Source organism: Gymnoscopelus microlampas, assembly GCF_963454915.1.
Source record: "Gymnoscopelus microlampas genome assembly, chromosome: 2".
NCBI lineage: Eukaryota > Metazoa > Chordata > Actinopteri > Myctophiformes > Myctophidae > Gymnoscopelus > Gymnoscopelus microlampas.
In genome coordinates this window covers 41,879,757-41,951,845 of record NC_139939.1, presented here as the reverse complement: position 1 = coordinate 41,951,845, position 72,089 = coordinate 41,879,757, and the positions used below count along the sequence as shown (strand labels likewise).

The 72,089-nt window shown below is 41.5% G+C and overlaps 3 protein-coding genes across 3 annotated transcripts in view; 1 reads left to right on the top strand and 2 right to left on the bottom strand.

The window, feature by feature from the left end:
* The window catches only part of LOC311055300 (venom factor-like), a gene marked incomplete at its 5' end in the record, with an annotated part of 39,694 nt that extends 16,916 nt beyond the window's left edge, over window positions 1–22,778 (top strand). The window contains 29 exons of the mRNA XM_084071430.1: window positions 5,843–6,043; window positions 6,858–7,013; window positions 7,211–7,340; window positions 7,658–7,726; window positions 7,936–8,196; window positions 9,443–9,701; window positions 10,852–10,937; window positions 11,836–11,975; window positions 12,555–12,764; window positions 13,887–13,953; window positions 14,149–14,232; window positions 14,365–14,568; window positions 14,702–14,777; window positions 15,545–15,704; window positions 15,901–16,017; window positions 16,117–16,270; window positions 16,700–16,863; window positions 17,180–17,332; window positions 17,604–17,663; window positions 17,891–17,981; window positions 18,367–18,418; window positions 18,627–18,714; window positions 19,105–19,194; window positions 19,901–20,006; window positions 20,625–20,714; window positions 21,154–21,237; window positions 21,428–21,508; window positions 21,974–22,121; window positions 22,427–22,778. Of these exons, the coding sequence (XP_083927556.1) occupies window positions 5,843–6,043; window positions 6,858–7,013; window positions 7,211–7,340; window positions 7,658–7,726; window positions 7,936–8,196; window positions 9,443–9,701; window positions 10,852–10,937; window positions 11,836–11,975; window positions 12,555–12,764; window positions 13,887–13,953; window positions 14,149–14,232; window positions 14,365–14,568; window positions 14,702–14,777; window positions 15,545–15,704; window positions 15,901–16,017; window positions 16,117–16,270; window positions 16,700–16,863; window positions 17,180–17,332; window positions 17,604–17,663; window positions 17,891–17,981; window positions 18,367–18,418; window positions 18,627–18,714; window positions 19,105–19,194; window positions 19,901–20,006; window positions 20,625–20,714; window positions 21,154–21,237; window positions 21,428–21,508; window positions 21,974–22,121; window positions 22,427–22,571 (3,726 nt within the window). The 3' untranslated portion in view covers window positions 22,572–22,778. The remainder of the gene's footprint in view (window positions 1–5,842; window positions 6,044–6,857; window positions 7,014–7,210; window positions 7,341–7,657; window positions 7,727–7,935; window positions 8,197–9,442; window positions 9,702–10,851; window positions 10,938–11,835; window positions 11,976–12,554; window positions 12,765–13,886; window positions 13,954–14,148; window positions 14,233–14,364; window positions 14,569–14,701; window positions 14,778–15,544; window positions 15,705–15,900; window positions 16,018–16,116; window positions 16,271–16,699; window positions 16,864–17,179; window positions 17,333–17,603; window positions 17,664–17,890; window positions 17,982–18,366; window positions 18,419–18,626; window positions 18,715–19,104; window positions 19,195–19,900; window positions 20,007–20,624; window positions 20,715–21,153; window positions 21,238–21,427; window positions 21,509–21,973; window positions 22,122–22,426) is intronic.
* Window positions 22,779–23,908: 1,130 nt separating this feature from the next.
* Window positions 23,909–27,438, bottom strand: LOC311055289 (B-cell receptor CD22-like; the record flags this gene model as incomplete). The annotated part of the gene is made up of 7 exons (XM_084071421.1): window positions 23,909–24,253; window positions 24,636–24,705; window positions 24,791–24,890; window positions 25,091–25,357; window positions 25,521–25,778; window positions 26,693–26,953; window positions 27,186–27,438. The coding sequence occupies 7 exons, from the start codon at window positions 27,436–27,438 to the stop codon at window positions 23,909–23,911; spliced, it is 1,554 nt and encodes a 517-aa protein (XP_083927547.1).
* An 8,147-nt stretch (window positions 27,439–35,585) lies between these two features.
* On the bottom strand, window positions 35,586–60,832 carry LOC311055279 (B-cell receptor CD22-like; the record flags this gene model as incomplete). Its single annotated transcript, XM_084071410.1, has 10 exons — window positions 35,586–35,906; window positions 36,728–37,185; window positions 38,046–38,115; window positions 38,202–38,286; window positions 38,489–38,752; window positions 57,669–57,929; window positions 58,497–58,757; window positions 59,893–60,141; window positions 60,240–60,620; window positions 60,811–60,832. Coding segments are annotated over 10 exons (2,052 nt in total). The 3' UTR covers window positions 35,586–35,905.
* Window positions 60,833–72,089: the final 11,257 nt, after the last annotated feature.

The window sequence follows — 72,089 nt, the reverse complement described above, 5'->3', positions numbered from 1 at the left end:
CCCTTTATCATATTCAACCGGTCTGAAAGCACTGTCAGAGGCTATCCATTTTAATTTTTTAATTTCCTCTTTTAATTTGTATTTTTTAACTATTTTATACCAAATCTCCAATGTAAATAATGTGATTGGGTCAATAAGGTGTTTATTTTTTTTGAATAAATCAATGTCTCCTAGTAAGCTCTGAATTGGTGTATTCCCAACTTTCCCTTCAATATCCTTCCATCTGGAGATGTAGTCAGGATTACACCAACATATAGTATACCTCAGCTGAGCAGCTTGATAGTACATTTGCAGATTGGGCAGACCCATTCCCCCCCTATCTTTTGGTAGCTGAAGAGTCATAAATTTAACCCTAGGTTTCCCTCCTCCCCAGATAAATCTAGAGATCAATCTATCCCATTGTGTGAATTGGCTTTGGGGGACCTCTACTGGCAGGGCCTGGAATAGGTATAACAATCTAGCCAGAATATTTATTTTCACAGCCTCTATTCTTGAGTTAAGGTCTAGTGGCAAAGTGGTCCATCTTTCTATATCTTTACGGATTTTCTGATCTATTCCGGTGTAGTTGGCCTTATACAGTGTGGAAATACTTTTAGTTATGTTAACACCCAGATATTTAATACTTTTTTGCTTCCAATTAAAGTCATAGGATTCCTTTATGAGTGCATTTGGGGTATAATTTAGTGCTAGAATCTGAGTTTTAGCTATGTTAAGCTTGTAACCAGACAATTGACCAAATGCTTCTAATATATTGGTTAGCACGGGGAGTGAATCATTAGGTTGTCCAAGGAATGTGATTATATCATCGGCAAAAAGCCCTATACGTTGTTCTCTGCCCTGGACCTCAACGCCATGGATACCCTCATCTTGTCTAATGGCCTGTGCCAGGGGCTCTATGAAAAAATCGAACAGCGCTGGTGAAAGGCAACAGCCTTGGCGCGCTGAGCGCTGTAGATAGAACTTTTCGGATAAACTTCCATTAATTTTGATTCTCGCTGAGGGCTGTTGGTATAATGATCTTATGCTTTGTACTGCCTCTTTGTTAAACCCAAATCTTGTCAACACAGCATATAAGAACCCCCAAGAGACCCTATCATACGCTTGAGCAGCATCTATGCTCACTATTAATGTACTTGTTTTTGTCCTTTGTACCTTATCTACAATGTGTATAGCTCTTCTGATACTGTCATGGGTCTGGCGACCCCTAATAAACCCAGTCTGATCTTCATCGATCAGGTCTGTCATGAGATCAGCCAGTCTTTTGGACAAAATTTTTGTATACATTTTGTAATCTACATTTAAAATGGATATCGGTCTATAGCTGCTACATTGTTCCTTATCTCTCCCCTCTTTTGGTAGGACTGTAATTATTGCCTCTGACCATGATGTTGGGATTTTGTGTTTTTTCAGTGTCCAGTTAAAGGATGTTAATAATAGGGGTGCAAGCTCTTCCCTATACATTTTGTAGAATTCAGCAGGAAAGCCATCACTCCCAGGCGCTTTGTTATTCTTAAATGAGCTGATTGCCTCCATTACCTCCTCCATTGTTATGCTTGCTGTTAATTTATCATTTTGTATTTTCCCAATTGAAGGCAGGTCCAGCTGTTCCAAATATGCTCTCATTTCCCCTTCCTCTACTTCCTTGGGCTGTGCATATAACTCCTCATAGTAGTTTCTGAATATTCTCTCTATTTGTTCAGGAACACATGTCAGTTCATCTGTCCGAGGGTCTCTAATTTGGCATATGCTACTCAAAACCTGCTGTTTGCGTATCCGCTTAGCTAATAGTTTGGTGGCCCTTGACCCTGCTTCATAGTAGTTCTGTTTTAGGTACCTATTATTTCTTTCAATCTCGTCAAGTTGTGTTCCTTTTATTCTTGTTTTCAATTCTTGTATTAGTTTGTATACCTCCTCCTTCTTTGTTTTCTGATATTCCTGTTCTAGTTCCCTCAATTTGTCATTGTTTTTCCTGTAGATTTCTAACTTGGCCTTCTTAACTATTACTGATTGCACTATCAATTTACCCCGGATAACCGATTTCATGGCATCAAGAATTACTGTAGGGTCCACCTCTCCATTATCGTTTTCTTCTATATATCTTAGCAACTCAACTTTAATCTCCTCCCTCCTTTGCTCATTATTTAACATTCCCAAATTGAGTCTCCAGACTGTTTGTCGTCTCCTGTTATTCAGTCTCAACTTCAAAGTCACTGGGTTATGGTCTGACACGTCCGCCCCTCCAATCTCGCATTCTGTAACTCTATGACTTTCATTTGTGTTTATAAAGAACTGGTCTAATCTTGAATGTACTTTATGAGCTGCAGAGAAGTGGGTAAAATCAATTACTAAGGGGTGAAGATATCTCCATATGTCTATCAGTCCCATCTCCTCTAGCGATGTGTTTACAAATTTTGCTATTTGAGTTTTCCCCCTTTTTGAACTTGACGTATCTTTTTTATCACATAAAACCGTATTAGTATCTCCTCCACAAATCAAAATCCCACTTGTTTCCAAGGCTATGATATCAAACAAGGATTTGAAGAAATTATTATCACTTTCTGGAGGTGCATATATATTTACCAAGGTTACCGGTTCATTTTCCAGTTTTCCTTTTACTATAATATACCTCCCCTCTTTGTCTTTAATTTCTTTTTCAAAAATAAAATTGATTGTGTTAGATATCAAAATTATAACACCTCTTCTAGGGCCCTCTCTATATGAACTATAATATGAATTCCTATAACCAAATCTTTTTAATTTCTCATGTTCCGTTTTATTTAGATGAGTCTCTTGTAAAAAATAAACCTGCATTTTTTCCTTCTTCAGTTTTGTCATCACCCTTTGTCTTTTTATGGGGGAATTCAGACCATTCACATTTAGTGACATAATTCCAACCACATCAGTCATCATAGTACCTCCTATCTCTTCTTGTTACATGTAACCCTTGTTCAGTCATTCCATTTTGTTTGCAACCAGGTGTCAGCTCCACATATATAAGACATAAAACAAAAAACACGTAACACAACCTCCAAACACGGGGTAAATCCTCCGTGACCCCTAAACCCTCATAACAGGGTGCGGGGGTAAGCCCCGTCTTGAACGGGGGCCCCTCCCTAGGCATACTAGTACTAGACCCAACCCTTGGGCTTCCCCAGTGCCTAGCCATCCTCCTCTTAATAAGAAACCTCTTGGTCGGTATACATTATCCCATCAAAAATAAAGTACAGAACAAAAACCATTCCGTTTTCATCAAAACCACAATTTGTAACAAAGTCCCCACATTAAGTTGTATTTGTACATTAAACAGCCAATCTTATCGTAAGGGTGGGCTAATTTTCTATGTATTGTATTAATATGACGTCAATTTTTTATCATTCGCCTCCTTAATTATTTTATCTTCCCTCACCATTTTTCTTTTCCCCCCTCCCCCACAGTCACTTCAACTCAATGTTTACCTCTTGTTTCCAGCAAAAAACATTCCATATCTTCTTTTAAAACTTTTCAACCTTTCCGAAGCTCGATTCTTTGCACCTTTCGCCCGTTCCACTCTCTGCCACTGCTCGGATCCATGGTTCGATCTCGGGCTCCTCTCCGCCTCTGCTGCCGCCGTGGCCGCTCGACTCGGCTCCTCCGCTGGCGGTTCCTCCGCTGTTGGCTCGGCGCGTCCCTCCTCCTCCATCGGCGAATCTGCGTTTGTATCCCCGATCGGCTCGCTCTCCATGAGGCCCCTCTCCTTCAAGACCCGGGTGACGTCCTCCGCGCTGTTGTAGGTCCTCGTCCCCTCCGACCAGTGGATCTTCATCCTTGTGAACGGTGTATTGAAACGGATTCCTTTATCTTTTAGTACTTTTTTTGCTGGAAGGTAATCTCTTCTCATACGAACGATTTCGGGGGGGTAATCATGATCAAAACCCAGACGCTTGCCTTCCACTTGGATGTTCGCCTCCCAGGCCTTTCTCAATATCATTTCTTTCATCTCAAATTGTAGGAAGTTCAGCACAATGGACCTGGGAGAAGCAGACGGGTCATTCGGCTTCTGTGTGAGAGCTCTATGTCCCCTCTGCAACTGAAGTTGGGTTCCTTCGGGTAGACTCAGCTCGGAATGAAATAATTGATCCATATATTTCATTACCGATTCACCTTCTGTCTCCTCTTTCAAATTAAAGACCCTCACGTTGTTTCTCCTGGCTCTTGTCTCGAGTTCCAGTAATTTAGCTTCTAAAATCTCCACCTGTTCCACCATTACCATCAAGGCACCGTCCGCTCCTGATCTCCAATCTTCTACCTCTGAAATGCGTGTTTGGGACTCGTGCATGTCCGCCTTCAGCGCCGCTATCTCTCCGTCGTGTCTTTCCGCCTGTCGGTCTACCTCCAAGCGAAAGTTAGTAATTTCTTCCTTCATTTCTTTCATTATTCCTTCTTTGAGCGAAGTTAAGTCTCGCTGCATTTCTTGTTTGAAAGATTTTAATTCCGCCGTCACACCAGCGAGTCCCACCCGCAGCACTTCCTTGATTTCCTCGTCCATGTTTTTTTCTTCGCGTCTTCTCCCCTTCTTTCCCCTCCGTCGTCGTCGATGAGTCCGATGCTTTAATCCTCTCTTGTGGTTCTTAAAATGTTTCTACGTCTTCTTCTTTTAAGTAGTATTCACTTTTCATTCATTTTTTCCCATTTTGGTTATGTTTCTGCCGTGTTATTTTAACCGACTCTAGAGAGCTATCTAGCTAAGCTGCTCCTCTCTCCGCCATCTCACCGGAACCTCAACGAGCCCCCAATGTCTTCGCTTTACTTTTAATACTTGCTTGCTTTCAGATTTTGAAATGAACAGCCAACAGCAATATGCTGGTGATATGACTGGTTCGAGCTACTTTGCCAACTAGCCAGGCAGTCTATCCCCCGCCAACGGCTAATCTCAGAACGTCCATCGTAGTGCCAAGCTTTTTCTTACCTTTTTTGTTTTTTTGATTCCGCCATAGGCCCCGCTAAATCCGTTTAAAATCCGCGTTCATTTGGTTCGACACAAACACGGGACCCGACGGAACAAAACGCTGAAAACCGTGCCGCGATCCGATCCTCCATTTTGAAGAACGAGGCGAAAATGTTAGAGTGGAGGATGCGGAGAGCAAAACAACAAGCCGAGATAATGGCTTCCAAAGTTGATCGCTAGACAGGAAACGGAGGCGGGACAAAAACCGGAAACAGTATTATTTCGTTTCCGGTCCGCCCCCTTCGAAACCGGAAGTGCAAAAAAAATCCGGAATCTGCACCTGCACGATTTAACATGGGAAAACACCCGCCCCGTAGGACTACGGGATTGGCGGTTAACGGTTGGATTTAACGGCCCGTAGGACTACGGGATTGGCGGTGGATGTGTTAGGCTACAGCAGGTATTTCTCCCTAAATACTGGCATTTAAGAAGTTGAATTCTGATTCCCTGATCCACTGTGGCCAGTTCAGTCAGATAACTCACGAATAGATTGAACCAATATTATAGAACGAATAGATTGAACCAATATTATAGAATGAGAATACAAGTGTGGATGTAATATTTTATCTTGGCGTTCAGGCTCTGCTATATCTTTCTCCCTGCTCAGCACAATTAGACATCACCATCATTAACCATTAAGAGCAGGGAGATAGATATACAATAACAACCCTCCATGGGGAATAGAACCAATAGCACCAAAGTTTGAGTTTGTAAAAATGGACTGAATGTTTCTATTCTTAGGTCTTTTGTAAGTTTAGTCTGTAACAGGCTTCTCCTCGATTGGCTGCTGTGACTAATCTTTCTTCAAGCACAAAATTATGTTCCTCTTACCTTAACGTGCCATGTCAATTTCATCAGGTACTCAACAGGGGAAAGATCATTGACATTAAGCGACTGGATGTCACTGGTCACATAATCACTAGCGTTGTATTGACGGTTACCGCGGAGATGATGCCCTCCTTCCGTTTGGTGGCATTCTATGTTATACCCTGGACAGGAAGAACGGAGGTGGTCTCTGACTCCATCTGGGTGGATGTGAGCGATACCTGCGTAGGACGGGTGAGTCCAAAGGACCAGCATGGCACCTTGCTCGCTTTGTGGTGAGAGTGTAAATTAAAAGTCACTGGTCAACTCGTGGAAAAAGTAAACACATTTTTTACTTAAATAAAAGTATCAGCAATGTAGAAATACTCTGGTACAAGTAAAAGTTCGGAATAAAAAAATGACTTGAGTTAAAATTCAAACGTATTGATACCAAAATGTACTTAAAGTACTCATTATGCAGAATGTCCCATTTCACAATTTTTCAAATGTATAAAAATCTTTTGAAAATAGCAGATCTACATACAAGCTATACAAGCTCACATTCACAATGTGTCGCGCTGCGACGCATTGTGAATGTGAGCTTGTATATCGGCTATTTTCAAATGGCCTAAATGTATATAGGGCTGAAGTGGTTAATGTATGTTTTGTAATAATAATCAAAATCTACAAAGTAACTAGTAACTAAAGTTTTCAAATAATTGTAGTGGAGTAAAAGTATAATATTTGCCTCTCAGATGTAGTGGAGTAGAAGTAAAAGTACTGAAAATTGGAAATACTCACAATTGCACTTAAGTACAGTACTTGAGTAAATGTACTTTGTTACTTTACACCACTGGGGGTGAGTCCAAAGAACCAGCATGGCACCTCGCTCGCTTTGTGGTGAGAGTGTAAATGAGAAATCTCACTGGTTTGATAACTCCTAACCTTGGATCCCAGGCTTATGTTTTCTCAGAAAGCAAGCCCTCTCCAGTATAATAAAATAAGTGATTTCCCATCAGGATAATTCAACATTTGCGGTATTACATCTATCCCTCTCTTCCTACTGTAGCTGAGCGTGGAGCCAGAAGACAGAGACAACAACCATTTCAGTCCTGGAAAAGGTCTCAACCTTAAAGTCAGAGGTGACCCAGGGGCAAAGGTCAACCTGGTGGCTGTGGACAACGCTGTGTACCTGCTGAGTAACCAGAGACTAACACAAAGGAAGGTGTGTGTTGTTGTTGTTGTCTGTCTTTTATGGCGGTCCCTAGCACAAAATCTTTTCAGATGGGGGTCCGTGGGCAAATACATACCAATTTGGGGGTCCTTGACATGAAGACGTTTGAGAACCACTGGGTTATAGTACCATGCGAGGCCGCAGCTCTTCCGTCTCAGTTTAACTTTAGTTCAGTTTTCTCCCAACAGATGTGGCATGTGGTGGAGAAGGGCGACATCGGCTGCACCCGGGGAGGAGGCAGAGACAGCATGCGGGTGTTCACAGACGCAGGGCTTCTGTTCTCCTCCAGTTCTGGGGTCAAAACCGAACCCAGGAAAGGTGTGTGTGTGTATCAGGGCCTGCGCGCCCACTAGGCAGAGTAGGCAGTTGCCTTTTTTCATCTTTTTTTTTTTCAGGCTCTAGGTGGCGCTGTGGCAGAAAACGGTGGCGCGGCGCTATCAGACATAGGACACATAGTGCCTAGGGCACCAAATTGCCTAGCACCGAACCTGGTGTGTGTGTGTGTGTGTGTGTGTGTGTGTGTCGGATGTAGGGGGAGGTTGGGAACCACTGGGTTAGTAGGATTGCAGACACGGTTTGAGTCCCTCGCTTCAGGTTGTAGGTTGAAACAATCTCCTCTCCTCTCCTCTCCTCAGATCTGCAGTGCCAAGTTAGTGCGAGAAGGAGGCGATCCGCTGAGCTGTTAGAACTTAGAACTGCTCTGGGTGAGTGTCAGCCTGCATGGCACAAATGAACAATAATTAAATGACACAATAAATCCTAGATCAATGACTCTGTGGCACCCCCTTCCACACACCCTCCTTTGTTCATGGCCCCTCTCTCTCTCTCTCTCTCTCTCTCTCTCTCTCTCTCTCTCTCTCTCTCTCTCTCTCTCTGCATCTCTCTCTCTCTGCATCTCTCTCTCTCTCTCCAGAGGAGTACTACAAGGAGAAGCTGCTCCGTGGTTGCTGTAAGGACGGCCTGAGGGAGATCCCCATGCCGTACTCCTGCACACGCCGCTCCCTCTACATCACAGAGGGCTGGGAATGCATGCGGGCCTTCCGCTACTGCTGCGCCCAGTACCACCAGCAGGACTTTGACAGCAGGCCGCCCACCCCTGAGCCCCCCCTGACCCGCATGACCACGCTTGATTCAGTACGAATACCACACCGAGGGCGACCGTCTGACCGTCTGCGTATGTAAAAAGTCTGCAAGGACAACACTTAAAGTGCTTCAAATAAATCAGGATAACAGGTCAACATTAAACCCAGTATGTGTCTAAACAATATGCCATCTAAATAAAATTCTTAACATTTGTGGTCAAATATAACATATTCATTTAATATATTATATACCTACACCTATACTTTTTTATTTTTGTTTTGCACCATTGGTGTGTAAGGGAACAGAACTATATGCTACAGAGGTATAGCCTGGTAAACCCTCCCTCCGGAAATCTCATTTCCATTTGATTCCAGGAGTGGCCTGGCATGATCGCCCATTCTGCAATATTGGCTGTGGGCTGGAGTTGGGCGGGAGTAATACCGTTGACTGACAACCCCTTCATCCAATGATCGTTGTTCCCCTCCAGCCAATCAGCAGACCTCCAGACTAATGTGACGCAACGGGACTTTTGAGACGGCCATGCCCAAAATAGGTTGCCTTATTGAGATACATGCGTGGCACTGCCCGCCCCTCCCGGTTCTCTAAATTTTTATTTTTAAATAGGCTCTGTCATGATTAATTGACCACATATATGAAGTTAAACAACTAAATTCTATCCAAACGATATCTCAAAAGTAAATCCCGTGCCTCAAAAAAGAAGTTAGAGAGCGTTTTAAAACCGAAAGTAAAAAGTGTCTGGCCACAGAAACTGGCCACAGAAACAATGGCGGATCGTTCCATTTTTGTCGGCTGCACTCGGTCCCCTTCGGGCTCACTCGTACTCGCCACCTGATTGGCCAACTGTCGCTGTCAATCACAGAACGATGAGCGACGACGCTGATAGGCTCGGTTAGCTGGTAATTCCACTAGATACCCCCACAATGGGCAATCATGCCAGACTCACTCCTGGAATCAAATGGAAATGAGATTTCCGGAGGGAGGGTTTACCAGGCTAACAGAGGTATTCATCAGAACCTGAATTGATCGATTGATTGAAATTTTTATTAGGCAAAAGAATGTAAAACAACACAGTTACATTTATAATGCTTTTGTCTAAAAGGTCCGGACAAAAAAGTCCTTGCGGGCTTGTTTCCGTTGGGGTCCTTGAGTTAATTTCATAGACATATATAGTAGCAACCAAACAGTTCAAAAATCAACATGAGAATACAGAGGAAAAAAAATATACCACTATGTACAAAAAAGGCATGAGAAAATAAAAATGATATACAAATGCGTTTGTATATAACGCATGAATGCGTTTGTTCCTATCCTCACAGACTCAAACCAGAACGTACGTTTTCAACCTGCGGGGTCGGCGAGAGAAACCCTCCTTGGGAGTGGTTTCGGAGGTTTCGATGGAGCCAGAGGTTTCGGAGATTACGGAGTAGCTTCAGCTCCCATAGAAGAGGTGGAGGAGGAGGAGGAGGAGGATGAAGAGTACCTGGATGAGACGTCTGTGTATCTGCGCTCCAAGTTCTATGAGTCGTGGCTGTGGAGGGATGTGAGCCTACCCAGCAGAGCAGACGGCAGAGACGGGTAAAAAATAAAGAAGAAAATAAAAAACTTCACACCTGTGCCCCCCCCAAAACACAACAAAGCATTTACATTCACACATTTATTACTCATCATCAGTGTTGGAAAAAGTACTCACGATATTTGGATCGGAGATGTAGTGGAGTAGAGGTAAAAGTATTGGAAATTGGAAATAGTCAAGTAAAGTACAAATACCTCAAAATTGTACTTAAGTACAGTACTTAAGTAAATGTTCTTAATTACTGTCCAGTGTCCACCACTGCTCATAATGCATCAGTGCATCGAGCTTGAATTTGTAGGTTGCTTTCAAGCAGTCAGCACTAAAGCCACCGGACTTTGTCGCACAACATGGGGTAAAATGCTGAAAATAGCCAACTTTTCGCCCTGAGGGAGAGTGCAAGTATCAGAGCAATAATGTGATTATTTACTTAGTTACACCTGATGTAACTAAGAGTCACTGGATGGGACTCCTGGGATTTCCACAGCTCTTTTTGTTGTGCAAATATTTGGCATTGGGAATTTCCTGCGTTGCATCATCAGGGCATATTGGACTGCATGTTATCAGCCTTGTACTCTCTGTTTTCCCAAATGATACCAAACTGGATTTAATTGTCTCTCTCTCTCTCTCTCTCTCTCCCTCACCCACAATCACTGTTTACCCTCAAGCTAATATATCACAAGCTGTGCCCTGAGACTACCACAATTTGGATGGGATGGGGGAGGGCAAAATATATTAAATTCAAAGATTTGCATAAAATGTTCCTCTTTTTCAAAAATAGCAGAACTACAAGCTCATAGCGCGGCACAAAGTGACGCGATATGAGCTTGTAGATCTGCTATTTAAAAAAAAAGAAGAAATCTAAAATGACACCGATGCTTTCCCGGTCTTAATGGATTAAATGGAAACTTATGTAAAGTTAGCACAGAAGAATTGGGGACTTAACGCATGGCTTTTGGCAACACCGTTTATTATAGCAAATAATGCTTTTTGCACTTTTGTACTCAACACTCAAAGCACACACAAAGGTAAACTCCCCATTTCATTTCATTCACACATTTTGCCAGTCTTCTCAAGGCACTGTTTTTTATTCTATTTTGCACGCGGCACACTGCCAAACAATGTATTCTAGTAATTGTGTAATTTACTCAACAGGTTAGCATCTGCCCTTGTAAAGTCCATCTTACCTGACAGCATCACAGAATGGGGCATTATGGCCATCAGCGCATCCCCTGATAAAGGTAGGGAGGGACAATGTGTGTGTTGTGTCATTTATCTATTTTTATCGTTTATGCTAACCCAGGGGTTCCCACATTTTTCCATGCCGAGGATTAGGCCTGTCACAATTATTACATAATCGCCTAATCGCTATTATTTGAGATAATCGCAATAATCGTTTGCATAATTGTCATAATCATTTGTCAATCATGTTAAAAATCTTCATATAGTTTTTTAAAAAAGTGGAAATACCAGATCTACAAGCTGAAAAAGCATCGCAGCGCGACGCGTTTTGAGCTTGTAGATCGGCTATTTCCACTATTAATGTTTATTTAGTAATTAAATATGTGTTATTTGTTATATCTGCCCTGTACAACTTTTGTTTACGTAGCCTAAAAGCCTAAAACAGAAATATAATTTCGATTCATAATTTCGATTCCAATGATGTTCAACAGAAACGCAAATGAATCGTTAATCGCAATTATTTGAGTGACAATTAATCGTCAAGTAAAATGTCATAATAGTGACAGCCCTACCGAGGACCCAAATAGCCATAGCTCGCCTGGCTGTGGTCCCCCTAAGCTCAGATGAGTGCTATTTTCAAAAACTTTTTAACAATTTTGAGATATTTTGGCAATAATGACATGGACAGTATAGTAGGCCTATGTCTGTCTGTCTGTCTGTCTGTCTGTCTGTCTGTATGTGTGTATTTTTTTCTTTTTCATTTTCATTTTGCTCTCCTTTCCAATTGGTCTCCAATGGGGGCCGCGGCCTGAATTTGAAAACCTGTGTGCTACAGTACTAACCCAGTCTGTACATTTATTTTACTCTTATTCAGCAACTTTCTTCAGTTTCCAGATTGTCATCCACTGAACCGTCAGAGCACATACAACATGCTGATCAAATTCTCATTCTGTATAGGATTCTGCGTTGCTGAGCCTTACAACGTGAAAACATTCAAGCGTCTATTTGTGGACCTGAAGCTTCCGTATTCAGTGGCGAGGAATGAGCAAATTGAGATCAAGGCCGTGCTCCACAACTATGCCGATGTGGAGCTGCACGTAAGACCACTTAAAAACCTATACTAGACACTCTGTCCTCATTCAGCCAGTGGTGGAAGAAGTACTCAGATATTTTACTTATGTAGCAATACCACAATACAAAAATACCCTGTTACAAATAAAAGGCCTGTGCTCAAAATGTTACTTGAGTAAAAGCACAAACGTATTGCCATCAACTAAAAGTACCGAAAGTAAAAGTACAAAAAGTACAAAAAAAAAAAAAGACGATCTACAAGCTCACTACGTATCGCGATGCGTTGTGAGCTTGTAGATCGGCTATTTTCAAATAGCCTATGTATAAAATAGGGCTAAAGTTGTTAATGTATGTTTTATAATGTAATGATTTATACCTGCAAAGTAACTAGTAACTAAAGTTTTCAAATAATTGCAGTGGAGTAAAAGCACAATATTTGCCTCTGAGATGTAGTGGAGTAGAAGTAAAAGTATTGACAATTTGAAATACTCCAGTAAAGTAAAAATACCTCCACATTTTACTTAAGTACAGTACTTGAGTAAATGTTCTTATTACTTCATGGTGTTTGTGTCTTATCTCCCCGCTCTACTCTACGGCCCTCCCAGGTGAGGGTGACGCTGATGAAGACGGAGGGCATGTGTAGCCTCGCCTTCAACGAGAGACACACGCAGGAAGTGGACGTGCCCGCCCGCTCTTCCTTGGTGGTGCCTTACACCGTGGTACCGCACGTGGTGGGGAAGCTTCCTGTGGAGGTGATGGTGTTGGTCAGGGGCATGATGGGAGGAGACCGCGTACAGAAACTTCTGCGAGTGGTGGTGAGTCACTTTTAAAGATGAAGTCCATAACTTTTTACGTCCTAGTACCGTTTTTAAGTACATTTTTATCCCACGATTTTGAAACCCATTTTTCACCCAGTGCCAATTGCCTAAGCATGTAATCCTGGGCTCTACTTTCAATCTGCCAGCCTGGGGAGAGCCCCAAACTGAGCTTGTGCGTCCTTCAATGCATGAGGAGTGAGCAGGCTGCTTCTTATCACCTGACAGCGGGGAGTTTCCCCGGTTGGACGTAGCGTGTGGAAGGAACACGTTATTCCAACCAGTTCCTTTCCCCTCCATCAGGCGCCCCGGCTGACCAGGGGGAGGCAGTATAGAGACCAGGATTACGGCATGTTTTTTGTGAGGGTACCTATAGGGGACACAGGCAAACAGTAACGGGTTTTGAATGCGGGTCCCTGGCTGTGAGTTCTGACATTTCTACTGCTGAGCGAATCCAGAAAGCCCATTTTGGTAGAAGATTATATTGTGCTTTTGAGTTTAATCTAATACCACTTGTCAACCAGTCGTAGTCCTACCTGACAACAGGATGTTTGGCCTGCCAACATCCGACTGTGAGAATCAAGGACTTCATAATTATTATTTTTGACCATACCCCCTGCCCCAGGCGGGGGTGTGGGGGCGCTCCCCCAGAAACCTTTGAGAGTAGATGTAATTTCCTGTGTTCTGGTGAGTTTTTATCAGGCTTGCTTTACTAGTATTGGGAAATTATGGGTACATTTTGAAATGTCTTCCATAAAAAAAGCTAAAAGTAGGCCTACAGAAATTGAATTGATGAGTGATCAATTAAAGACCCATCTTTAGTTAATTAAAGATCACTCCCCCAGAAACTTTTTTAAGATGTAATATAATTGTAATTGTAGATGTTATTTTCTGTGTTCTGAAATTTTGGGAGTTTGATACCAAATCAAGGAGAAATCAATTAGTGGCAATCGAAATTGCCACTAATAAATGCCGGCCAACTTTTATTGTAACCATTAGGGTTTTCTGCTCAACATACAACTTCAAGAGGTAACAAGTTCTTATTCAAATGCACAAAAACTGTTTTGTTTTTTTATCCCCCACTCCACTCACACAGATGTTTTGGCCTGATTTCCTCAACAGGTGGAGGGAGTTCAAAAGACTAAAGTTCAGAGCTTTGTGTTGAACCCGTCTGCTGCAGGGCTGCTTGGTAAGCACCAGTGGTGGAAGAAGTACTCAAATGTTTTACTTAAGTAAAAGTATCAATACTGCAATGTAGAAATACTTTGTTACAAGTAAAAGTCTGGAATTCAAAATGTACTTGAGTAAAAGTACATTCCCATAATGCTACGATTTCCACACACAGTATCACTTTCTCTTTTATCCCTGTTTTTATGTACTGTAGGCAAGCAAGTGGTTCATATTGACAAGGTGGAGCTGAATTCAGTTGTGCCCCACTCTAAACCAGAGACATTCATCAATATCAGAGGTAACAATTCCTCTCCTCTCCTCTCCTCTCCTCTCCTCTCCTCTCCTCTCCTCTCCTCTCCTCTCCTCTCCATCTCATCCTCCTGTTCCATATTACTTCTCACCCGCCGCTCCCTCTCCTCTCCTCCCCCAGGAAACGTGTTGGCAGACAGCATTGACAACTCCATCAGTGGCGACTCTCTCGGCAGGTTGATCCGGATGCCTGGCGGCTGTGTGGAGCAGAACCTGGCCACCATCACCCTGCCCCTCATAGCCACCCTGTATCTGGACCGGAAGAACGACTGGGACAGTGTCGGGGTGCAGCGCAGGGGCGAGGCCCTCAAATACATCAGTAGAGGTGAGGGAGGGAATGGAGCAACTGGAGTGGGAATTAATTAACCCATTAATTAATGGGTGTATGGGATGCGGCATGTGTTTAGAATTAGGTTTATTTTGTTTAGCCAAATAATCCATGTTGTCTTTATCCCCAGGCTATGAGAATCAACTGGCGTACCGTAAAAGTGACGGCTCTTACCCCCCTTACATGAAGCAAGGCGCCAGTACATGGTAATGTCACAACATTCCATTTTATATTACATTACATTACATTACATTATATAAGTAGAAAGTGTTTTGGAGTGGTCGGTGCACTTTGCATATCATGTGCAGATGCACATGTCCAGATGTAAGCGCCTCCCCTCAATGCTTGCCGGCTGGGGGCGTGTCGCTCCGACACTTTGCACAGGAATGTTACACTGATGAGCGGCGTTCCTCTCCAAAAGTTGAGCTATTTTTACTTGAGCCACCCAGGGCGCTGGACACCCAGGGCGCTGGACACCCAGGGCGCTGGACACCCAGGGCGCTGAAAAGCATCGAAGTGCGGTGCTGGAAAGAGGAGTTCTCTTAGCACGTCATTATCATAGTAGTGCATGGCAGAAAAGTGCTGGCAGGTCAAAAAACTCTTTCTGTGGACATTGGTCATGGCCCCTTAGATGTTATTTTAGGTGAAATGCAGGAGAAATGTTTGAATGATTCAATACAATAACTTTGGTTAACGTTTCAGAATCCTTAGATTTTTCCGAAATAGCAAGAAATAACAGATCAACATGCTCACAACATGTCACACTTCGATGTGTTGTCAGCTTACAAATGGGCTATTTTTGCTACTTGTCGTACAACAAAGTATTTAGGGCTTAAGTTCTATCTAACCTATGATCTATTCAAGTCAGTAAATACCAAAACAACAATATATTAACATATAATAGATGATATGAAATGAATAAATGAATCACGGATGGAATAAAAAAAAACGTTGATTCCTTCAACGGTTTCAGGATCACTGCCTACGTGGTGAAGGTGTTCTCCATGGCTTATTCGGTCGTTGGTGTGGACGAACAGCAGGTGTGTGGCGCTCTGCTCTACCTGCTCCAGCACAAGCAGCAGCCTGTGGGGAGCTTCAAAGAGGACAACCCTGTGTACACTACCACCATGACAGTGAGAGAGACACACACACACACACACACACACACACACACACACACACACACACACACACACACACACACACACACACACACACACACACACACACACACACACACACACCAAAGGACCCTTGGCCTGACCCCACTTTGAGAATTGGTATAGTCAATTAGATTTTTTTCTCCAAAACCTCTCGGTGTGTTTCCAGGGTGGTCTTCGAGGAACAGAGGCAGAGACCACTCTGACAGCCTTCGTCCTCATAGCGCTGGCCGAGGCCCGGGGGTCCGGCATCCAGTGCAGCGGAAACACTGGAGTAAACGTAGAGGTAATGAAGAGAACCTGGTTGACACTGCAAAGCAAAGCAACTATTCTTGTCTGTACATTCTGTAGTGATGATGATGATGAGCATATCTACTCTACCTAGGAATCCACCCTGAAGACAGCCAGGTACCTGAAGAGAAAACTGACCTCGCTGACGAGACCTTACAGCGTAGCCATCGCATCCTACGCCTTGTCTATGTTTAGAGAGCAACTAGACTTTGACCCCAAGGATGCGCTCCTTAGAGCTGCAAATCATGGTACACATGCACTGCACACACACACACACTCATGCACGCACGCATATACGCATGCACGCACGTACGCACTAGGGATGGGACAATAATCGGTATTATCATTTATCGTGGTAAAAAACGCTCACAATAATTTTAATTTATCGTGAAATTCACTAGGATGAATTAGCTTTTGTTGACCTGCAAATTCAGTACCACTCTGACACTTGATAAAACGGACTTGTAAAGAGTGCATTTGGTACGCTCTTGGCTTTGGTTTCACTCTACACAAAGGGATTCGCCTAAAATAGCAGATCTACAAGCTCACAACGCGTTGGCTGTTAAGAGCAATCATTTTTGTCACAATAATCGTGACACGGCATTTTCGAATCGTCACGACCCTAGTACGCACACGCACGCCTTACCACCTTAATCCTGTCTCCCTCTGTGCTCCAGACCACAGCCACTGGCCTGACAGTGAGAACAGGTGGTTTACACTGGAGGCCACAGGATATGCCCTGCTGGCTCTGGTGAAGAACGGCCATATGGAAGAGGCAGCAGCAGCCTTCAACTGGCTCAACGATAAACGTGGCTTCGGAGGAAGCTACGGTCCCACACAGGTACCGCACAACACAATGGAGTCTGCAAGAGAACAGTGTTATTCCTGAAAAAATGCAATGTATGCTTTTAATTGAGTTTCATCACTCAAATGCAGTAGTTCTGGGGCTGTTCTTACCAAGCGGGCCGAGTGGTCCGCCTCGCTGGGGGGCGAGCGTTCCAGGCCAAGTTGGGCGAGTGGTCCCACTGGCCACGCTTGGGGCGAACGGTCCGCAAAGACAATGGGGGCGAGGGTGTTTTGGGGTTCCGGCTACCTCCCAGCTGATGGGTAGTACGTGACATGCATTGTCTATGTCTCTTCCTCTACGTCTTCCTCAGTCCACCATGGTGGTGCTCCAGGCGCTTTCAGAGTACTTGGTCAACAAACCCTCTCAGGACATCAGCCTGCAGGTGGCCCTCAGGGTCCCTGGACGCAGGGAGGTGCGCTACGACTTTGATCCAGAGAGCTCTTATGTGGCACGCTCCTCCAAGGTACTGGTATTCCCATTAAAAAATTATGTCCCAATGACTCACACTTATAGTATAAGAATGTTTCAGCTATTTAGCTAGTGCTTGTATTTGGAGTGACCTACAATGGAGGAACAGGGGTAGGGATTCTGACAGTGGTTGATTGATACGTGTGAATAACAATTCCTTTGTCTCATCTGTGTGTTCTAAGGTGATTTTTTTTGTTTCTATTTGAAGAACAACTGTGCTTTACATCCATGTGTTTTGCCTATATTTTCCTCCTTGTTCTTACTAGGTGCCTCTTGGAGATGACCTTGAGATAGAGGCTCGAGGAAATGGACAGGGAATACTTGAGGTATGAGCTTTTCTTTTTATATAGTTACCACTGCTGTCACTGGAAAAACTACGTTGTAACTCCAACCTCCAACTCCATCCACTGTAGAATCACTTCAGAAACACTGAATCGCTTCAGTGATTCAGTGCATCTACACTTTGTTTCATAATGATTATACTAATCACGTTTTCTTGGTTATCTTCCCATTCTTTTGCACCTGTCGATATTTCCTGACAACATGGCAACAGGTAGTGACCTACTACAACCAGGTGCATGATGTGGACGAGAATAGCGCCTGCAAAGACTTTGAACTGAGTGTTGCCATTGAAGAATCCAGCCGTAAGAATACAGCCCCCACATTTGCAATGCATGGCAACTTTTAAAGCTGCAATCCTGAAATAAAATGAAATAAAATGAAATAAAACGTTGTTTTGACCAGTCTGTATGGTAAAGTATGTTAATACAATATCATTAATACAACTGTGGTGGTTGTAGTTGGTCTACCTGCTCTTCTATTGAGCAATGTATATCTGTATTAGCTCAGCAGTAGAAATGCCGGCGATTCCGCTGTTTTCGGAGTTGGACGTAAAAGTTAGGTATTGCGGCTTTAAATGCTGTGACCAATGTACAATGTACACATGAATGTGCATTCAAGTTGCCAGAAGAAGTTACCTTACCTTGGAAGATGAAGCAATGATTCGCTGTTTCTATCCCATCTTTATAGAGAAACGTCCTGCAGATATTGTGAAATCCTACGAGATCACCATCCGTGTGAGGTGAATAGTTGTCTGTGTTTTGTTTTGTCAGCTCCATCTAAAAAAGAGATTTACATGAATGCATATGCTTCTTTCTGTACACATACACTCATACAGTAAACACTACTATTTGTCTACTGTTCTTCTACTACTACTGCTGTTGCACAGAGCAGTTGCATTTGAATAGTTTCAGGTTAAGCATCTTTGCATTTATTTCTCTCTGCCACAGAGCGTTAGCACCAAGAGATGTCAGAATGGTGGTTCTGGATGTCAGTCTGCCTACTGGATTCACACCAGAAAATTCTGACCTGGAGATGGTAAAAAACGTACACTACTGCCTCTTATGGCTGTAATGGCTCTTTATGCCCACTAGATGGCTTGTGTTGTACATTATGACTACAATATGAAACTGTGTGTGTGTGTGTGTGTGTGTGTGTGTGTGTGTGTGTGTGTGTGTGTGTGTGTGTGTGTGTGTGTGTGTGTGTGTGTGTGTGTGTGTGTGTGTGTGTGTGTGTGTGTGTGTGTCTGTCTGTCTGTCTGTCTGTCTGTCTGTCTGTCTGTCTGTCTGTCTGTCTGTCTGTCTGTCTGTCTGTCTGTCTGTCTGTCTGTCTGTCTGTCTGTCTGTCTGTCTGTCTGTCTGTCTGTCTGTCTGTCTGTCTGTCTGTCTGTCTGTCTGTCTGTCTGTCTGTCTGTCTGTGTCAAATCAGCTGACCAACTCAGTGGATCGTTACATCAGCAACTTCCAGGTTGTGGACAACCTGAGTGACAGAGGCTCCCTCATCATCCATCTCTTCAAGGTGATAAACTCCCACAGGCTGCCATGGCAACCACTGAGGCCAAATGCCTAATGTATCTAGCTTCAAGAGCGAGAGACATAGATACCAGAAGTTTAGCTTCATTTTTCAAGTATGTATAGCATGCATTAACCACTTTCAACCTGGTGTTCGTATTTTGGGCATGTCATTATAGGCCAACATTATGAGCTTGTTATGAGCTTGTAGATCTGCTATTTTTGCCACACAAAATTCATATGACTAAGTATCTTAACTCTACCACCGCACTCTGACAACTCAGCGGTATCCAAAAAAAAAACGATTCAACAAATCAAACCCCCAAATCAAGTCCATATTTTTCCATATGCCTCATATTGACAAGATGTAAAACGTTTCGGCTATCCAGCCCTCACTGCAGTGAAGGCTGGATATCCGAAACTTTTGTAATCTTGCCAATATGAGGCATATGGAACAATATGACTAAGTATCAAACAGGGCTTAAGTCATTAATATTTTGGTGTGCGAATGTTAATTAAATGCACATTTATTGGGATAAGTTGTTGATCCCAGAGGGCAAATGTAGTGTTTTTGCTGAGCAGTCTGAGCACACAGAACCAGGCACATATCCTTTCCTGGGGTTAGAGAGAGTATATTTCCAAAATGTAGATGGTCTCAGTAACCTAAGTCTGAGCTGGTGTTTGCTTTGCATGTACCTACTGTACTCTCTCAGGTGTCTCACAGAGAGCCAGAGATCCTGACCTTTAGGCTGCAGCAGAACTTCAAGGTCGGCCTCCTCCAGCCCTCCTCAGTCACCGTCTATGAGTATTATAACCCGGGTGAGTTTCATTCAAAAAGCATCATACAACATACATACAAACATACATACGGTACCCAGACCTTTTCCATGCAAAACCAAGGTTGATGACAGAATAATTAGTTTTTTGACCACTTGAACCTTAACATCCCTATTTTGGGGGAACATTCGCTGAAAAAATGGCAACCTCATGGAGCTTGTAAATCTGCTATTTTCGGTGAAGATAGTGTAGAGCAAAAACGGGAGCAGATTCCCAAGGGCTCTCCCTTGGGAATCTGGTCAGCTATGTATAGTTCGGTCACAATGTTTTTTTCCACAATGAGTGTAACATTAGAGCAATTCATACATAGCAAATGAAAGAAATGAAATACGCAAGGAATGTTTAAAATGTCATGTTTTAACTTCACTTTTAAAACATGCCATGGTCCCTTGAACATGTATGTGTTATAACAAAGAGATGAAGAGAAATAAGCTGAGATAGAAAGGGTGTATGTTGTATTGTTTTTCTTTGTCTTTTGAAAAGATTAACAAGTACAACTACACTGAAAGAACCTGTATGCCATTGTGTCTCGAGGTCTTGGTGTGACCTGGGTTATTCTGAATGCTCAAAGTTGCCACACTGTCCTCCTGTCTTCATCAGACCACCGCTGCAGTCGCGTGTACACCCCCGGAGAGGACAAGAACGAGCTGTCTCAGATCTGCAGGGACAACGTCTGCCGCTGCACACAGGGTTGGGCTTGGGTTTGATTCAGTCTCATTTATTGCAGTGGCTTGATTTTTTTTTAAATGAATTAATCTCTGGAACCCCGATCTACACTGAAAAGTCCTCAGTGTTTCTTTAACTCTCTCAGAGTTACAGATCGACCTCCAACTCATCAAGGACTGATTTATTGGACGACTTCAGATGTGAAGATGCATTTCAGACTTCATTTGGAACACATTAATCACAAATTGAATCATCAGCCATGGACCGTACATTGAAACTAATGTGCAATTCATTACACATGGATCACTCACTGAACATGCTAGTGTTCACAAGGGCCATGTTATACCCTTTATTCTTCTTTTTTAAATTACATTGTTCATGCTGATCAGCTTTTATTCTGAAGATGAGCATGTGTGCATGTTATTTGGTTGTTGTCTCAGCCTTTTGTTCTTGTGTTTCTTAGGTGACTGCTGTGTCTCCAAGAGTGACAGCCAAACCTTCACCTCTGAAATCATGGAAGCATTTGCCTGCAAGACCTTACACCATGGTACGATGGTACATGCACGACACGTGCGCACATGCACATGCACACGCACGCACGCACGCACGCACGCACGCACGCACGCACGTACTTTGACAATGACATTTTCAGATGAGCAACATGATAATCTTCTATTATGTGCTGACACAGAGTTTCTTGACTAGTACTGTGTCTAATATCTGGTCCTGTTCTGTAGTCTATCAGGTCAAAGTGCTGAGTCTCAACCAGAGTTTCTACGACAGATATGAAATGGAGATCACACGGTTGATCAAGTTGGGTAAGTCTGCAATAATTCATCATCATGACGCACGCACGCACGCACGCACGCACGCACACACACACACACACACACACACACACACACACACACACACACACACACACACACACACACACACACACACACACACACACACACACACACACACACACACACACACACACAAATCCATGCTAAAAAAGTGTTTTGTTTAAGTGTGCTTTAAAATATCAACAATTTCAGCCACCCTCAGATCTTCTGGGAGGCCATTGCAGCAGCTCGGACCACAGTGTGGATATTATACGTCATCATATGGTTTAGTTCTAGTTTTTGGAATAAGGAAAACTGAGGACCTGAGGGATCTAGTTTTTTCATATCATGTCATGTCCTCATTAATAGAATATTCAATGCTTTATTATTTTACTCATTCCTCCATTCTGTCTGCTTCCTATCTGCTCGTCTCTCTCCCTGTCCTCCTTCCAGGTGAGGAGGCTGGGGTGGAGGTGGGCCAGAGAAGAATTTTCATGTCTAATGGAGGCTGCAGAGAAGGCCTGAGCCTACAGCAGGGCTCCCAATATCTCATCATAGGCCCCAACGAAGACTTGTGGAACGTAGACAGCACCACCAGCAGGTGATAAGGACAAAGGACAGGCACATGGAAGTTGAACCTAATTTATGCTTTGGAGGGAAAAGTGTTGCTTTGACAGAAATCATGTTTATTTTTCAGTGACAATGATGTCCTTTTTTGCCAAAACATAAATCAGGCTGTAAATTTAAATTATTATTTCACACACATGCACACATGAATGAACGAACGAACGCACACGCACAAGCACACACACACACACACACACACACACACACACATATGAACGAACAAACCAATCCACGCACCCTTTCTGTCTCTCACACTTTCTCCCTCTCTCACTCTGTCAGGTTTAATTACATGTTGGGGAAGAACACCTGGGTTGAACGCTGGCCTTCATCTGCAGAGTGCTCCAGCAACCCCAGCCTCCAGCCCAAATGCACCGCACTGCAAGAGGCCGCACAGCAGCTGTCAGTCACTGGCTGCAGGACATAAAGGCATGTACTCACTAGACATCAGTCTCTGTCTATGCGGATGATATTGTCCTATAGTTCTGTTCCTAAACATCATTCTCTGTGTATGCCATTCTGTTATTTAGGATGATTTTATCCTAGTTCTGTTTCTTTGGAATTTAGTCGTTTCAATATGGAGCCTTGAAGAGCGTGAGACTATGGAAGGTTTTTCATCACACACTGTGAAAGATTGAGCTGTTCATGTTGCCCAATTTATTGAAAAGAATATCACATTGTCACTTGTACCATTATTACTGTCTCCTATACTGTCACCTACAGTATACTGTCTACATTGACCATTGACATGTACTAAGGAGTGCACTGTTTGTGGTGTCATTAAAATGAGCCTTTAAATGTCAGTATATAACCTTGTTCTTTGGTTTATCAGGGTTTGTAGTTTAACATTAGAACTAATATTCAGTTACAATGAAACCAAAGCACTGTGAATTCTCAAACCATTTTAAGTCAATTCATCATAGCAGGAATCTCAGGGTATGTTCAACCAATACGAATGACAAGAAATTATATAATACAACTTTATTCATGCGGTTCCATTTGTATAACACTTTTATAATGACATGTAATGAATTAATATCCGCCGTCTTGCATTTGGCCCTTTCTTTTGAGGGTAAAATGCCAGCTTGTCAAAGTTGCGTTGTAGTTGATATGCATTAAAATAGTAAAAATAGTCACACCAACATTGCTCTTGTGAAGCAGTGTTGTTCTTATTGGTGAAGCTTATAAAGAACGCTATGTTATTTTAGAGACAAGCCTGCTATACACTGCTATACTATTTGCGTTGCCAAACTTCCTCTCATGGAGGATTGGGGCAGCAAAAACCCAACCCAACAAATCGTAACCTTTTGATTGACTGGTGATACAAGACAAGTCATTCCACAGCTTGGAAGCAAGGAAGGACAAAGGTCTAGGTAGGACACTTGGAGCAATGGCCCGGGTCTTGCAGGGAAGGGAGGGACAGATGTCCTACATTAGATGTTGCGGGAAGAGGTGTAGGGGACAGGGTGGATCATATCCTGAAGGTAAGCGGGTGCCGTTCCCTTGATTGCCATGTACATATAGGTCATCACCAGTGTTTTGAATTGGAAGTGGACAGAAAGTGGAAGCCTGTTGTATGTGTTGTATTTAAACCTTTGTGTGTGTGCTGTATACTGTATAATACTTTGGAAGTCTCCTGATCCAGGCCTCTGAAAAAGAAACACAACAAATGATAATAAATTATAGCCTTCAGTCTGTGTAATCTCAGCCTCTATGCTTGAGGCTGAGGTCCAGGTCTAAGTCAGTTGTAGTGTCTCAGATATCTCACCAGGGAGCATCATTGGACCTTTTCAATTTGACCACACCATAGTGGACATCCTTCTGTCTCTGGGGGCGTGGTGGTTGGACGGTGGAATGGAGGGGCGCTTTATGGTTCTTAGAGCGAGTGAAGTGGACGGTGGAGTAGTGAACATCCTTCTGACCCTGGGGCTGTGGTGGTTGGACGGTGAAAAAGTGGGGCTCTTCCTGGTTCTTCTTATAGCGAGTGAAGTGGACGGTGGAGTAGTCAACATCAGCTTGCTGTTCCATTTGAGCTGTAGAGGCAGAGCTGCTACTGGCCAAAGGTAGGAAGATCTCAAAATCTGAGTCTGAGTCAGAGTCAGAGTTGTTCTGAGGGAGAGAGAGAGAGACATAAAAAATTACCTCAAATAATTATTTTCTATCAATTTCCAATTTCTGACCCTAATCTGACCTTAAAAGTGTCTACCTCCTCGCCGAGTCCAATTCATTGACAGTTGATCAGGAATGTGACTGAATATTGACACTTTTTAAAAGTGTGATTTTATATGGAAGTTCAAGAAAACATTGATAATGTGTATTCATGTATTTATGTAAGACCGTCACTCCAGAATCGGAGAATTTGTACTGCGGAATTCAGCGGACCAACACTTCCTGGTAAATCTTCCAGTGGAAGAATATACTAGGCTCGCTCCAGGACCCAAACGGTAAGCCGTTTCAAACACTGTTCGGCTCTCCTTGGGCTATGACCTACCTGTACTGTGGTTTTCGCTGTTCGTACTGGTGGTACAGTGTCGGATGGCTGCCTGGAGGCCCTCTTTCGTCTATGGATGAAAGACTCCATTTTAGGTGAGTCTGTGATTTAACAAGTACATTTTTAAAGTGTAAAGGGAAAACTAAATTCATTACCTGACCCACAGAAAGACAACGACGGCTATGATGAGGAGAACAACTATGGGGACTCCTGAAGCTGCAGCTATTTTCATCCATGGTATTTGTATCCATGGTGCTGGGGATCAGGTACTCAGTTTAAAACACTCACAGTAAATGAGAGCCTGACTCATACAACACTTTATGAATCTATATCGAACAATATTGAGAAAATCATTCATACTGTACAACATATTTGCTGATGAAAATCTAGTAATAATTGGGTGTATAAGTGGGTGAGCGAATGAATGAATGAATTAATAGTTGGCTATTCGTTACCTGCTACAACGTTCAAAAGGAAGGTAGAATTCCTACCACCTATTGTGTTTTGGATTAAGCAATAGTAAAGTCCACTGTGGACAGGTTGAATATTAGGGATGGTGAAGTTCTGTCCAGTAGCTTTTGGTTTGTCTTCATTCTGGTGGTACCAGGTGTAATTGATCACTGGTGGGTTGGCATCACTGCTGCTGCAAGTCAGAGTCGCTGAACTGCCCTGCTCTATTACACCAGACAGACTCACAGACACTGAGGGGTTCTTAGGGGCATCTGGAGAGCAAGGTATAGAAACACAACTCATAAATGTTTGGCTGAACATTTTTACCATGCTCACAATACTGCTTCTCTATTCAGTAAAACAGTGTATTGACTTGCAGTGTATGGCTTTACCACTGATGCCATTGGGTAAACTTAAAGTGTTTTCTGTACTTACATTGGACATCGATAAAGATGAAGAGTGATTTTAACTGTCCGTATTTATTTGAAGATTGACAATGGTACGTCCCGCTGTCCTTAGAGCTGATGGAGGGGAAGCGATATGTTTCATCTGGTCCACGATGTAGTATTGTGTTCTCCTTGTACCACCAAAAAAAAATCGGGTTGGCATCACTTTTACAAGTCAGAGTCACTGGACTACCCTCGTTTATCACAGCAGAGGGTCTCACTGATAATGAAGCGGTCTTGGGACCATCTGCAGAACATGATATTAACATAGATATAGAACACATAGAACTTTAATCACTTAAAACCTATATACTTTATTGTACATCAAATAGCAAAAATATCATTATGCTGTACTTTGTTGTATGTCAAATAGTGAAAATATCAGATCTACAAGCTCACAACACATTTTGTTGCGATGCATTGTGAGCCTGTAGATCTATTTTTGCCTAATATCAGATGAAATGCCAGGAATAGAGACGAAGGTTCATGTGAGAAAACTAGAATACTGCATTGTGGTTGTTTGCATCCATGGCAACCAGTTGCCGTTTACAGTGTCGGTGTCTGTCCAGAGTCATTATTATAGAATGTAGTGAATGAAGACTTAGAAGGAATTGTTTTGTGAAGTCACAGTGAATCCAAGTGGATGTTGTGCCAAATGTCATGAAATTTAAAATATCACATTCACGGGGTTGGGACAGAAGGATGGACGGACAACTTGGAAACATTATGCCTCCAGCCGCAGCTATTGCCAGTAGAGGCATGATAAAAATATATTTCTATATTGTGTGGGGATACTTGTAGTCTGAACTAGCCTGATTATCAGACTGAAGCAAGAGAGGCAGTCTACTCAGAGAGTGGGCAGGGTCTATGGTCTGGATCCAGGCTAAGTCTGACCGTCAGTGAAGCATGCTTTCTGAACACCTTGGGTAGTGGGCTATTCCAGGTGGTCAGGAAATGTGAAAGTGTAATGTGCTCTACATCCTCTGTAAGTGCTGTGGAGCATGACAACTTCAGACATCAGTGGAATTGTTCAGTGATCACTAGAGTAGCTGGACTGAATAGCTCAGCAAAACCACTCTGTAGATACATAAATAAAACTATAGTTGACAATCAGGCCATTTGTTCATACCTTGTCATTGATAACATTTTTATTTCACTCACATTGGACAGTAATGTGGGTGCCGGTAGAGTTCTTTGATCCCAACCCATTTTTTGCTTTACAGACATACTCTCCAGTGTCAGAGGTTTGGATGGAATGGAAGATGAGCTGTGATTCACCACTAGAATTGAGGGCTTGATCTTCATGGATCTTGAACCAACTGAACACAGCTGGTGGGAAGGCCTCACTTGTGCAGCTCAGAGTCACTGAACTGCCCTCCACTACTTCACCAGACACTAACACGAAGGCGGTCTGGGGAGCATCTAATTCGGAATGATATTTTTTGAGAAGAGTGAATAGACACAATTATTCTTGGGCAAAGATGCAAAGGATACAAAGATGTGTATATTATTACATTGAAGAATACTGAGAACCATTATTTATTTTAGTCTAGGACGGTCTTGTTTAATTCAGGTTGAGAAACTAACCCACAGTATTTTTATTATGATGATTCAATGCATGAACAGCACAAATACAAAATAAAAATCTACTCACATCTGACAGTGAGAGTTTCTGTGGTACCTGGACCTATGAGCCCTTCTGGACCTTTGACAGCACAGGAGTAGTTTCCTGCATGCTGACTGCTGACTGGACCTAGAACCACATAGTTCTGTTGGCTCTCTGTGTGGGGTAGAACCTGTCCATCCTGGTACCAGATGTAGGTGGAGTTGTCATTCAGAAACCACTCAAACCAGTCTGTATCACAGGTCAGTGTCACATTCCATCCTTCTGTCACTAAAGGAGTCATCGTCACCCGCAGGTCTAGAGGGTCCCAGAAATAAATAAGAAACGTGATTTTTGTCAAAATAGCCTTTGGAGAATCTAATTTGAAACTAGAAAGGTAGTACTGAGTGCACATCTATGCCAGGAGGCATTTCCTACCCTACCCGCCTCCATCGTTCTGACCGACTGGGCCATGCAATGACAATGCTGTGCACAACTGCACATGTATGAAAAGGCACAAGGTAATAGGGCCATGATAATGGATTAGGGATGGGACGATATGAAAATTACATTATTGTGGCAAAAATAATTGCGACAAACGATGTTATCACGATAATTATTTCGCCACAAATAGCAGATCTACAAGCTCGCAACTCGTTGCGAGCTTGTAGATCTGCTAATTTTGGCGAATTGATTCGTGGTGAGAGAAATAAGAGCGTACCAAATGCACTCCGCACAGGTCCGTTTTATCAAGTGGGGTTTAAGTGGTACTGAAGTTGCAGCTCAACAAAAGCTACTTCATCCTAGTAGTGTATGACGGAGGACAATTTCATGATCAATTAAAATCTCAATACAATTATAGTGAGCGGGTTTTTTATCACCGATAAACGATAATTACGATTATCGTCCCATCCCTATCACGGATGTTGATTGTTAATTCCTTGTGTCAATTATGTTGGTACATGGTGGAATCGTAATAAAAATCTACGCAGGAATTTCTTCTACGGTGGCCACATATCTGTCCAAACTACCATAAAATGGTAAAGTAGTTAGAAAATGCAGCTAAAGTGTGTCAACCAGCTGATAGGTCAGTCTGTGAAAGTATTACAAACTAAAGGGACCAGCATGTGTGTTTTACACAATGTACTGCACATGGCTCATAAAATGGGCCAAACTCATATTTTGACAGCACTCGCATCTTTGCACTCTATGGGAAGAATACAAGGACAAGTATCAGGACACAGTCATAAGCCAAATTAAACTGTGATTTGAGATTCAATGCATGAACAGCACAACTTAGCAAAAACATACTCACATCTGACGGTGAGAGCTTCTTCAGAAGTTCTGAGATCCTCTCGACCTTTGACAGCACAGGAGTAGTTTCCTGCATGATGACTGCTGACTGGGTCTAGAACCACATAGTTCTGTTGTCTCTCTGTGTGGTTTAGAACCTGTCCATTCTGGTACCAAATGTAGGTGGGGTTGTCAGTCGGAGAACAGTCTGTGTTACAGGTCAGTGTCGCCTTCTGTCCTTCTATCGCTGTGGAAGGAGTCATCGTCACCCGCAGGTCTAGAGGTGCCATAAAAAAGACGGGTAAAAAGAAGAGGAAGAAAAAAATCACGATGATTGTAGTCACAATTGATTAATTCATTTACTAGTCTGCTGGGTGTTTCAATTTAGATTAAACAGTACCTGTGACATTCAGAATTGTACCAGGTAAGCTATTCCCCCATTTGAATAAGTAGCTTGTGAATATGAAGCGATATTCAGCTGAATCACTCTTTCTCAGCTTCGTGATTCTAAGAGTGGAGAGGTGTTGTGTTTCAAGGTATTGGACACGATCCATGTATCCGGAGACTGTTTTTAAGTCCTTAGGTTTCTCATAATCGCGATTCTCATAATCGAGATCAGGGACAAACCAGAATGTTGAGACTTTAGGATTATCATAAGTATACACATACATATTGTATGTGCAAGAAATGTCCACTGATGAGCCCTTCAATGCACAAATCTTCTTTTCCGTATAAGACACTTTGTTGCAGCTTGAACCACTGACGCCTGAAAGACACAATTAAGCACAAGTTAGAATTGTTGAATTTCATGCCATAAGACAGAAAACATTATTTATGTGTTGGGATCCTAAGTGGTGCTGTATTGCTGAGAAAAAAAGCCAGAGTAGGGTTTGGTTCCATGTAAGGTCACTAAGCCCCCAGAACTACGGTAGAACAGTGAAGCGGCCAAGCCTGGTGGTCAAATCTGAGAATGCACTCAAATGCTACTGCGTGTGCGTCTCCCGCTTTGTGCGCATGTTCACGACGCGTCACGACCCATGGATCCATTCCATTGGTTCATATTGGTTCCATATTGGTTCCTATTCTTACTTCCGGGTGCTTAAAAACGCCACTGAGCACTTTAATAGAAACTAGAAAAAGTGCTCCTCGGAGCACAGGTCTCCGCCAGGTCAGGTAGACTATTGTGGCCTCCTGGTGGCGCTATAATAGGCCAACGTGAAAAGGTTGCCATTTCTTCTTAGGCCTTGCACGATGATCGGACACTGACTGCATTCATGATTTGAGGCATTTTGTTAAAAACATGTTTCGCTAAATTAGACCTGTTGGTGGCGCTATAACAGGCCAATGTTAAAAGGGTGGCATTTGTTCCTCAACATAGTGTGAATGTGCGTGCAAAGTTTGAGCGCAATTGGACGGTGCGTTCATGATTTGCGGAATTTTGTTCAAAACAAGCCAATAATGCAAACTTTAGATGCTAATCTTAGCCAATCAGTATGGCATATGAAAAATCAAACACATCCGTCGTGATCACATGACTATAGAGATCATGTGTACCGATTTGCGTGAAATTTGGATAACATTGGAAGGAGTAGTATAAAATAATGTGTTTTACATAAGTCGGCCTGCTGGTGGCGCTATAAAAGGAAGATGTGAAAAATGCAGGGCAAAGGTTTTTCCTTGACCTCTAGGGAGTGTGCATACAAAGTTTTACACAGATCGGTGCAATTATAGGTAAAAACACGAACCGGCCTGTTATAGCGCCACCATGAGGCTGATTTGAAAATTTTCAAATGGTAGTTCTTCCTCGGCCTAATGGGAATGTGTTTGCAAATTTTCACGGATATTGCATGCTGTGTTTATGATTTGAGGCATTTTGTTCAAAACGGAGTACTCCTGCAAACTTTGGAAGACATTTTTAGCCAATCAGGATGGAATATGAGAAATCTGAAAGACCCGTTTCGTTGAATGACTACAGAGATACTAGGGGTGTCACGATTCACTTACCTCACGATTCGATTCAAAATCGATTCCTAGGGTGCCGATTCGATTCAAATTGCGATTCTGCGATTAATTGATATTCGATTCGATTCTGCGATTTATTGCGATTTTCTAGGGTGCCGATTCGATTAAAATTGCGATTCTGCGATTTATTGCGATTTTCTAGGGTGCCGATTCGATTAAAATTGCGATTCCGCGATTAATTGATATTCGATTCTGCGATTTATTGCGATTTTATAAAAAAAAAAAAAAAAATTAAAAAAAAAAAAAAAAAAAAAAAAAATTAAAAAATCGATTTTAATATTTTGAATCGATTTTTAAAATCGTGGCATTAAGAATCGCGATTTATTCATGAATCGATTTTTTTTGACAGCCCTAAGAGATACTGTATACCGATTTGCGTGATTTTTGGACAAAATCTGTAGGAGTGCTGTCAAAAAATATATTTTGCACAAATCGGCCTCCTAGTGGCGCTATGAAAGGCCCATGAGAAAAATTTGGGGCAAAGGTTCTGAATTGGCATCCAGGGAGTGTGTGTGCACAGTTTCGCTACGATCAAGACAACGGTGCCGGAGATTAGCTGGTCACAGACGGACGGACACACGGACACACACACACACGGACGGACGGGGTGGAAAACATACTCTCTCGCCATGCCTTTCGGCCTGGCGGAGACAATGAATGAAGGGCAATCCGCCTTCATAACTCTATGAAGGTCACCCATAGAGAAAGGTATGATCTCTCGTGGTATTTTGAGTATATGATGTTGTACATTTGGCTGGTGTGTTAGTTGTACACTGTTGATTACACTCACACGTTAAAGGAGAGTGAAATATTTCATAGCCTTTTAAAGAACAGGCAATGCTGTCTCCATGGTAGAGACGGTTGATGATGGGCTCCTCCTCCTGTCCATTCCTGTAATAGATGTAGTCGGTTTGCATGCATCCGGTATGACATCTCAGCTCTCCCCATGGGAAGAAGCCATATCCCCTGTATACCCTGTATTCCATCTGAAGCTCTATGGACACACACACACACACACACACACACACACACACACACACACACACACACACACACACACACACACACACACATACACGCACACACACTGTATTTCCTAGATGATACACAGAATGGAGTGTTTGCAGTGATGGAGCACCTCATGAAAAAAGTTACCTGCTGTGACCTCCAATGTGACTCCAGGGTGACCATAATATGTCCCACCTGATATGTTAGTTATGAACCTGAACATGTAATGTGCTGCATCGGAATCTCTCAGGTCTCTAATGGTCAGGGTACAGCTCCTGCGCTGTTGGTCACAATGGTATCCCACACGACCTGCATACTGAGAGTCCTGTTTCAGATCCACACGTTCACCAGCCTCCCATTTAGTAAACCAGAAACTGTTTGTGACTTCGTAACCTTTGTTGGGTGGATAACTGTAGGTGCAGCTTATCTGCACAGTTGATCCCCTAACGGCGCACATAGTACGATGGTTGTAGGTTACTCCCCAGCCATCTTGACCCTGTATCACTGTAACACAGAACATATCATAATCATACATTTATTAGAGAACAATAGATGTTTCTTTGCTTGCTAGAGGGCAACATTATTAGTCAATGAGACAAACAGGATCTTAGAACCAAGATGGTGTTGGATAATGAGGCCTTGGACTTCTCAGCACACTAAGCATTGTCTGTCATTGAACTTTCATTATACGGTACACTGTAGTGTACACACAGAGACGCACTCGCTTGTTCATTAGAGAATTAAGATATCATTTCAGTCAGATAACTAATTAAATAGATTGAAAAACATTTAATTTATAATATAAATAAATACAAGTGAATATTGTATTTGATCTTGGAATTCAGGCTCTGCTACATATTACTCCATACTCAGCAGTCAGCACATTATAAGACTACCATTTAAGATCAGGGAGATATCTAACTTTTATCAGTTTACCATTCTCTGTGAGAAAGGTCATTACATTTTGTATACAACATCTGACACTTGACATGATCACATCATCACATCACAACATGTTTATCTGAAATACAGAGAATGAAGCAACAAACTTCTAAAACCTTAATAAATATAAATGTACAATACCTGGTACAGTCAACAGGAAGAGCACAAATCCACGTATTGCTCCTCTAACATTCATAGTTAGGCCTCTCCTCTCGGTTGAAGGCTTCAGAGGTATTAAAACACATTAGCTGGTGGGTAATGTCCATAAGAGGAAATATAATATAATTTAACAAGATCACCTTAACCCTCATTAAATTGCAATACTACTACTTCTACTCCACTACATCTCAGAGGTAAATGTTATACTTTTACTCCACTACAATTATTTGAAAACGTTACTTTGTAGATTTTTTATTATTATTACAAAACATTTACTGGACATTTACTTGTAACAGAGTATTTCTGCATTGCAGTATTGATACTTTTACTTAAGTAAAACATTTGAGTACTTTTTCCACCTCTGGTCTTAGCATAATAATTTGAATCTCCGAAAGAATGTAAAAACAAAAAGAGTAAACTCACAGAATATGCCGGCAACTTTTGAATAGGTAGATACCACCTACTGTAAGTTGATACAATTACAGGACAGAAGCTGCTTAAACTGGGAGCATGACCTCCTTACAGTCACATCATTTATAGCAAGCAGACTGCTGACCAGCACAACTGCAGAACTCAGATGTTTGTAAGTTTCCGTGCTAATCTTTGAGAAAGATTGAAATCAGAGCGTGCGGGGGGCTGTGGTGGAGCTCTTACAGGCCTAACTATATTCTGTAACACGAACGGAAAAATTTGCCAATACCCATCACCAAGTGTGAGACACAAGATAACAGCCAACACAGGAAATCATCGTAGCGTTCATGGTTAAGGGTGTCTAGTGAGAGCTTGGTGATGGAAAGAGAGAGAGAGAGAGAGAGAGAGAGAGAGAGAGAGAGAGAGAGGTGGGGGGGGAGGGATGCAGGAGCTGATGTGCTTTTGGGTTAATTTGTTTATCTTTGCGTTTTTATTAAAACTTTTGAATGAAATAAACTGCATGTCCTCAGCTGGGTGTACACTAAGCTAAAAGGGAGGTCAGAAACCCCCGGACAAAATGCCCTCTTTATAAGCTTCGTAATTAGTTCATGTCTCAAGCCACAGGAAGAACGATCTAGATTTGAGGTCTCAGATTATGTTCAAAGGAAGTCCCCCTTTGACGTTTGAGGCAGGCACACACGTACAGTATGACAGTACCTCCTGGGCTATTAATACAGTCTTTAGACATGGTTTGTTTTTGCAGCAGAACACGGCTATAATGTCATGTATGATGTACTATGAGGTGGAAACCTCATATGTCCAAAACTGTTGCTTTTCAGGATTCAAATTCAAAAGTAGCAAAAGTAGCACATCTACAAGCTCAAAACCCATTGCCCGCGTCACGTTTCGAGCTTGAAGATCGTTTGTGTGACACTGTAGTATGCAGGGCCGGACTGGGACCAAAATTCAGCCCTGGCATTTTGGTCCGAAGCGGCCCACCACCCCCCGGGCCGTTTTGTCAACGGGGGGGGGGGGGGGGGTTGCACTGCTTCAGCCCAGCCCTGCACATGAACTCTGCAGCCGCACTGAGGCCCCTACTGGAAAGCATCCCAGCCCAAACATTAACGTAACTAATAATTGGGCCGCGCGACCCGGAAATTACCGTAATAATCCTAAAACGGGAGCGAAAATATTTTTTCAAAAAAAAAAAAAAAAAAAAAAAATTTTTTTTTTTTTTTTTTTTGGGCCCAGTGGCCCACTGGCCCAGCGGCCCACCGGGCATTTGCCCGGTACGCCAAATGGCCAGTCCGCCCCTGTATGAAGTAGGGCATTCGTTTACGGAAAAAAAAACAAAAAGTTAAAATGTGTGGAGATTTTTGGTTTCTGCCCGAAAACAACGATGGTATGGTCAAAAACACATGTATTTATTTCTGTTGGTTCTATGCATGTTTCTTTATTTATTTTTTTCAGTTTGTTTTATAAAGTCAAATTAATTCATCATTTTGCATCATGTCTAAAATAATATTGTCCATAAAACCTGCTGGTCTATCCTATTATTGTTTTCCAATACAAATGACACACTAACAGACACCACATATAGTGCCAACATTTTATATACAACAGTACAAATACAATTATATTATTTAGAGGAGAATGTACAAAGAAAATGTCAGTCATGCAAGAACATAGTGGATATGATAACAATATAGAGAAATAATAATAAAGTAGAAACATGACATTTTCTTTTCAATCTTTAAAACAGTATGTTTTCCCGCCACTTCCTCCTTCCCACTCATCTTCCTTTCTCCTTACAAATACATGTATTCTAGTAATTTATGTACAGTACTCATGTACTCAGACATGCATAGACATGGCATGGGACAAGGTCTTGTGTCAAAAACAGCCATCAATAATTATCTGTACAGTCAGCTCCAGCTTTTGTGTAACTGATATGTATTGTATATATATATATATATATATATATATATATATATATATATATATATATATATATATATGTATATATATATATGTATATATATATATATATATATATATATATATATATATGGGGCACCAAAAACTGACTTATTTTCTATCAATTACACACCCCATGAAGCCTTGAATTCAAGGAGATTTTTTTGTTTTTCTGTTTGTAGCCATTTACGTGTAATGGCTTAACCCAGCCGCAATACATATTTTCGGAGGGTATCTGTGCACTTCCTGTTATTTCATTTTGTAGATCTTAGTGATACAATATATACAGTAGGCCTACTTAGCAAGACTTTGGTAAATGTGAACTTAGAATCAGCTGTGTTTTCTCCGAGACATCATTCCAGAAGGTCTGGGTTCTTGAACAACCCCAAAAGACATAATTATATACTATTTGCTTCTCCTTCATCGCAATTCCTCAAGCATGTTTGGGGTATTCCCAACTGCTTTGATTTAAAGGGATAGTTCACCCAAAAGACTTTAATTAATATTTTTTAACCCTAAGGCAATAATTTGATGACCAGCGGACCGGTAGGCAGCGGTTCGGCGGTAGGAGACACAAAGGAGACTCTTTGTGTCTCCTACCTGCCAGTCATCAAATTATTGGCTTAGGAATGCGACAAAATCAAAACAAATGTCCCTGAATTCAACTGACTAATCGATAGAAAAAAGGTCATTTTGGGGGTGAATTATCCCTTTAAGTATTGTTTTTCCACAGAATTCCCGGCAAATATTTGAGCATGTTTTTGTGTACTATAACGTGTACTTCTTGTAACAAGAGCCACTTGTTAGTTTTGCACAAGTGGGCCAAATTCATGACTTAGATCAAATAAAATGATAAAGTTCTCCTAAAGCAGAATATAGAATGTGGACGATTGTAGGATCTGCTCTTGTGTTGTATTAAAGCTTTTGTGAAGGGAATCCTCCTCATCCAGGACTCTGGCTCTGAAAAAAAAGGAATACCAAAGACCACCAAATTAGAATAAATGATCTATATCTGTCTGTCTAATCAGCCTCTATACCAGGGGTCTTCAATGATTTTCAGGCCAAGGACCCCTCAGCTGAGAGAGAGAGATATAAAAAGGGACCCCCCCACTATATATAGGGCATAGCAGTGGCAGCCATTTTGTGCCCATAGAGATTTCCAAAAATATTTATATTCATTATTGTAAGCCTGGAACCAAGCCATCCAGGCTCTTGGCGAATCATGACCATATAACATATGATATAGTATTTAATATAATTACATATCCAAATAACACAGAATTGTTTCATGGTCATAATTCACCAAGAGCCTGAATGGCTTGGTTCCAGGCTTAAAAAAAATAATATATACATTTTTGGAAATCTCTATGGGAAAAATGAATGTGCTTTCTATCTGTGGCACTACAAAATGGCCACCACTGCAATACCCTATTGTTTAAAAATGTGTTGCAGATTTCATAAACTTGTTTGACAGCACTATCATTGTGTAGCGTTGCGTTGGATTCATGTCAATGTGTATTTTCAGACAGTTAACCACTTAAACCCTCAATACTTAGAAAACGTGTACTTGGTCTGCCCCCCCCCCCCCCATCCCAAACCTCTTTGTCTTATGCTTCCCTCAGAATAGGGATGCTAGGGTTCAAGTGGTTAATGTAGAAAAAAAGTTCCTATCAGACAAAGATTTGGCGTCCCCCCCTGTAGGAAACGTGAGGACCCGGACCCCCTGTTGAAGACCCCTGCTCTATACTTTATTCAGTTGTATAGTGTCTCAGATATCTCACCAGGGAGCATCATTGGACCTTTTAAATTTGACCACACCATAGTGGACGTCCTTCTGTCTCTGGGGCCGTGGTGGTTGGACGGTGGAATGGAGGGGCGCTTTAGGGTTCTTAGAGCGAGCGACGTTGACGCTGGAGTAGTGGACATCCATCTGTCCCTGGGGCTGTGGTGGTTGGACGTTGGAATGGACTGGCGCTTTACGGTTCTTAGAGCGAGTGAAGTGGACGCTGGAGTAGTGGAGATCCTTCTCTTCCATCTGTCCCTGGGGCTGTGGTGGTTGGAGGGTGGAATTGGAAAAGTAGGGCTCTTCCTGGTTCTTCTTATAGCGAGTGAAGTGGACGGTGGAGTAGTCGACATCAGCTTGCTGTTCCATTGGTTCCTCTGTAGAGTCAGAGCTGCTACTGGCCAAAGGTAAGAAGATCTCAAAGTCTGAGTAGTCAGAGTCAGAGTCAGAGTTGTTCTGAGGGGGGTTAGGAGAGAGAGAGAGAGAGAGAGAGAGAGAGAGAGAGAGAGAGAGAGAGAGAGAGAGAGAGAGAGAGAGAGAGAGAGAGAGAGAGAGAGAGAGAGAGAGAGAGAGAGAGAGAGAGAGAGAGAGAGAGAGAGAGAGAGAGAGAGAGAGAGAGAGAGAGAGAGAGAGAGAGAGAGAGAGGAGGAAGAGACGTTATTATTTTCCTTTCCTCAATGAATTCAGCTCCTATAGGCCTAAATTACTTTGAAGACCCAAAGGGTGTTTGGAAGTGTTTGACGCTCAACTTTCTGTTTGGGTCATGGAGCAAGCCATTATCCACTAGCAGAAGTGAGGTTTCAATGAATTATTACACTGTTAAAAAATCAAACTCTGAAGCTATGGGTCCTAATGTAGCAATTTGTGTACCGAGCTGGGATCAAAAACCCCGCTCCCCAACCCAGGTTCGCAAGTCACTGCACCGATAGAGCTGAGCTCGTTTGGCAGAGCGGTTGTGACCAGGTCTTTTACCGCCACTGCTCCCCTTGGTTCGTAGTAGAGCGCCATCGCACTTCACTGTCGCGGTATGCGGTCCTCACCAAGTCCCTCACTCAAGAAGCACGGTCCACTTTGACCACTTCTGACACCAATGGAACGTTTCCAATAACTGGTGGCTGAGACCTATCACCCTGTCAGTTGAACAGGCTTTATTTTCTCCATAAATAAAAAACGGTGGAATTCAGTGGAACAGTACTTCTTGGGAAATCCTCTAGTGGAAGAATATACGTAGGCTCGCTCCAGGATGCAAAAGGTAACTTTAGGTTAGGTGTCAAGCCGTTTCAAACACTTTTTGGCTCTCCTGGGCTATAACCTACCTGGACTGTGGTTTTCGGAGGTCGTGCTGGTGGTACAGTGTCAGATAGCTGCCTGGCGGCCCTCTTTCGTCTATTTTTGAAAGAGTACATTTTAGGTGAGTCTGTGTTTTAACAAATGGATGGATTAAAGTGTAATGGGAAAACAAAGTTCGTTACCTGATCCACCGGAAGACAAAGACGGCTATGATGAGGAGAACGACTATGGGGATTCCTGCACCTGCAGCTATTTTTATCCATGACACTGGGGATCAGGTACTCAGTTTAAAACACTGACAGTAAATGAGAGCCTGACTCAAACAACACTTTATGAATCTGTTAAATTAAATACTGAAAAATGGGCAGAGAAAACCATTTATTCAACATATTTGCTGATGAAAATATAGTTCTAGCAGTGGATACAGTATATAAGTGGGTAAATTAATGAATTGTTGGGTATTTGTTACCTATTATAACAACCGACTGGGAGGTGGAATTCGTCCCACCAATTGCGTTTTGGACTACGCAAGAATAATTTCCACTATCGTCAAATTGAGTACTAGCGATGTTGAGTTTGTTTCCAGTTGCCCGTAGTTTGGTTTTATTCTGGTACCAGGTATAATTGACCTCTTGTGGGTTGGCATCACTGCAACTGCAAGTCAGAGTCACTGAACTGCCCTGCCTTATTACACCAGGCGGACTCACAGACACTGAGAGGTTCTTCGGGGCATCTGGAGAGCAAGGTATAGAAACACAACTCATACATATTTGGTGAACATTTTTACCATGTTCATAATACTGCTTCTATATTTGGTAAAACAGTGTATCAACATAGAATTTACTGACTTATCACTGTTGCCCTTCGGTAAATTGAAAATCTTTTATGTACTTACATTGGACATCTATCTCAACAACGGATGAGTTTAATTTTCCAATGTCATTTGAAGATTCACAATGGTAAGTCCCATTGTGTTTGGAACCGATGGGGGTGAATTTATATGTTTTTTCTTTTTTCCCCTGCAGTGTTGCATTCTCCTTGTACCAGGTGTATGATGTTTTCGGGTTGGCATCACTTTTACAAGTCAGAGTCACTGGACTACCCTCCTTTATCACAGCGGAGGGTTCCACTGATAACGAAACATTCTTTGGAGCACCTGCAAAACATAATATTAACACAGATTAACTTTAACCACTTAATACCTATATAGTACTTTATTGTACATCAAATAGCGTAAATATCACAAAGCTTTGTGTAATGATGCATTGTGAGCTTGAAGATGTAATATTTTGGATGAATGCTGGCCTATTTTCATGCATGTTCACCTGTTTTTGCCGAATGTTCACCTAATATGTCCAGAATAGAGACAATAAGGTTATAGTTTACGTCCGGGTCTGTCCAGACTCATACAGTATTTTGTTGCTGTCGGGTAGAAACCGTGTAATATTTTTTCGTATATTAATGCCCTACTTACTGTGTCATGCAGAAATAGTGAAAATAGCAGATTCTGCAAACTTTGGACAGCAATCGCAGGGAATGTGTATACATTTCTTCACCAAATGTTTTTATTTTGGTGAAGTTTGGCCAAAATATGTTGGAGTAGTAGTAAAAACTAGCTGTGCTTTGAAGAAAATGCAAAATGGCCAAAATAATAGGCCATAATGTGGAGCGGTTTGGGTGGGCTAATCCAGGTGGGCAAGTGGGCAGGGAATGTGAAAGCAAAAATCACTGTGTAAGCACTGTGGAGCAAGGTAAACAACCTCAAATATCAGTGGAGTTGTTGCACTGAATAGCCCGGCAAAATCCTTGCATAAATGCATTAAAAAAAGATTTAGGCCGTTTGTTCATACCTTGGCATCGGCTAAATGTAAGGTAATTTAATTGAATCAATATAAATTAGATTAATTGTAATTACATACATACAAAATGTACTCACATCTAATGGTGAGAGTTTCTGGTGGACCTCTGAGATCATCTTTGACAGCACAGGAGTATTCTCCTGCATCCTCACAGCTGACTGTGTCTAGAACCACATTGTTCTCTGTGTAGTTTAGAACCTGTCCGTTGTGGTACCAGTTGTAGACGTGGTTGATAGTCAGAGAACAGTTGGTATTACAGGTCAGTGTCACATCCTGTCCTTCTTGGACTGATGTGGACGGAGCAATCGTCACCAGCAGGCCTAGAGGGTGCACAAAAAAAAAAAAGAAACATCATGATGATTATTGTCACACTATTCTCTGGCTCAGTAGAGCACACATCTCTGCCAGGAGGCATGCTTCACCTGCCTCCATCTTTCTGTCTGTCTGGGACATGTGATGACAACGTTTTGGGGTTGTGCACATGTATGAAAAGGCATGGGTCAAAGGACAGGCAATGATAAAGGATGCTAATTGTCAGTTATGTTTGTACAGGGGCGAACTGGGAACAAAAATCAGTCCAGGACATTAGATGACATTAACCATCCACGGAATCCAAACTGACATAAAAAGATAAAGTAGTTGGTAGTACATGTAGCCAAATTGTGTCAACCAGCTGATCAGTCAGTCTATGAAAGTAAGTAATACAAAATAAAGGGACCAGCATGATTGGACCAATCCTCTCTTTGTTTTCCACTCCATGCATACAGTAATGTACTGCACAGGCTAACGAAATAAACTCATATTTTGCACACAGTACTATTTTGCACTCAATGAGAAGAATATGTGGACAAAAAGATCCAAAAAATAAAGTCTAAGTTATAGTACAAGTTTAATTTAATTATTAACTGTGTTGTTCAGCAGATGCCTGCCAGCCTCCAGCTCAAACAAAGGGAGGAATTTTACTTGGAAGCTCAAGGCATTAAAATGTGCTGAACTCGGTCTGAATATTGAGCACAAAAAAACCTTTGTTACATTTAATTGCAATTCTTGTTGCGTTTCTTTTTTTGTGTGATTTTCTTGCTGTATGTTGCAGTAGCTAATTCTCTTGTACAGTAACTGTATCTTAACTGCTGCGCTGTGCTGCTTCTGGTGACTGAATTTCCCCTGCAGGACCAATACAGGTCTTAGGTCTATGTGTCTGTCTATCTAAACTAATCACAGTCTTTATCCATCTGTATGCTGAGTATCAGGACACAGTCACAACATGCCATGATTTCAGATTCAATACATGAACAGCACAACTTAAAAAAATACAATACTCACATCTGACGGTGAGATTTACATTTGGAGCTGTGACATTCTCTAGACCTTTGACAGCACAGGAGTAGTTTCCTGCATGCTGACTGCTGACTGGGCCTACAACCACATAATTCTGTTGGCTCTCTGTGTGGTTTAGAACCTGTCCATTCTGGTACCAGATGTAGGTGGGGTAGTCAATCAGATTACAGTCGGTCTCACAGGTCAGTGTCACATTCTGTCCTTCTATTGCTGTGGAAGTAGTCATCGTCACCCGCAGACCTAGAGGGTGCAAAAAACAAACAAACAAAAAAAACATCATGATTCTAGTCACAATAGATATATTAATGTACTGCTCTGATGTGTGTAAAAAATAATAAAAAATAGATTAAATATCTCCAAATGGAATCATGCCCAAATAATAATACTTACACTGTCTGATACAGTGCCATCAAACTGCGTTTTTCTCTCCTCAATATTCTGACTTTGCATGTGCACCACAAGCAGTGCATGTTTACCACAAGCAGTGGAGAAAATAACGCATTATAGTTATGCGTTACTAGTTATGCGTTACTGGCCAACACTAATGTCCGGTGCACGTGTAGCCCCCACAGTCAAATTAGCCAGAAGGGGCGTGCAACAGACCTGCCAATCGGGCTCAGCCCTATTGGCATGACTGGTAACACGTCCGACTGGCGAGTGGGAGCCTTGGGTTCAATCCCAGCTCACTGCGTTCCACTACACACGCATTGTACTGTAGGTGTCGAGTCAATCAGAAGTGGGCTTTACCTACTCAGAGTCTGTCTGTCTCTCTCTCTCTCTGTGTCTCTTCTCTGTTTCTCTGTCTCCCCCCCCTCTCTCTCTTTCTCTCTCCCTCCCCCCACTACCCAGCAACAACATGAATGGATACAGTCTGATGAAGCAACACATGACACTATTGGTTCTCAGTACTCGGGTACTGTATGGAACGTTCATCCCATAGCCTGCGGGGACAGTTTGTCTGAGGTTATTAATTCAGAAATCATCACAGACAGGGGGCAGATACTCAGATATTTTCTACTCTGATGTGTGTATTTCCTAGATGTTAAACAAAATGAAAGGAACCCCCAATGAAAAAGTTACCTGTGACAACCAACTTGACTCCAGATTCGCCAGCAAATTTCCCTTCTCGTATGTTGGTTATGAACCTGAACATGTATTCTGCTGAATCAGCCTCTATCAGGTCTTTAATGGTCAGGGTACAGCGTTGTTTGACACAATGGTACTCCACACGACCTGCATACTGGGAGTCCTCGTACAGATCCACATCCCATTTAGTGAACCAGAAACTGTTTATGATGTCGGCTGTGACAGTGTCATAGGCAGGGTAAAGGTCACGGTCATGATAATGAAATGAAGGAAAACGATGATTTGAATACGAAGTGGATCGGAAACTGGATGGGTAACTGTAGGTGCATCTTATTTTCACGGTTGATCCCTTAATGGCGCACAAAGGAGGAGAGTTGTAGGTTACTCTCCATTCATCTGTAACACAGAACATATCATTATCATAATCATAAAATCAGGACAGGAGATGTTTCTTTGCTTGGCCACATTGTCAATGTAGCCTCGGAATCCCAGCCTTTTTTTTTGTTTCAAAAGAAAAAAGTCTGGGCGAACGGTGCAGGAACGATGGTCTTAGGACCTTGTTAACTCCTAACCAACCAGAGTGCAGAGGGGCGTCGCTCTAAATTTGGTGACGTCAGCCTGCTCCGTGCACAGACCGGGGGGGGGGGGGGGGGGGGGGGAGGGGAGGGGAGGCGGGGACATAGATTGGTGAAGCAATCGGAGGACGTGGCTGCTCCGGGTGCCTGGGTTTGGATCCGCCCTTCGAGACCATGGATTGCTCTCGTTCTCTCAGTCAATGTGACAAATAGAATCTGGATCTTAGTACTATGCTTATGATACGATGGTTTTGGATGATGAGGCTTTGGACTTCTCAGAACAGTTAGTGGTGACCTTCATCATTGTCTACATCTGTAGGAACCCACTGAGCATTTTTCAGGCTATTAGAAGTCTAAAATATGTTTAAACAGTTAGGCTAAAACCGGGTAAAAACTGGTCTAAAAGTGAACGTTTTTTTCAACGGCTAGGCTTAGCAACGTCATTTCAATGGTTATATATAGACAGTCTATATATAGACGCTTAAAAAACAGCTAATCAAAGTAGGCTAAGCCTAGCCGTTGAAATAACTTTCACTTTTAGACCAGTTATAACCCGGTTTTAGACGGACGTCTAATAGCCGTCTATGGCTCACTGGGAACCAATTCGCTCGGAACCCCAATTCTGGATGGCAATGCTACAGTATGTGTTCTGGAGCTACAGTGAAGAGGGAGGTCACAGATGGGGCTAGTTGAGAAACTAACCTACAGTCTTTTTTTTTCATTTGTATGCTGAGTATCAGAACACAGGTCACAAACTAAATAAAAGTGTGATTTGAGATTCAATAAATAAACATCACAACTTAACAAAAACCTACGCACTGCTGCTGGTGAGAGTTTCATCGGGACGTCTGACTTCCTCACAGTAGTCTAGTCAGGGCCAAAGAAAAAGATCACAAAGATGAATTAACGTACTACTCTTATGTGTTTCTGTACCTGTGACAGTCAGAATTGTAGCAGGAGGTAAACTACTCCCCCGTGAAATAATTACCTTTGACAATCAGTTTGACCCCAGGTTGACCAGTATATTTCCCCGTTGGTATGTTTGTTATGAACCTAAACTTGTATTCTGATGAATCAGTGTCTCTCAGGTCACTAATGGTCAGGGTACAGCTGCGGTCCAAATCATCACAATGGTACAGCACACGATCTGCATACTCAGAGTCCTTTTTCAGGGCTACAGGTTCATCAGCCTCTGTTTTATCTGTTTTAGTAAACCAGAATCTGTCTGTGACTTTATAATCCTCATCAGATGGGTAACTGTAGGTGCAGTAAATGTGCACAGTTGATCCTCTACTACTGATACACACGGTGTGAGAGTTGTAGGTTACTCCCCAGACAGCTGTAACACAGAACATAATCATAATCATAAAGTCATTATAGGACAGGAGATACTTTATTTGAGAGGGACAATATATATTAATGAACAATACAATACATAAAAAAAACAGCACAATACAGTGCAATTAAGAAGTATATGTTTATTTGCTTGCTAGAGGCCCCCATTATTAGTTCATGAGACAAACAGGATGTTAAAGGACGACACCCATTTTCAACCTGTCTTCATATAATTGGTCCTCACTAATACTCATTATAAAATGGTAAAAAAAAATCTACTTGGTCTGTGTCTCAGAGGAGGGCTGTGGACGGTTCAGAAACCCAGTGACAATCATCGATTTGGAATCCAAGCTAATAGAAACTGCAGGCTTTCTATTCCTGGAAAGTTATTATAATGGAAGCCACTGTTCTCGCGTTAATAAAAATCTAAATGAAAAAAATGAAATCTTGTTTGAAAAAAATGTCTGTCTAACGATGATGTCACTGGTAGACGGGTTTCTGAAGTGTCCACAGCCCTCCTATGAGACACAGAGTGAGTAGATTTTTTTTTTACCATTTTATCATGAGCATTAGTGAGGACCATTTATATGAAGATAGGTTGAAAATGGGTGAAGTCGTCCTTTAATACCAAGATGGTGTTGGATACTGAGGCCGTGGACTTACATGAACTTTCACCAGTATACTGTAAACGCTGTGTACAGTATAATGCACACCACCTACGTAGATGCACTGCGGAGCGATAGTTTAGGTAACAACACTGTAGAGCTCAAGACCCTGATGCTAGATATGAGAGTGTGGAGGGCAGCGATCCAGGAGTACCGAGTTGGTGTTGGCTAGACCGTTCTCTCGCATCTTATTGTACACACTGTACACACAGACCACACACACCTGTTAACTTTCTAGCACTAAACTACTGCCTCAGTTCAATGAGCTCAAAGTGAAGAACGTTCAGTCAGATAACTCATGAATAGATTGAAAAACCTTTTATATTTACTTTATATGCACGTGTGAATATTAACTTTCATGTTATAGGCTATTACTCCTTTTTCTCTTTTTTTGTGTGCTATTCCCCCATTTTTACCCCAATTTAGTTGTTGTGCCAATTGAATTCCTCGCCACACACATTTGTGTGTTGTCACTGCTGTTGCATCCTACTGATTCACCCGCCAGATGCACCACGCTGGATTCGAACCCACAACCTTTTTACTCCTACTCAGCACAATAGAAGACAACCATTTAAGAGCTGTATATATCACAAAACCCCCCAGGGGAAACAGAAACCACAGGGGCAGCAGAGCCCACTGGTGGTGCTGGGGTGGTGCTGGGAGCAAAGTCAGCACATAGCAACCTTCAGTGACAGTGAGAGGAGCAACACGTGAGGTGAGCTTAAATAAACCACCAAATAGTTCAGCTGCTTGACACATCACAGTTACATAAACCACAATAGTGTTGCACGTGAGTGTAAACTTCTCGAGTAAAGCTGCCTAGCTCACAAGCTACGCATTCATTTACAATATGCTAAATATTATGCATACAGTACATACTGTAGCATAAGCATAGGGCAACATTTTTACCTTACATTTGACCTTGACCTAATAGACAAGATTATTCTTGGACTAAGAGGCAAAAGACAAAAAATATCTGTATATTCTGTAGATGATTACATTACAAGATGAATACTAGAATTAAAGGCATTGTAATTTTTTTGCGAAGGGCTCAAATGAGTTTTTATTATTGATTTTTTTTCCTTGTCAATGCTTTTTTTTCATTATTATATAAAGTCAATTCAAAGGCGAAGTGAGTGTGTGTGGACTATTTTTATCAGGACACAGTCACAAACAAAAATAAATCTGTACTTTGAGATTCAATGCATGAACAGCACAAGTTAACAAAAATCTACTCACATTTGACGGTGAGAGTTTTTCCAGGACTTTTGAGATTTTCGTGACCTTTGAGAGCACAGGAGTATTCTCCTGCATCCTGACTGCTGACCGAGTCTAGAGTCATATACTTCTCTCTAGTCTCTATGAGAACCTGTCCATTCTGGTACCAGATGTGGGTGGGGTTGTCATCCCAATAACAGCTGTTTTCACAGTTCAGTGTCACCTTCTGTTCTTCTGTAACTTCGGAAGGAGTCATCGTCACCTGCAGGTCTAGAGGGTGCCATGTATAAATAAAAAACAAAATTATGATTTTAGTCAAAATAGATTAATACATTTACACTGATGTATGTTTCTGTTTAAGTTCAACACTACTTGTGACAGTAAGAATTGTACCAGGTGAACTACTCCCCATGAAAAAGTTACCTGTGACTCTCAATCTGACTCCAGGGCGACCAGTATATGTGCCACTCCCATCTGGTTTGTTTGTTATGAACCTAAACTTGTAATCTGTTGCATCAGTCTCTCTCAGGTCTCCAATAGTCAGGGTACAGCTCCTGCGCTGTCGGTCACAACGGTCCTCCACACGACCTTTATATTGAGAGTCTTGTTTCAGGTCTAAAGGTTCACCAGCCTCCCTATACCAGAAACTGTTTGTGACTTCGTAACCTGCGTTGGATGGGTAAATGTAGGTGCAGCTTATCTCCACAGTTGATTTCTTAACGGCGCATACATAACGAGGGTTGTAGGTTACTCCCCAGCCATCTTGACCCTGTATCACTGTAACACAGAACATATCATAATCATAATCATACATTTATTAGAGGACAGGAGATGTTTCTTTGCTTGCTAGAGGGCAACATTATTAGTCAATGAGACAAACAGCATCTTAGTACCAAGATGGTGTTGGATAATGAGGCCTTAATTGGACTTCTCAGAACACTAAGTGTTGCATTGTCTGTCATTGAACTTTCATTATATGGTACACTGTAGACACAGACTCCACACACTTGTTCACTAGAGAATAAAGATATAATTTCAGTCAGATAACAAATTCAATAGATTGAAAAACATTTAATTTATAATATAAATGAATACAAGTGGATATTATATTTGGTCTTGGCATTCAGGCTCTGCTACCTGTATTACTCCATACTCAGCACATTAGAAGACTACCATTTAAGATCAGGGAGATATTTCACTTTTATCAGTTTTCCATTGAGAAAGGTCATTACATTTTGTATACAACATATGACACTTGACATGATATCACATCATCACATCACAACAGCTCCTCACATGTTCATCTGAAACACAGAGAATGAAGCAAAAAACTTCTAAAACCTTTAATAAATATAAATGTACAATACCTGGTACAGTCAAAAGGAAGAGCACAAATCCACGTGTTGCTCCTCTAACATTCATAGTTAGGCCTCTCCTCCCAGTTGAAGGCTTCAGATGTTTTAAAACACATTAGCTGGTGGATAATGTCCATAAGAGGAAATATAATATAATTTAACAAGATCATAACAGCGGTGCTCTCTTCTCTGTATATGCTCTATCTTTACCGTGTCATTGTACTCAGTCTAAATGCAATATAGAATTTGAATTAAAAAAAGGTTTAATTAAAAATGTTTTATTTTGTTGTCTAAAAAAGAGTATACTTACTGAGTATGCTGGCAACTTGTTTACAGGTTGATTCCACCGAGGTTGATACAATTATTGAACAGAATTTGACGTCCACGTCCTTCCTCTTCATAGCAGGCAGACTGACGGTAAATCACCAAGTTCAACAGCAGAACCACAGAACTCATGTTAGTGAGTTTCCTGATAATAATCTGTGAGAAATATTAACGCGCGCGTGTGTGTGTGTGTGTGTGTGTGTGTGTGTGTGTGTGTGTGTGTGTGTGTGTGTGTGTGTGTGTGTGTGTGTGTGTGTGTGTGTGTGTGTGTGTGTGTGAGTGTGTGAGAGAGAGAGAGAGAGAGAGAGAGAGATAGAGCTATATATAGAATCTGTATATCCGGAAAAAATAACTAATGCCATAACCTATAGTTAGATCACAAGATAACAGCAAACACAGGAAATCATCATCGTGTTGATGTTTCATGGTTTTTAGTGAGCTTGTCATGAATTGCAAGAGTTGGACATTTGTTGAAATGCTTTGCATTAAAATAATCTAATAACCATATTTCAGTGTATTAGTGACAGGCTGTGGAGCAATTACAATTTACAATGTACACATTTAGCAGACCGTCTTTATCCAGAGCGACAGTAAGCAAGGTAAACACATCAATCTAGGATCATTGGTAAATCAAGAACCTTGCACCATTCTAAACACAACCTAAACCTTGTCGGGTATTACTACTGTATATGTTGTGCTTGTGCTATGTTCAGACACATTTCTTTAGTTATGTAGGTTATCTGCATTTGAGTCTGCCTTTTTAAACTTTATATACTGTATGTCATGTGTTTTTTCTTCTTTTTTTTATGAAGTAAAATGAATTCATAATTTTGCATCATGTCCATGTACTGTTGAACAAGGCATGACCTGGCTGTCAGGATCTGTCGCCTTGTGTTTTATTTTGTAGTGACATTTTATTGTTTCCTGTCTTGTGTTGTACTTATGGGTTTTACTTTACAGTTATGTACCTTTATTTTGTAGTGCCGTCGTAGTGTTTCCTGTTTTACTTATAGTTACTGTTACCTGTCTTCTCACCAGTCATTTGCAATGTTGTTCACTGCATAGATATAGAAACCTAGATACCTCATTGGCCTCTGCAGTTTGTTGGAGCCATAGATAGAGAAACCTAGATACCTCATTGGCCTCTGCAGTTCGTTGGAGCGACCTATTTCGTATGTTGGCTGCCATATTTCCGGGGGACACGGGCACTGGCCAATCACAGCGTGTTGTCTACTGGCCAATCACAGCGCGTCTTTTCCAGGACTTGTCATGTCCTTGGTGCTCACCTGTGTCCTGTTAGTCTGTACCTATTTAATCCTCCCTGTGTTAGCAATTATTTGTTGGTGTGCCATGTTGTCACCTGTAGTAGCCAGTGTTTGTTGTAGTTTCCTTGATTCCCTGTATCTTTAGTGTTATCTCAGTATAGTTTTGTTTCCTAGCCCCCGTAGTTTGCTTCCTTGTGTTAACCTGACACGTGCTGTTGTTTAGTCATGTGCAAATAGATACTCTGTATCGATACTGAGTTTGGTATCGATACATTCAAGATTTTTTTTTTTCACAATTAGAATACAGCTTCCCTTTTATAATGGGGAATCCTTAATCATTTCAGATGATTCCTGAGACTGGACGCACAGGTGATTGTTTCACGCAATCAATTCCCAACCTGTTGTTTCGGGGTGCGCTGGTTTCAGCACAACCCAACCCCTCTTGTGTGTTGGCTAGTGAGGCGCGTCCTAGCGAGACCTGACAGAATGGGTTTCATTGCACGCATACTGGTTGCACGCATACTGGTTCTTATCAGTGTGACGTCGTCTGTTAAGGGGTCTATGTACGCTAGGATTGGCTGTACAGGATTTGTTGATAAATGTGACTTCGACGTTGGTGTAAATATAAGCTGGTTTATATGCTCTTGATAAATGAGGGCCAGTGTGTTTTTAAGGAGTGATAATTGACATCAAGAACAACTGAACCGATCAGATAATTGCCGGTGTTGCTGCTTGCTGTGTGGCACTTTATTGTTGCTACATTGCTGCCAGGTGTAGGAAAAGGTGCAAAAAGAAGTGACCAATTTAAGATCTTTATCTATTTAAGAAAGTGCAAATGTGCACCTATTTTGGTATAATTTATATCATTGAGATTTATTATAATTTGTTTTCCCATTTTACAATTTAATAGTATTTTAAACAAATTTGTTTTGTTTTACTCTTATTTGCGTTTATAACAAGGGCCCAGCATCCACCTTTGAAATTTAGTCTATATAGGAAGTAACCGTTCATATGAATGGCCTGTAGTTTAGCTGTTTTACCCCTGCTGGTGTCAGCAGAAATAACTCTCAATGCAAGTGGGTGGGTTTTTGCCGAACTTTAGACTTGATTTTATTACCTTAACACATTCCCTGCCAGGTATTAATTAATTAATTCATTATTTAGCTTCTGCCAGCGTTTTTAACCTTGTTTTGACGATCTTTGGAGAGCTGCAGAAGCCGCAACGTGCACGCGGATGTAAATAAATAGTGTCCGGGGGGTGGGGGAGGGTCTCGTCTATACACTGGAACATTTTTTTTTACCGCGATCGGCCATTTTGTGCTATCGCAAAAAAATGGCTCATTTTCAGAAAAAAATAAGAATCCAAGCTAGAATTGTTTTTCTACAAATCCTAATATAGGAGTGGACGGAAGGGACGTTTTTTGGGATGACATCACATCCGTCCATTCCGAGTGATCTTTTTTTTGAAAAAGCTCAAAAAAGACAGAAGGCTTGTTTCCATTGTGGTCCTTTTAGGGAAGGGAGGCAGGGAGCAAGAACACAATAACAAAGACAAAGACAAAACAACAAAAGACAAACATGAAAACAAGAAATAAAAGAGGTGTGTTCACATGATAGGAAAATTAAGACAAACAAAAACCAACAGGAAATAAAATATGTACTTTAACATTAACAACCAACAAGAAACAATATTTTTTTCAAGATCTAATTGATCAAAAAAAGGGTTTAAAATTAAGTCATATTATTGGACAACAAGCTTTTTAATGAGAATAAAAAAATGTGAAAAGAATTGATCACCTCGCCGAGTATAAGAAAGATTTTCCATATTGCTCTTGAAACGGCAGGGCACAAAATGAGTGGAACTACCTCTGGTGGAATACCTGTGAGTATCACTAACCTTGGAAAAGTAGTTACTTAAATATTTGGGAGCTAAATTATTACTGATCCTGTAAACTAAACACAATTTAAATTTGGATACCTACTCTCTGTTTGTGTTTGTGTGTGTCTGGTTAATCTCTTACCACTGGAGCAATCAGCCTCAAATGTCTTGTGCATACTGCGGCCTGGTATTACTGCCACTAGGCCACAGAAGTACCTCCACAAAAAAAAGAAGCTTTTTTAGATTAATTTTTAAATATTAATTTCATTTTTATACCAGCTTTGGAGTCATATGTGATAGATAGGTCATATTAGAAGATTGACGTAATAGATGACTGCCATCACAGGCTGAGATCCACATTGAAGCCATGCTGTTCCCATATGGAGGCCAAGATTCACATGATTAGATTTTTTTCATTGAAAATACATAGTTGTTGTCAAGCGGAATGTCACACAGCAGTTTTTGCTGAGACATAGGCCTACAGTAAATCTGGCTGTAAATTGAAATTACAGTTGCTGTCGCACCCATTGGGCGTGCACTGGGCTGAGAATACTGGACTTGGAATGCACTGGGAATAGGAACACAGATGCAGTAGGCCTAAGTAGATTGACTTTGACATCTTTATTGATAATAAAACATATGTAAAATTACATACATTGTCATACCATTATCAAAAGCCAGCGGCTTATTTTCATTGCAGTCCTTTCATTATGTAGCCTATGTACAAATTATGTTGCGTTACATGATGTGATGTGTATGTGTGTAATTGCACTTAAAGGCATTGTAGGGAACATTAAGCCTAAATTTAAAAAATATTTATATATATATTTTTTGCATTTTTTCCCCTCTATCAGCCACTATATAATGATGCTGGGGTGTTTTCCTGCACTGAAACACAGGCCTCTTTCTGAAAACCCTATTTTCCCTATTGTTGTTGTTGTTGTTATATTTGTCCGGTACGTAAGGAAGTCTATGGAAGTCTATGGAGGCATCACCCCCTGGTGGCCGGGAAACGAACTGCACAAACAATAACAATGAGGGAAAATAGGGTTTTCAGAAAGAGTACTGTGTATCAAAACACCCCAGCATCATTATATAGTGGCTGATAGAGGGGAAAAAATGCAAAAAATATATATATAAATATTTTTTTAATTTAGGCTTAATGTTCCCTACAATGCCTTTAAGTCCAATCTTTCGCCGCAGGCTGAAAACCCACCTCTTCAGGAAACACTACCCTTCCTCTTTGCCTGGCCTACTTGTTGTTAACTAGTTGTACGAATGCTTGTTTTATTGTTGAATTGTTTATTGGATCTTGTTTAGTCAATACAATTATTTGTTTTTAGCTCCTGCTCATTTGACTACTTTGTTTCATCTGTTTAAGGAAATAGGTAGCTGATATATTGCACTTTTACCTTAGCGCTAGGTATGCTCTTGGTTGCTTGTTATTGCAGAAAATGCACTTATAACCTCTGGTGATTAGTAGCTTTCGTTCCCTACCTTTGTTGATTGCACTTATTGTAAGTCGCTTTGGATAAAAGCGTCTGCTAAATGACTGTAATGTAATGTAATGTAATGTCCACACACCCAAAGGTGCCAAAAGTGTCCTCCTAGTGCATGTCAGTCCAAGCACCCATACAGTAGGTGCAGGAAAATGTCCAATGGTGTTCACAGCTTTGAAGCCATTCAGAAATGTAGCACCTTGGAACTTGGGAAAGCTGCTGTATATCTTGTGACCGTTACAATCGTAGCTGGTTTCTAACCCCTATGGTTATGGTTTGGATGCAACATTAAAGGCTGTTTATTAGCCATCATACTCTCGCCCAAGGGAATGCTGCACTTTGCACACATTGCATATAGCATCTTCCTGTCAGGGTGTGAGACAGGATTGTTGGACCCAAGGAGACAGATCCTGACACTTCCAGGGAGACTCTCAGATGTCCCGTATAGACAGCCACAAGGTCTTGTTAGGATATTGGCTCCCTTGAGGTGATGCAGGAAAAAATATGTATGCATGTATTTCCCCTTTTTTTAAATTATTATTGCAGAAACCTGTTTGCTCCACTGCAGGTCTTTTTTTGCAGCATAATTCCCAGAATTGCATCAGTGTCACATCACATATATATGGGGGTGAAAGTGGGCCGGAACGGTCCGGAACGGCGTTCCGGTAAAAGATTCGGTCCCGGAACGCCGTTCCGTTAAGAAAAAGTCAAAGGCAGCTGTGAAAATCCCATATTAAATAACCTGCCAGGAGACCCATGGCCATGTTCAAGAATAAAACATAATCTACTAACGTCAGATTAACATACAGGGCGTCACAACCATTCATTAATTTGTGCGTACGACGGGACACTCTCACAGATCCGTGATTTCCCCTAGAATAAAAAAGAAGGATGGATTACAGGGGCGTGTCCCAGCGTAGTACCGGGGTATTGCACATGCGCAGTGTTATCAGGAAGTGCACGACGGAGTGTTCCAGCAGAGGCGCTACATAAAACCCTCAGTCGGTCGAGGTGTGTGTTTGTTGTTCTCTCCACTCAGCACCTAAACAGCTGGAGGTTTGTAATTCTAATACACAATTTAAGTGGACTAAATGACTTACATAGTTATAAAGAACAACAACAAAGTGACATAAACCCCCATATCCAAGTTATTAATATGCATATCACGTGGTGTTCACAATCAACAAATAAAAATACATTTTGAAGACGAATATACGTTTTTATACTGTGAGCATATCTAAACGCATATATATATATATATATATATATCATTGTTTTACCTAATCTCTTCTATGCAGCGACTCCAAATATAGTCTTAATATGTGGGCTACAAATCCAATAAAGTAGCCTACACTAGTTGTCATACTCTGTATGTAGTTCCAAATGCAATTCCGGAGCACTAACATTTTCCTATTTAAAAGTATTTATATTTATGTGTATGGTCATGGTTATTGTGTAATTAAAAACAATGCTGTTTATTACCACACTACAGCACATCTGAATCTCGAGCACTTCAATTTGCACAAAATACCTGACAGTAAAGCATCAGTAGATGAGAATTTTAATGATTTCTATAACTTTGGGCTAATATTCATTCAGCGATATGCCACACAATTGTGCCTATTATGGCACTAAATAGGCCTACTTGTTTTGGCCATATTAACATTTAATTTCAGCAAATAAAGATCTTCAGCAGGTCTCCGTGGCTACTGAAGTGACACAAAACAAACACTACCGTTTAAGGGTCACACGCTGCCATCTACTGAGCCTTTTTGTATGTTCAGGCAGGATTTTACTGCGCATGTGCAATACCCCGGTACTACGCTGGGACACGCCCCTGTAATCCATCCTTCTTTTTTATTCTAGGATTTCCCCTGACTTATTTTTTTTTCTCCCCCCGTTCCGCATAAACTCAAGTATGTAAACTGTTGCTTTCGCGTGAAGTTAAGTAGTTTCAACTAGGCTACCTGGGTACTTCTACTTCCAGTAGTATGATTTCAAAATAAAACGTGTGTTGAATTGTAACAAAACAAGGATAGAGTTTAAAAAAAACTCTTATTCTGAAATGCACATCGTTTTGAAAGGAAACCAGATTTATTTTCTGGAGGCCACTTGACAGCTTTCTGCTCACGGAACACAGCTCCACACTAACGTGCATCGTCAAAAAATGTAAACACGGACGTGGGTCATGGGACATTATGGAATTTAAATACTTTGTGGCAAAAGTTCGACATATTTACAACCATGATCTCTGAAACCAAGACAATGTGGGGCTATGGAACAAAAGTGTGTTTTCTTTCATCTTTTCAGAAGGTGAGTAATTCATCTTATCTAATGCTGATAGTGGTGGAAAGTAACTAAGTACATGTACTCAAATACTGTACTTCAGTATAATTTTAAGGTAATTTTACTTGACTGGAGTATTTCCAATTTGCAATATTTTTTATTTCTATTCCAATACATCTCATAGGCAAATATTATACTTTTACTCCACCTCAATTATTTGAAAACTTTAGTTTAATACTACTAGTTACTTTGTGGATTTTAATTATTATGACAAAACATACATAAACCGCTTCAGCCCCATTTAAACTTTGGCTTTTTGAAAATGTACATATTGTACAGTATGGTCAAGTTGGACAATATAGCTCTGTTTTCATCATGTGTATCAGGGGTGCAGCCATGGGTGGGCCCAGGGACAGGATTTATTTATGAGAACGAGAATTAAATAAAGTAACCCTAACCTAACCCTAACCCTAAACCTAAAACCGAAATAAAGTAAAGGAAAAAAAGTACCAAAACCCACCCAAACCCGCACATTTTTCGAAGTGGCAGCGGTGGCCTAGTGGTTAGAGGGGCGGCCTTGATACCGGAAGGTCCCTAGTTCGATTCCCCAATTCATCACATCAATCATGAATCACCGCTGAATAGCCCTTGAGCAAGGCTTCCATGGAGGGTCCGGCTGGAAACAAGCTTCGTGCTTAGTCCGACACCCTGGGTAAACAACAAACTTTGCTTTGCTTTGCTTTACCCGAAACCGCAAAAAAAAACCGGCAAGAAATGTCAACCACTTTCACCACTGTATATAACACCTGCTCCTGAATACGAAGGGGACTGGGCACAGGTGGTGGCTTCTTTTGGAAAGTGATGGAGAAGACCTTGCATTTCGTAACATTACCCACTCATCAAAGCTGTCGAGCATTCCTTTCGTTGTTAGTTTTGCACGAGTCGGCTAAATTCAGGACTTCGAGTAGATAAAATTAGATATTTCCACGTAGAAAATTGCAAGATCTAGAATCCTCCTCATCCATGAGTCTGGCTCTGAAAAAATAAACACATCAAAATAGAATAAATATCAGTCTGGTGTAATCAGCCTCTCTAATTTATTCAGTTGTAGTGTCTCAGACATCTCACCAAGGGGCAGCATTGGACCTTTTAAATTTGACCACACCATAGTGGGCATTCTGTCTCTGGGGCCGTGGTGGTTGGACAGTGGAATGGAGGGGCGCTTTAGGGTTTTTAGAGCGAGTGAAGTGCACGCTGGAATAGTGGACATCCCGCTGTCCCTCCGGCTGTGGTGGTTGGACGGTGGAAAAGTAGGGCTCTTCCTGGTTCTTCTTATAGCGAGTGAAGTGGACGGTGGAGTAGTCAACATCAGCTTGCTGTTCCATTTGAGCTGTAGAGGCAGAGCTGCTACTGGCCAAAGGTAAGAAGATCTCAAAGTCTGAGTCAGAGTCAGAGTCAGAGTTGTTCTGAGAGAGAGAGAGAGAGAGAGAGAGAGAGAGAGAGAGAGAGAGAATCAAAAATAGGTATACAGGGTTAGAGGGTAGCACAGGTACAAAAAAAGCACTCGGACCAAAACTGACCCGTGGGTAATTGGACTGGTCTGAACGGACCCGAGGAAAATTCTAAATGATCCCACTGGACCTAATCTCTCAAGAACCGATTCAGAATTAAAACGAAAAACGCTGGCGGCGCTGTTTTTCCTTTTTATTTGACGATGGGTTCCCAGATTGCACTGGGCCAGGTCCGAAACGGACCCGTGGATAACTGGACCCGTGCCGAAGCGGGAGCGGGGAAAACTGGACACAGTTCCTAACGGGCCGAGGAAAGTTGTGAACATGGACCCAATGCTCATTGAATGCCAATTTCACCATGGCATTCAGATTAGCCGAATAGCCGTGTCGTTTGTCGGTCACCTCGTGCACCACGGCGTGTGCTCTGCTCTGTGTTGCAGACAGACAGACAGAGCACATTTTTCGCAGACTTTAGGCCTCTACCATCCGACCCATGCCCGAGGGACAAGTCAAGATTTTGTATCCAACCTGGCTCGGTTCTCGGTTCTGGGCAGACCCGTGCTACCCCTCTAGGGTAAGTGTCAAACGGTTTGTCTCTCCTGGGCTATAACCTACCTGGACTGTGGTTTTCGGTGGTCGCACTGGTGGTACAGTGTCAGGTGGCTGCCTGGAGGCCCTCTTTCGCCTATTGTTGAAAGAGTACATTTTAGGTGAGTCGGTGATTTAACAAATTAATTTGGATTCAAGTGCAATGGGAAAACAAAAGTTCATTACCTGACCCACCGGAAGACAAAGACGGCTATGATGAGGAGAACGACTAAGGGTATTCCTGCAGCTGCAGCTATTTTTATCCATGAAACTGGGGATCAGGTACTCAGTTTAAAACACTGACTCAAACAACACTTTATGAATCTGAGCAGAGAAAAACATATATTCAACATATTTGCTGATGAAAATGTAGTAGCAAGTGTATGTAGCCTACAGTAGGTGGGTGAATGAATGAGTAGTTGGGTATTTGTTACCTGCTACAACAACAGACAGAGAGGTGGAATTCGTACCACCTATTTTGTTTTGGACAAAGCAAGAATAATTTCCACTGTGGTCAGGTTGAATACTAGTGATGGTGAAGTTCTGTCCAGTATATTTTGACTTGGTGTCATTCTTGCGATACCAGGTATAATTGACCACTGGTGGGTTGGCATCACTGCTGCTGCAAGTCAGAGTCACTTCACTGCCCTGCTCTATTACACCAGACAGACTCACAGACACTGAGGGAGTCTTCGGGGCATCTGGAGAGCAAGGTATATAGAAACAGATAAATAGTTGGCTGAACATTTTTAACATGCTCATAATACTGCTCCTATATTTGGTAAAACAGTGTGTCGACTTATTTTTATGATATAATTTATATCACTGTTGCCCTTGGGTAGAGTGGAAATATTTTGTGTACTTACATTGGACATCTATAACAACAAAGGATGAGGTTAAGTTTCCATATTTATTTGAAGATTGACAATGATACGTCCCACTGTCATTGGAGCTGATGGAGGAGAATTTAAAAGGTTTTTCTTTTTTTGCCTGCAGTGTTGTGTTCTCCTTGTAAAAGGTGTACGATCCTTTCGGGCTGGCATCACTTTCACAAGTCAGAGTCACTGGACTACCCTCCTTTATCACAGCTGAGGGTCTCACTGATAATGAAGCATTCTTTGGACCATCTGCAGAACATCATATTAACATAGATTAACTTTAACCACTTAAATCTGTGTACTTGATTGTACAACAAATAGTGAAAATATCAGATCTGCAAGCTCACAACGCTTTGTGTCATAATGCTATTCCCGAATGTTCACCTTTTTTGCCCAATGTTCAGCTAATATGACATGTCCAAAATAGGGACACTAAGGTTCATGTGGTTAAAACTAGAATACTGCATTGTGGTTGTGTGCATCCGCTAACCAGTTGCAGTTTACATCTGTGTCTGTCCAGACAAAAAGTATATTGCTGTTGTCGGGCAGAAACCTTCTATCAACATATTTCAGCGTATGTTTTTATTCTTCGTATATTAATGCCCAACTTAGTCATACAAAAGTGTTGTGCAGAAGCAAGCTCACAACGCGTTGCATCAAGATGAGTTGTGAGCCTGTAGATCTTTTTGTGATAGTGGTGTCCATTCAAAGTGTTTTTTTCCCTCTTTTCCTGAAAAAATATATTTAATTATTTTTCCTGGTTAAAATACTTTTCACCGGGTTAATTGTAATTACAGACATGCAAATTCTACTCACATCTGATGGTGAGAGTTTCTGTGGGACGTGGACCTTGGTCTCTGCGACCATCTTTGACATCACAGGAGTATTCTCCTGCATGATGACTGCTGACTGGGCCTAGAACCGCGTAGTTCTGTTGTCTCTCTGTGAGGTTTAGAGCCTGCCTGTTGTGGTACCAGATGTAGACAGGGTAGATAGGCAGAGAACAGTTGGTCTTACAGGTCAGTGTCACATTCTGTCCTTCTGTCACTATGGAAGGAGTAATCGTCACCAGCAGACCTAGAGGGTGCCATAAATTAAAAAAAAGAAACATCATGATGATTATTGTCACAATATTCTGTGGAACATTTAATATGAAATTAGAAAAGTGCATCAGTAGTGTACAAATCTGTTTTGGGGTTGTGCACATGTAGGAAAAGGCATGGGACAATTAGGGGAAGGAAGGGCTATGATAAAGTAAGTTGATTGTCAGTTATGGTTGTACAGGGACAAACTGGGAGCAAAAATCAGCCAAGTAGTACTTGATTTGATTTGATTTGGACCTCTTGTAGCCCATCGGCTAATCTTCCAAGAGTCCAACAACAACCAAGTATTACAGCATAGACAAAAATACAACTTCACACACACGCACACGCAAACGCACAGGCACAGGCACAGGCACAGCACTGCCTAGTGCCTGCCCTTGTAAAATACACACACCCATCTACATTGTTATAGCATAACCCTATAACATGATGTGAACATGCACGGTACATCATTATCAGACTTAATTCTATCCTTCAACGTCTTGTTTATGCCCCAAAATGACTAGATATACAGGTTGTGTAGCAATTTGTAGCAATTGTAGAAATTCCAGCAGACACCTGCCTGCCTTCAGCTCAAACAAAGAGAGGAATTTTACTTGAAGCTCAAGGCATTCAAATGCGTTAAACTCTGGCTTGGGCGTCTAAGCAGTTAGTATTGAGCACAAAAGAACCTTTGTTACATTTAATTTTAATTTGTGTTCTAGAACAAAAACAAAAGCATCTTGTAAATGTTTTAAGTTAATGAAATATACAATCAATCAATTAATGTATTCTTATAATTTCTTTGGTCCTGCATAATGCAGGTTTTTGTAGGCCGTATAATACTGTTTTATACTATTGTTATGCTGTTTCTTTTTTTGTGTGATTGTTTTTACCCTGCTGTATCTTGCTGTAGCTACTTCTCTTACCCTGTAACTGTATATCTTAACTGCTGTGCTGCTTATGGCGTCTGTATTTCCCACGCAGGACCAATTTTGTGTCTAGCTAAACTAATCACAGTCGTTATTCATTTGTTTGCTGAGTATCAGGACACAGTCACAACAAGCCAAATAAAACTATGATTTCAGATTCAATACATGAACAGCACAACTTAACATGAATCTACTCACATCTGACAGTCAGAGTTTCTTCAGGTGCTCTGACATCCTCTCGACCTTTGACAGCACAGGAGTATTCACCTGCATGCTGACTGCTGACTGGACCTACAACCACATAGTTCTGTTGGCTCTCTGTGTGGTTTTGCCCATTCTGGTACCAGATGTAGGTGGGGTTGTCAGTCAGAGAACAGTCTGTGTTACAGGTCAATGTCACATTCTGTCCTTCTATCGCTGTGGAAGTAGTCATCGTCACACGCAGGCCTAGAGGGTGCCATAAATAGGAATAATTTAAAATAAAACATGATGATTGCAGTCACAATAGATTAATTATGAAAAAAAACGACCAATGAAAAAGTTACCTGTGACAACCAACGTGACAGGTTTACCAGAATATTTCCCTTCTCGTATGTTGGTTATGAACCTGAACATGTAATCTGCTGAATCAGTCTCTCTCAGGTCTCTAATGGTCAGGATACAGCTGCTGCCCGGTTGGACACAATGGTACTCCACACGACCTGCATACTGAGCGTCCTGGTACAGATCCACAGGTCCTTTAGACGCCCATTTAGTGAACCAAAAACTGTTTATGATGTTGACTTTGACATTACGTTGATAAGAATGATAAGGATAATATGAATTGGATGGGATACTGGCCGGGTAGATGTAAGTGCAGCTTATTTTCACAGTTGCTTTCTTAATGGCGCACACATGATGATAGTTGTAGGTTATTCCCCAGTCATCTGTAACACAGAACATATCATAATCATAATCATGATCATACGGTAATCATAATCATAAAGTCATTCGAGGACAGTAAATGTTTCTTTGCTTAGGGGCCCACATTATTAGTCAATGTGACAAACAGGATCTTAGTACCAAGATGTTATTAGATAATGAGGCCTTGGACTTCTCAGAACACTAGTTGTTGACCTGCAGCGTTGCCTATTTCCATAGGAACTGCTTTGCCCGGTTTGTGGGAGGCAATGCTAAGTGACCGACCTCTAAACTGAAGTAAAGGGGGAGGTCACAGATGGGGCTAGTTGAGAAGCTAACCTACAGTCTTTTAATAATGTGTATGCTGAGTATCAGGGCACACGTTACAAACCAGATAAATATGTTATTGTCTCCGCCAGGCCGAAAGGCATGGCGAGAGAGTATGTTTTACCCTCCGTCCGTGTGTCCGTGTGTCCGTGTGTCCGTGTGTCTGTGTGTCTGTGTGTCCGTGTGTCCGTGTGTTACCAGCTAATCTCCGGCACCGTTGGCCCGGTCGCTGCGAAACTGTGCACACACACTCCCTGGATGCCAATTCAGAACCTCTGCCTCAAATTTTTCACATGGGCCTGTTATAGCGCCACCTGGAGGCCGATTTGTGCAAAACCCATTTTTTTACATTACTCCTACAGATTTTATCCAAACGTCATGCAAATCGGTACACAGTATCTCTATAGTCATGTGATCAACACTGACCTGTCCGATTTCCCATATTCCATCCTCATTGGCTAAGGTTTGCTTCCAAAGTTTGCAGGATTGGTCCGTTTTCAACAAAATGCCTCAAATCATGAACGCAGCTTGCGATTTCCGTGAAATTTCACACGCACATTCCCACTAGGCCAAGGAAGAAATGCCACCCTTTTTCACATTGGCCTGTTATAGCGCCACCAGCAGGTCTAATTTAGCAAAACACATTTTTGGAACAAAATGCCTCAAATCATGAATGCAGTGTCTGATTGAAGAATAAATGGCACCCTTTTCACATTGGCCTATTATAGCGCCACCAGGAGGCCACAATATCGTACCTGACCTGGCGGAGACCTGTGCTCCGAGGAGCACTTTCTCTAGTTTGAGATTCAAACTAGAAAGATTTGCTCCTCGGAGCACTGCACGTATGCAAGTCTCCACCAGGCCTGGTAGCTTATTGTGGGCCAGCATTGTAATGTTTGGAATCCAAATATTTGTGGCAAAGCTTCTGTTCTGGCCTCCAGGGAGTGTGTGGCGCAGTTTCACGCCGATTGGTCCAACGGTGCCAGAGATTAGCTGTTCACAGACAGACGGACACACGGACGGACACACACATGGACGGACGGACGGACAGGGGCGAAGACAACAAATAAACATCAAAAACAAAAACCTACTCACAATTGCCGTTGTCAGTTTCTTTCTCCTCACAGTAGTCTAGAGGGTGCCATCAATAAAACAATAAAAATCATGATCATTCGAGTCACAATAGATGAATTAACTTATTAACCTGTGTGTTTCTGTACCTATGACAGTCAGAATTGTCCAAAGTAAACTACTCCCACATTAAACAGTTACCTGTGATAGTTAATGTGACTCCAGGGTAACCAGTAATTTTCCCTGCTGGTACGTTTGTTATTAACCTAAACTTGTAATTTACTGAATCAGCGTCTCTCAGGTCTCTAATGGTCAGGGTGCAGCTGCGGTCCAATTCATCACAATGGTACTGCACACGACCTTCATACTGAGAGTCCTGATACAGATCCACAGGTTCACCAGCCTCCCTTTTAGTGAACCAGAAGCTGTGTGTGACTTTATAATCCTTATCAGATGGGTAACTGTAGGTGCAGTAAATGTGCACAGTTGATCCTCTACTGGAGCACACATCATGAGAGTTGTAGGTTACTTCCCAGTTAGCTGTAACACAGAACATCATAACAATCATCATAAACACAATCATAAAGTCATCAGAGGACATGATATACTTATATTTGTTTATTTGAGAGGCAATATATATTAAAGAAAAACGCATTAACAAAATGGCACAGTACGGTGCAGTTAAGAAGCATCACTTCCGGTGGTGCGACTATGTTTTCATTCCCACTAACAATATTTCTACACGGAACACTAACACCACTTCTCCCAGAGAACATGGATCATTTTGGTTATAAGCCCACTTGTTTCTATGATGAAAGAGTAAGTTAAAATGTGAATATCTTTCCGTGGTTTTGTCTGCTTCGCGGACGCTATTGTTAAATTCGTTTCGGTTTGTTTCGAGTGGGGAAGGATCGACGGACACGTGAATCCCGCCCACTACATTTGATTGGGTAAAGCGCGGCCTGCTTCCTGATCTGAAGGCACGCCCACTTGTAGGCCAGTGCGAACGCGATATGACGAACCCCCCCGACAGATTCAAACGCAGAGCAGAATCTGTTCTTGAGAGATTACCTCCAGACTAATGTGACGCAACGGACTTGAGATGTCCATGCCCAAAATAGGTTGCCTTATTCGGATACATGCGTGTCACTGCCCGCCCCTGCCGGTTCTCTGAATTTTTATTTTTAAATAGGGTCATGATTAATTGACCACATATATGAAGTTAAACACCTAAATTCGATCCAAACGATATCTTATAAGTAAATTCCGTTCCTCAAAAAAGAAGTTTGAGAGCGTTTTAAAAACGAAAGTAAGAAGTGAAGATAACGCACAAACAACAATGGCTGCCGTTCGTCTTTTGTCGGCTGCACTCAGGCTGCACTCGGCTTCATTCGGGCTCACTCGAACTCGCCACCTGATTGGCCAACTGTCGCTGTCAATCACAGAACGATGAGCGACGACGCTGATAGGCTCGTCCATTTGGTGAAACGGCTAGAAACGCCCAGACAAGCCTTCAGGCCAGACTCACTCCTGAAATCAAATGGAAATGAGATTTCCGGAGGGAGGGTTTACCAGGCTAGTTGCAGAGTGGTGGATACTGATAGCCAGGCTAGCTTGACACATCACAGTTACATAAACCACAGTGCTGCATGTGAGTGAAAACTTCTAGAGTATAGCTGCCTGAACTAGCTCACAAGCTAAGCTAGACATCATTTGCATAAGTAGTCTATCACACCATCATCTGTGACCTTGACCTTCAATACCCCAGATCCATATACCCCCAACTCACACACACACACACACACACACACACACACACACACACACACACACACACACACACACACACACACACACACACACACACACACACACACACACACACAAGCAATCGCAATATATCTCTCTGCCTGGCCAAGACATTTCTATTTTTCAGGAAGAGCTAATTAATCATTCTTGGACAAAGAGGTAAAAGATGCAAAGTTGTGTATATTCAGTAGATGATAACATTATATTGATGAATACTAAAAGTATTTGTTGTGTAGGGCTCAAATTAAATTCAGGCTGAGAAAATATACAGGCTTTTGTATTCATTTGTGTTTTGACAATCAGGACACATTAAGTTGAGAACAACACACACACACACCAAGTTGCTTGACTCTCTTTGTGGTGCAGGGAATCCAAAGGCCCAAACAGCACGTCCATAAAAAATAAAAAGGAGTCCTGCACCCACTGATTACACCTCTGCATTGACTTAATTTTTTTCGTCTTGTTGACCATCTTGATTCTTGTCAATACTTTTTTTTAATTATATGAAGTCAATACAGAGGTGAAATCAGTTTGGGCGGACTACTTTTATCAGGACACAAACAAAAATAAATCTGTAATTTGAGATTCAATGCATGAACAGAGAAACAAGTTAACAAAAATCTACTCACATCTGAGAGTGAGAGTTTCTTCAGGACTTTTGAGATCTTCTTGACCTTTTAGAGCACAGGAGTAGGCTCCTGTATGCTGACTGCTGACTGAGTCTAGAGTCTCATACATCCATGTTTTCTTTCTTAGAACCTGTCCATTCTGGTACCAGATGTAGGTGGGGTAGTCAGCCCATAGAGCCCAATTACAGTTGTTGTTACAGGTCAGTGTCACCTTCTGTCCTTTTGTAACTGTGGAAGTACTCATCGTCACCCGCAGGACTAGAGGGTGCCATAAATAAATAAATAAAACACAAAATGATGATTGTAGTCACAATAGATTATTACATTTACTCTGATGTGTGTTTCTGTTTAAGTTCAACACTACTTGTGACAGTAAGAATTGTACCAGGTAAACTACCCGCCATGAAAAAGTTACCTGTGACAGTTAATTTGACTCCATTGCTACCAGTATGTGTCCATCTCACATCTGGTTTGTTTGTTATTAATCTGAACATGTATTTTGTTGAATCAGTGTCTCTTATATCTCTAATGGTCAGAGTGCATTTCCTGTGCTCATGGTCACAATGGTCCTCCACACGATCTGCATACTGAGAGTCCTGTTTCAGATCCACATGTTCATTATCCTCCCGTTTAGTATACCAGAAACTTTCTGTGATTTCGTAACCTGCGTTTGGTGGGTAATAGGTGCAGCTTATTTTCACAGTTGATCCCTTAATGGCGCACATGCTACTATAAGAGTTATAGGTTACTCTCCAGCCATCTTGACCCTGTATCACTGTAAAACAAAACATACTGTATCATAATCATAATCACAAAGTTATTAGAGGACAGGAGATGTTTCTTTGCTTGTTAGTGGCCCCCATTATTAGTCAATGAGTACCAAAGATAGATAGTACCTTAGTTCCAAAGATAAATAGTTTTGAATAATGAGGCCTTGGACACCAAGTGTTGCATTGTCTGTCATTGAACTTTCACCATGATACTGTACGCTGTACACACAGACAGACCAAACACTCTAAAGTAGCTGAGAATAAAGATATAAGTTCAGTCAGATTGAAAAATAGACTGAAAAACATAATTAGGTTAAGAACATGATACAGCTACTCTATATTTTATTTGTTTATTTATTTTCTTAACTGACATGCACAGCAGAAATCAATAAAGTTATGTGTTTAGAGTTAAAGGTTAAAAAGTTAAAGGTCTTTATACACCGGGGGTGTCTAGTTGATGCGTCATTTATACAGGTTTATACAGGTGTATATAGGTTGATGTGTTTATTTGTGGTGAAAATCGACATTGTTCCAAATACAAATTGTGTCACTTTATGATATAGGCCTACACATATTTGTGTTCTATATGTATGTATACAATCAGTAAAAAAACAGTATTCAGATAAAGAGACCTGATTTAAGATCCTACAACAGTCACCCTTCAGAAGGTTTCAGTGATCTAACAATAAGCCACACTGATAACCATGTCTTTTATCAGTTCACCATTCTCTAAATAAATATTAAATATAAATGTACAATACCTGGTACAGTCAAAAGGAAGAGCACAAATCCACTTGTTGCTCCTCTAACATTCATAGTTAGGCTTCTCATCTCAGTTGAAGGCTTCAGAGGAACTAAAACACATTAACTGGTGGATAATAATAATAAGAGGAAATATTATAATATAATTGAACCAGATCATAACAGCTGTGCTCTCTATCTTTACCCATGCCATTGTACTCAGTCTTAGTGCAATATTATGTCTACATTTAAAATAATAAGTAGAAAGTGTAATTAAAAATGTTTGTTTAGTTGTCTAATAAAAGAGTAAACTTACACAGTATGCTGCCTGGTAAGTTGTGAATAGGTTGTTTCGAGGTTGATACAATAATAGGACAGAATGTGTTTAAAGTTGGACACGTCCTTCCTCTTCACACAGACTGCTGGTAAATCATCAAGTTCAACAGCAGAACCGCAGAACTCATGTGAGTTTCCTGATAATAATCTACGAAAAATATAACGTGTGTGTGTGTGTGTGTGTGTGTGTGTGTGTGTGTGTGTGTGTGTGTGTGAGAGAGGTAGAGAGAGAGCTAAAGCTATATATATAATCTGTAACACGTACGGGGGAAAAAACTACTGCTATCACCTATAGTTAGATCACATGAAAAAACCCGACCCGCACATCACTAGTGGCCAGACTGTTAATTGCCTCCCACAATTTTCAAATGTTTCCGATATAGCATTCAGAGATTGTGGAATAGATACGCGAGACTAATCACAAGATAACATCAAACACAGGAAATCATCATCGTGTTGATGTTTGATGGATTGTAGTGAGAGCTTGTCATGAATAGCAAGAGTAGAAACATGTCAACAACAAACATTTGTTGAAAACGGTTTCCACTCTTTGCATTAAAAGAAAGTAATAACCAATACAGTTCATTAGTGACAGGCTGTGGAGTACACTAAACCTTGTCATGTATTACTACTGTATTGTGCTATGGTCAGACACATTTCATTAGTTATGTAGGTTCTCTGCATTTTAGTCTGCCTTTTTATATACTGTAGCCTACAGTAGGCCTATGTCATGTTTTTTCTTTCTTTTTGTTTCATGCGTTAAAATGAATTCATCATTTTTGCATCTTGTCCATGTACTTCTCAATGAGTCCCAAATGGTTTATAATCTTTTACATTTCTTCACAGTTTAAAGTAGTAGATCTAATGTATTCTTCATGCAGTTCGATTCTTTGATTCATATTGACGACTGGCAGGATTTGCCTTGTAAGGAGTAGTCATGACAACGACTTAGCAGGAACAACTCTTTTAATTGACTCGTTGACATACAGTACTTGAACATAAACAAGAAATAATACGCACATAATGTCCCACAACATAATCCCATCCCAACTCATTCCCATATTCAACTAATAACACAAATAAGAACTGGGAAATGCAATCCCCCCCATTTCACCTCACAGGACGCTACAATATAATGTTACTGATGTTCAGATTACAGTACCTTTTATGCATTTTCTGTTTAGTCTTATCTAATCTTTATCATAGTCTTGACCTCCTCGCTCTGTCTTGACCTCCTCGCTCGATCATGGTGTGGTTGGTTTGTCATGTCATATGATTCATAGAAATACTGACCTCAATCCTTTGTATTCAGTAAATTAGAGGCTTAATTGTCCTGTGAGGGGATTGAAAATCTGCAACCCTGTTAGATCAGCAGTATAAAGTGTAAGTTGTTTGCTAATTTGAATGTACTCACTTTGTTATTTATATCGCTGTCATAGATAAGGGGTTCGTTTTTGGGACACTTCTGACAGAAGGGAGCATCACACAGATCTATTAGCTTATTGTTTTGGCTACCTGAGTATAGTCCAGTCAAAGTTAACTGATGTGTTGGGATTTCAGTTGTAGTTAGAGAGTTTAGAATATAAAAGAGAGAAATATGGTCATTGTCCCTGGCTTTTAAACTCTACTAGTGATACGCGGGTTGACCCACACCCTGCGGGTCAGGTAGGTTTGGGTAAGCTTCAGATGCAATTATTGCAGGTTCATGCAGGAGGGTCGATTCCACTGACAAATAAATTACGATTCGGGTTGGCTTTGGATCGGGTTAGGTCATTGATTAACCTTTTTTTTTTTTCCAGGTCAGGCGGGGAGGGGGTTTCTCATATTGAGTCATCATCACCAAACTACGTTTGAGAGGATTTAATCTTTCTGAACACATTTGTAGTATGTTACATATCATTTTTACTGTGTGACTCAGAGGCGAGCCATCTAGACACTGTGTGTCGGTGTGTCTGGAGCTAATCTCACAAACCACTGGAGCAACCAGCATCAAATGTCTTGTGCATACTGCCACTATTATTTTACTACTATTTTTAGCGGTGCCAGCCACTCTACATTTGACCGTGTCTGTGTGTCCGTCCGTCCGTCCATCTGTCCGTATGTTTGCGGACGGCAAAGATGCAACACATGTGACACTTCAAGAAATGCACACAAATACACACACACACACACACACACACACACACACACACACACACACAAAAGCCAGCACTGCACATGTGCGCATGCACGCGCGCGCGCGCGCACACACACACACACACACACACACACACACACACACACACACACACACACACACACACACACACACACACACACACACACACACACACACACACACACACACACACACACGTAACATGCAGACTTGCGAGGCGCACCGTTGCAACACATGTGCTACTTAAAGACATGCACACACATGTACAAGCCTACTGCACACGTGAAGCGGGCGCACACAAACACACACACACACACACACACACACACACACACACACACACACACACACACACACAGACAGACGCACGTGCACGTGCACAAACACACACACACACACACACACACCAATTAAATAACCTCATCAAAGGCACCACTTCCTTCACACAGGGTGTAATTTTTTTTTAAATCACGTGTTTTATAGTTTAAAAAAAATTGTATTTGTATACTGGAAGTCAATGGGGCCTGGGGATCAAGCTGAAACTTTGTCCAAATTTTGAGTCATATGTTATAGATAGTATACAGTATGTCATAGACGACCGATGTCATCGGCTGGCCACATGAATTCTGAGATCTACATTTGAGCCACACCGTTTCCATATGCATCCAAAGATCACATGATTAGATTTTTCTCACAATTAAGACATGCATATATACTGAAAACATAATAAAAAATAGAAATGAAAAAAATATTGTTCATAAAACGTGAGCTGCTCTATTCTGTTGCACATTTTTTTTATGATGCCATTCAGGTGCAGAACAAGAAAGCACATGTGAACTCCTCCAAACAGACAAATGTCTAAGGTGTTTTAATGGAGTGAACAAAAGTTCGACACAGCCAAAGAGTCCATTTCATTCTGATGTCTCCCTGCATCAAACACAGATTTATTTGTTATGCTTAAAAAAAACGTTAAATAAATGTTGCATGTATATAGCACCTTTCGTCAAACCGCTTTACAATGGCCATTACATTCACCCACATTCACACACCAATGGCAGAGGAAACCATGCATGTGTAATAGATGTGACAGATATGCTGTGTTTCTATGCTAGTTTCCTATGTTGGTGCAACACTCAGAGGAGTAAATAGGGACACCGTGTCCATGTCTCTTCATTTTGTTCTGGGCTTTGAGGAGACAGGGTTGTAGGAGCTGCAGAGAGAAAACACTGACCTGCCTTTGGCAACCTGTTAATGGGTCTTTTACTCAGAATTACCAGTAAAAGCACTTGATCCCAAGCTTTGACAGCTCCGGGCGCTGGTGGGCGGGGGATTCCAAGACAGCCCACTCTACCTCCTGACCAATGCCGCCCTTCATAAATAAAATCCAGGAAAGAAATGCTCAGAAACAATAACACGTTTTACTTTGACACGTTAACTGAAGTTAACTGGGCCATAGAGGGAAAGTGGGCCCAGTGTGAAATGGGTCTCTGGGGAACATGGCCCTGTGCAAATGTAGGCTGGGGTGGAGGTGGAGGCCATTCATGTGTAATGGAGACTGCATATAAAGACGGTAGATGAAACCGAGACACCACAACTTAGATTGATTTCCTGTATGTTTATCACGTGGTGGTTGTCCACCATTTTAGGAAACATGCTGTTGGTGTAATATACCAAGATTACATATATGCACATACGCTGATGTTCTCTTCCTTTTTTTTTGCTCTTTTTTGCACTCTCTATCTTTTTTTAAATCAGCAGCTCAAACATCCGTGGAGTTGTTCAGTGATCAATAGTTTAGTTGAACTGATTAGCTTGACACCACTCCAGGGATAAATGCATCAGATGGACTCACTAAGGCAGTGTGGAGCATCTAGTTTGAAATGTTTATATTTTCAAGAAAGAGATCTTATATGTTATGTTAACTAAGATATGTACACTAGATTGTTATAGTACACTGAAGCCATTTGCTTTTTTTTGTCTATAGGGCTCAATTTAATTCAGGCGAGTAGTTAACATATAGTCTAATATTATCAGTACACCGTCCAAAACCAAACAAAACTGATTTCAGATTCAATGTATGAAAGCAAAAATTTACAAAAATCTACTCACATTTGACAGTGAGAGTTTCTGTGGGACCTGGACCTATGAGCTTTTCTGGACCTCTGACAGCACAGGAGTATTCTCCTGCATGATGACTGCTGACTGGGTCTAGAACCACATTCTGTTGTGTCTGTGTGAGGGTTAGAGCCTGTCCATTCTGGTACCAGATGTAGGTGGGGTTGTCAGTCAGAGAACAGTTTTACAGGACAGATTCTGTCCTTTTTCTGTCACTGTGGAAGGAGTCATCGTCACCCCCATATCTAGAGGTGCCATAAATATAAAAAGAGAAAAAAAGATGATTATAGTAACAATCCACTAGATGTATTGAGTCACATACTGTATCACTTGGACAAAAACTGTTAAACTAAAGGAATAATCCAAATTAACAGTGCAAAGGAATGCATTAGATGTCAGCTATCTAAGTGCACAATACAAAGACTCGTAAAGTAGTGCAATATAGGCTATTGGATTAAAAATCTCCACCAGGAGGCACGGCTCAATAATAATACTCATGCTGTCTGACACAGTACCTCCAAACTGCATCTCTCCCTCTCTCTGTACTGCTCTTGAGGTACGTTGATGAGACGGGATGTTATGACTCTGTGTCGTCTCTCTCTCTCTCTCTCTCTCTCTCTCTCTCTCTCTCTCTCTCTCTCTCTCTCTCTCTTTATGTAAGACTATTACTCTTTAAGTAAGATTATTACGATATTTTAGGTATTTGCTGTGTATCATGAATGCCATATTGTTGTTTGTCTTGTAGTGTATGTTTGGCAAAGACGTGTTTTATTCTGCCTCTTGACCAGTTCGCACTTGAAAAAAATACTATGCGACTTCAGGGTGACCAGTATATTTCCCACTCCCATCTGGATTGTTTGTTGTGAACCTGAACTTGTATTCTGCTGAATCAGTCTCTCTCAGGTCTCCAATGGTCAGGGTACAGCTACTGTCCGATTGGCCACAATGGTTGTCCAAACAGGAACTTAGCAGCATAAGCAGTTGGGGCATTCCAACCTGCATCATTCACGATTTGCATTGTTCCTGACTTGCCGGCTGCTATCTGTGACCTTGAGCTTCAATACATGGAATGCCTTCCATTATGTCTGAGCCATTCAAAAACAGTGGGTACAAAGCACTGATGTCAGGTGGTCAGGTTTAGCTTACTGATCATTAGCTGTCATAATGCATGCATGGAATGGAAAGCATTTAATTGTAATGGCTGAACATCCCATAACAAAGTTCAAAGCACATGACTAGTAGTAACAGCACTCATGCACCTTTCAGATCCTCTTCAGAGGTTTTCAGTGATCTAACAACAGACCACACTAATAATCATGCCTTATATCAATTTACCCTTCTCTGTGAGAAAGGTCATTATTTGTATACAACTTATGACATTTGACATGATATCACATCATCTCATCACAACAGCTCCTCACATGTTCATCTGAAATACAGAGAATACATTTCCAAAACCTTTATTTAATAAATATAAATGTACAATACCTGGTACAGTCAAAAGGAAGAGCACAAATCCACGTGTTGCTCCTCTAACAT